General features: G+C 48.6%; 1 protein-coding gene across 1 annotated transcript; it reads left to right on the forward strand.

Annotated features, from left to right (window-relative positions):
- Window positions 1–10,193: 10,193 nt before the first annotated feature.
- On the forward strand, window positions 10,194–43,383 carry Muc5ac (mucin 5AC, oligomeric mucus/gel-forming). The gene is made up of 49 exons (XM_051192135.1): window positions 10,194–10,266; window positions 10,940–11,014; window positions 11,792–11,851; window positions 12,178–12,439; window positions 12,713–12,827; window positions 13,177–13,267; window positions 13,995–14,104; window positions 14,224–14,437; window positions 14,535–14,660; window positions 14,836–14,950; window positions 15,138–15,276; window positions 16,325–16,435; window positions 16,935–17,004; window positions 17,087–17,224; window positions 17,304–17,468; window positions 18,925–19,019; window positions 19,581–19,707; window positions 19,970–20,225; window positions 20,371–20,423; window positions 20,979–21,079; window positions 21,405–21,556; window positions 21,786–21,924; window positions 22,017–22,130; window positions 22,239–22,418; window positions 23,629–23,868; window positions 24,203–24,359; window positions 25,035–25,163; window positions 25,425–25,596; window positions 26,206–26,249; window positions 26,348–26,533; window positions 27,263–35,134; window positions 35,359–35,558; window positions 36,013–36,187; window positions 36,501–36,751; window positions 36,915–37,098; window positions 37,337–37,538; window positions 38,045–38,223; window positions 38,589–38,679; window positions 38,807–38,907; window positions 39,049–39,080; window positions 39,534–39,696; window positions 40,051–40,155; window positions 40,388–40,425; window positions 40,989–41,111; window positions 41,194–41,295; window positions 41,693–41,812; window positions 42,000–42,057; window positions 42,159–42,267; window positions 42,750–43,383. The coding sequence occupies exons 1-49, from the start codon at window positions 10,194–10,196 to the stop codon at window positions 43,030–43,032; spliced, it is 14,397 nt and encodes a 4,798-aa protein (XP_051048092.1). The 3' UTR covers window positions 43,033–43,383.
- The last annotated feature ends 28,706 nt before the right edge of the window (window positions 43,384–72,089 follow it).

The following is a 72,089-nucleotide window of genomic DNA, read 5'->3' on the forward strand; positions in this document are numbered from 1 at the left end:
ATGGAGTGTGTGTGTGTGTGTGTGTGTGTGGTGGGGTGGGAGGGGAATGGGATGGGAGGGTGGTGGTGGGGGAGCATGGGAGGGAGGGAGGGAGAGAGGGAGAGGGAGAGGGAGGAAGGAAGGGACGGAGAGGGAACTGGGATCAATATGTAAAATAAGAAAAATAAAACAAAAAAACAAAACAAAAACCCTGCTCAGTTGCTAAGGTGCAGCCCCTGGGGGTGGAGGAAAGCCTGGAGTGGTGACATGTACTTGTCATCACAGCACTGGGGAGACAAAGACAGCAAGATCCCTGGGGCTCACAGGCCAGCCAGCCTGATCCAGTTGGTGAGTTTAGGCCAGTGAGAGACCCTGTTTCACATAAGTGGACAACTTCCAAGGAAATTGATTCAAGATTATTCTCTAGCCCCCCATGTACACACACACACACACACACACACACACACACACACCACAAATACTTACATGTTCACACACACACAAAGATACATTACATGTATTCACACAGAAATACACACACATACCACATAAATACTTATATACAGGCACATGCACAAACACACATATACATATACAATATACATGTACACACACATTCACACATACACACACACACACACTAACCTGTTAATGCTTACTCAATGGTGAAAGGCCAAAACTTTCTGTTTCCTCCTGGGGAGGGGTGAGGATGCCTGCCACCACCATGAATTTCTGTTCTAGGCCTCAGATACTATCTGATGACATTTTCAGCTTTTGAATTGGTAGAATCTAGCTGTCTGCTAAGTCAATACATTCCAAAGGTTTTATCTGACAGTTGAAAGGACATTTGATTAGATCTACAAAAGATAAATGGCTATCTTGGGATTAAAGACAGCTCAAGGTAATTTGGCTCTCTACCTGGCACTTTCTGTCTCTCCACATTCACGAAGTTCTTGCCAGTCAATGAATCTTCAACACTGGGAACTTCACAATATTCACAGGGATCTAAAGCAACGCAGATGAACCACTACAGTCCTGGAGGCTAGAGACCTACAGCGAGCCAGCAGGACCCCATTTCTCCCAGAGGCTCTTGGGAGAACGCATTCCTTCATGGTCCATTTTCCAGTGCCACTTGCACTCCTTGGCTGTTGTTTCCAAAGCCCCTCACCTCTTCATCTATTGCTCTTTGAGGGTTACTGGGATCAGGTTAGGGCCCCCAGGAAGCCCAGGACACTCTCCCTATCCCAAGATCCTGTCACAATTGCACCTCTGACTTTCATCAAGGAAGGGCATGTTCACGAGAAGAGGGAGTGAACACACGCATCTGTGACACTTAATACTTTCCACCTGATAGGGTCTAGAATCACCAAGTCTATGAGGGTTGTGATAATTTCGGTGGGAAGATTCACCCTAAGTGTGATCAGCATCATTCCATGGGCAGGGATTCCTAACTGAATAGGAAATAAAAAGACAAAGCTGGGTACCAACAGTCACCTCTGATTCCTAGCTGTCGGTACAGTGAGACCAGATGCCTTATGCTCTGACCACCATGACTTCTCTGCCATGATGGATGAACTGAAACTCTTCTTTCCTTTAGTTGCTTGTATTGGGCCTTTTGTCACAACAAGAAACTAATATAAAAGCCGAGGGGGCCATTACTGAGACTAACACAGATGTTGAACAACACCCTATGTTCACTAGATCCTCATGTCTGTAGACTACTAGCAGACTACTAGGAATGAGCAGTCCTCAGTTGACTCAGAAAACCTGAAATACCCAGGAAGAAACTTAGCAAAACATACGCGAGACCTCTACACTGAAAACTGGAGAAAGCAGAAGACATTTAGAGACCAACATAGAGAACAGATGATTCAGGGTTGTTGAGATGTTATTTGCCCTGCGACTTTCTTGGCAGTGACTGGCTTGTTCCAGTCTGTATGGGCCTGTAGTTTCTAGGACAGACAGAGACATCTCGATGAGCGACGTTTTCAAAACCTTGCTGGTCAACATGGAGTGGCCTTGGTGTGAACACAGACTCAATGAGTAAGGAACCTGGGTATACACTGTCACCCAGGTGGTCAATTGATGCACCGTTGAACCCAGTGTTGAAAAACAGCAGCAAGGTGGCAAACGGGAAGTTGGAATGGATAAAAACAAACCTTGCTTCAAACTTTCTATTACACAAAACCCCTCTCAAGTGGTTCACTGTCTTACAGGTGAAACCGGGGTGGTAACAGACTAGGAGAAAACATGAGGGCGAGTCTCCATGACTTAAAATAGACCGAGTCTTAAGGCAAGGCTACCTGAACAGAATGCAAAACCATTGGACAAATTGGATAGCACCTGAATTTGGAACTTCATCAAAAGACAATTAAAGGGGGTCACAGTATATTTCCAAAGGGAATTTATATAGTGCATACTTAAAGAACACCCACAAATCTACATGGAAAAGAGATGCATCTCAATTTTATTTCATTTTTATTGTGTGTACACATGTGTGTGAAAGTGTGTGTGTGTGTGTGTATGCCTGTGTGTGGAGGTCAGAGGTCAAAGTCAGATGTTGTTTTCTTTCAATAATTTTCTACCTTAGTTTTTAGACAGAATCTTTCACTGAACTTGAGGTTTGCCAATTTAGCCAGATTGGCTGGCTAGCAAGCTCCAGGGATCCTCCTGCCTCCAATGTCTAGCGCTAGGATTGAGGGCAAGCTCCACCATACTTTTCACATGGGTGCTGGGGATCAAGCTCAGGTCCTTACATTTGCCTGGCAAACACTTTCTTTACTGAGCCACCTTCCTAGCTGTTCATACACTAGTTAAAAAGCAAACTTGACAAAAGGCTTGAATAAATACATTTTAGCTAGGCTTCCAATGGCCATAAATAAGCTGGACAGATCTCTGTATTCTGAGTTCTCAGGGAACAGTTGCCACTCAAACCACATATCTATGTCTCTGGAGTGGGCTGGGAAGGAGGCACAGCTGCTGGAGGCTGATCCAGATGCATGGAGGCAGCTATGGTTCAGCCGTGTTGGTGTGAATTATCTGGGCACCTGGCCATGGTCTGACCCCATGGCTGAGCCTTGCTATCATTTCAGTGCTTTTCTCCTCCCCTTCCCCTTCAGAGTTTCATAATTCTGAGGATGGTGTGGGTGAGTGTGCATGGCCCTTTGCATGGTGCCATCCCCTAGGGCTACTGCTAGCTGCTCAGCCTGCCTTTTCTATATTCCTGGTGTCTGGGGTGGACTCAACCACTCTTGTCTGCCTAGGATGAGTAAGTGCATCAGACCTAGTTAAACAAGGCAGGTCAGGGTTGTGCTGGGTGGGCTCTGGCTGAAGGGATGACTGGCAGATGGGGATCCACATAGGGTGGGGGAGGGCAGAGTCCAGCACCTTTGGGCCAGTAGTGCTCCATCTTGGGCCTGCTGGAACCCTGACCTGGCCTGGACAGTGATTCAGAACTGTGCATCCAAGGGGCCATGGGTTGTTTACCTGTTCAGTCCTCAGAGACCAGGGTGTGGGAGTAAGCCTCCGTGCTTTCAGAGCTGGGTGTCAGGGTGGTTCCCCTCACCCCAAAATGGAGTGTCCATGACAAGGCTGCTCTTGGAGCTAGGCTTTGGGGGTGACCCCAGCCCTACTGTCATATATATTCCAGGGGCAAAGCTGTAGTTTATATGATCTGGGAAAACTGATCCTGCAGCAGTCCTTCTAGATGAGGAGGGGTGGGAACCTCAGGCAAGCAGCCTTAAGAGTCCAGTCACTGTCAGGGTCAACTGGGCTTGGGAGAGTGCACACACAGATCTCAACCCAGAGACGCAACAATTGCTGTGATGTTCCCTCCCATTTTAAAAACCATAGTGAAATATGCACCACAGGAGATCTGCTGCCCCAGTCATTGCCCTAAGTTAATTTCTGTTGCTGTGACAAAACACCGTGACAAAAAGCAACTTAGGAGAAAGGGAGTTTATAACTTTGGGAAGAAAGGTTACATCCCACCATTGCCGAGAAACCAAGGCAGCTGGAGCCTGAATCAGTCAGTTCTATCATACCCATTGTCAAGATCGATGAGAGAATGAACACAGGCATGCCTGCCCATCAGCTTGCTTTCCCTACTCTTACACAGTCTGGATCCAAACCCAGGGACCGGTGACAATTGCTTTTAGGCTGGGTCTTTCCCCAGATGTGCCCGTAACCCAAACCAATGTAGACATTTATTCACTGAGACTCTCTTCCCAGGTGAAGTTGACAATTAAAACTGACCATTGCAGTCATATGCACTTAAAAGTGCATAGTTTCTTTCATGTCATGAGGCACATTCACAGGTATGCAGCTGTCCCCAGCATCTACTTCCAGAATATTCCATCTTCCTAGACAAACTCCGTCAGCCATTAAACTGACTTTTTTTTTTTTTAATTCAAGAAAGGTCTCACTATATAGCTCTGACTGTCCTGGAACATGCTATATAGATCAGACTGCCCTCAAATTCCCAGAGATCCTCCTGCCTCTGTGCCTGAGTGCTGGCATTAAAGGCGTGAGGTACCACACCTGGCCCAGAATTTATCTTTTTATGCCTGTTTCATCTCACTAAAGTTTCATTCACATGTTTGAATTCCCTGCCCCTGACTTCTGAGACAGGGCGTCTTTCTATGTTGTCCTGGCTGGCTTCAAACTTGCTACCCTTCTGCCTCAGGCTCAGGGTGCTGGGATTATGGGTGTGTGTTGAGTAATATTCTGGAGCATGGACACAGACTGGCTTGTGCCTGTGCCAGTGGATTTTGGCTCTTGTGAGTAGTGTTGCCATGAACCTGGATATGCAAGCATATCTTGGAGACTCCTCCTGTTGTTCTTGGTATATATCCAGAGCAGTCTTTTTCAATGATTATAAATTTCAGTGGACATGATTTTGTGTGTGTGTGTGTGTGTGTGTGTGTGTGTGTGTACACGCGTGCGCGCACACACACGCACGCATGAGCGCGCAAGAGCACGTGTGGGCACTCATGCATGCGTGAGCATGTGTGTGCATGTACATGCAAGGCTGTGTGTAAAGGCCACAGGTTGTTGTTAAGTGTCTTCTTCAATCATTCTGAAGCTTAGTTTCTAAGACAGGGTCTCTTACTGATTTTAAAGTCATTGATTCTATTAGGCCTGCTGGCCAGCAAGCTGCAGGGATCCTCTGGTTCTTGACCCCCCCCCCCCCAAGTGCTGATATTTTATGTTTCCAGGCTTTATTTGTGAAGGGGCAGAGGATCCAAACACCATGCTTGCTCAGTGTGCACTGTACTGACTGAGAGCTCTTCCTTGCCCCTAGATGTGATGGATTATTGGGGAAAATGTCCTACTGACCTTGTTGTGTAGAATGCAGCATGAGCTCATGATCTTTTTCTGTCCAAAAGGTAGAGCTATACTATCCATGTCCAAGAGGTCTAGTTGGTGCCTGATCCTGGGGAGCCAGTACGGGAATATTCCCTTCTGTCCTCTGAGGTTCAGTAAGAGGTGATCCAGAGAGGGTGAGCAACCTGGCCAGGCCCCACAGGCCAGAGTTGGGGAACAGCACCATGAAGGGGTAATCAAGGGATAGTACCAACAAAGACCCCTTGACTGTTACTGACCTAGTGGCTCTGAGGGTTGGGATGACCTGCTGAGTGATGGCCCCAGAGGAGGATTTGGACCTGGTGTGCTTACCTCAGGGTCTTATCTTTCCTCAAAGTTATCTTCAGTTTCACATTCTCTAGGGGCTACATTGAAGCTCTCTAGGGCCCAGGAAGTGACAGATGACTAGAGGCCAAAGGAGGGAGGAATGAAGGTCTGTAGGGCAAGAGAGGTTCAGCTTCCAGGGACAGGAGGAGAAAGCCTGATACATTCCCAGACTAGGCAAGTGGAAGTTGGTGATGGGGAGCACCAGCCATGTGGAAGGCTGGTATTGGCCACTTTCAGCAGCCATCTGTGGTCCCTGCCATGGACACTGTCAAAGAACTGGCCCTTTGGCCAGTACCAGAACCAGAGGGGTTAGGACTTCCTTCAGCTGCCCAGCCAGATCTTGGGAGGAATTCTGTTTGCCTAATGATTCAGAGAAACAAACAAGCGCAGGAATGCTCCAAATCGGCAGCCCCGCCGCAAAATCAAATTGACGCTATTCCTTTTACCTCTGATGCTGGGGTGCAGTTCCTGGCCCCAGGCAGGCTAGGTCAGCTCTCAGTTCCTTCCTGGCAGAGTGAAACAGCACACCCGTGGCCATTGCTTCAACATGTCTTTCCCTTGGGCCCCCCCAAATAAACCTGGAGAAATTTAAGATGCTTTTCTCCTTTATCAAGGAAGTTCCTGGCTTGGTAAAGACCCACTGTGCAGCCTGCCCTTTCTGTCAACACCTGAGGCGATTCCTGAAAGGGCAGCGCTGCCCCATCACGCAAGGGCGTCCTCTTCCACAGCTGGTGTCACTTCCTTCCTGACACTTCTGAAGAGTGGACTATTAGTCTTTCACACAAAGTCTCCACACAACCCAACCATACAAGAACAAGCAGTTCCCCTCAAATACCAGCCTTGCAATCAAAGCTGGACTTGCCAGTAGGCTCAGTCCAGCCCCAGGCTCTCGGGACACCCATGTGTCGTGTAACTGTGGAATAGAACTGGATGAGAAGCCATCAGGATCATAAAACCTGCTGAATTTTTATGTATCGTGATTGTGATGTGTCCAAAATAACAGGCTAGGAAGTGCTGCTCTGTTTTGTGGATGAGGAAGTGGGAATACCTTTGAGCTCCTTGACTAGCCTGAAGTCTCTGGAAAGTGGGGAGTGCCCCGTTCCTTGGGAGGACAGTAATGGACTGAGCCCCTTCTCAGAGTGCAGGAGCAAGTGCAGAGACTCCCATGCTGACAGACTCAGTCATCATTGGGCTGGTAGTTCACTGGGCAGCAGCCCCTACAGATGAGGACTCTGAGGCACAGAGAGGATAATGGGCTGGTCCATGGCCACATAACTGTCAGGTACCAAAAGTAGGATGCCATCTTCTGCCCAGGAAGTAAACCCTGTGACAAAATGTACCTCTGGCTTCCCAGGGACAGTCCTTAACCACTCACCCCCAGGAAGGAGTAAGAAACCTGAGGGTTCTCATGTCTGCACACTGCTGCAGGGGACATGGACTTACCTGGGTAGAGTCAGGCTGATCCGAGGGCCTCAGGACTATACCTAGAAACTGGAAGGGAAAAGTGTGGGCAGTGGGGGAATGTTAGTCCTGGAGCTCCAGATGCTAAGATCTGAGGCCCTACTCAGCTCATATGGACCAGCAACAGGCTGGGCCGTGAGTCAGGCTATGGCTGGGCTGGGAGAGGCAGAATGCCAGTAGAGTGGCATTCTTAATGCTAAGTGGGTGCAGGTCTGAGGCTTTGCCTAAGAAACTCCCGGGCAGTTTCTGTTGCAGGTAGGAAGGGAGCTGGAACGTGCATAAGGTCCCATGGAGAACTCAAGGCATCCTCCAAGGCAGGCTAGACTTGCAGATGAGGGGGTCTTAATGCGAGGGTCATGGAGTTTTGACACTTCCAGCCACACTTTCAATTCTGCAGGTTGTCCAAACTGCCTTATTGTGGAGCTGATCCCAAAGTGATCCAGCTGGATGGTGCTTAATCTCCACTGAGTCACCAGGCTAGCCTACCAGGATCAAGGGGATATCAGATGCTGGCTTCCTGTCCCACAATGGGGGACCAGAGGTGGGGCTGATAGTCAGACAACAGTGTAACAGTGATGCTCTGGAATATGGCCATGGCCTTTGCTCTGCTCTGGTCCCTGACATTTCCCTAACTCCATGGCAACAGCTGGGGTATAGTCCCAGTCCTTCCTTGCTGGACTGCAGTGAGCCATTCAATTATCAGCTCCTGAAGGGAGGGCTCCAGCCCAGCCCATGCCCAACTCTAGGTCTGAATGGCCTCAGGGGACAAGCAAGGGAAGGCCTCTGGACCACTGCCCTGATCCCATGCCCCCTTCGCCTCCATGTGCACAGTGTCCTTATTGTATGTCCTGTAGGACAGCGAGGCTCCAGCAGCTGAGAATAGTCCCCACCTGTGAGCCATCCTGCAAGTTAGGCCTTGTCACCCTAGCTTCTAGGATGAGCCATTGCTCCCATACCTGCCCTGGATCAGAAGCTGAGCAGGCTCTATCCCAGGGAAGGAAAAAGGGCAAGAAGTCAGCCAGACTGCCTGGGGCCCAGAGTGAGGCTGAAGGTGGGGGAGGTCAGAAGTCACTAGAACCCTACAGGGTGGATCGGTGAATCCTTGGTGTTGAGACAACCAAGCCTCTAGGAGAGTAATGGGCCCTGCCAAGGGTCCAGCTAGGCTGGATTTACATGGGAACAGCCAACAAGCCTGCTAGCTGATGTTCAGTGGTTGATGTGCCCAGAACAGGGGACTATAAAGGAAGTTCAGCATCCACATGGTCACGACAGGACTAGGTAGTCACATGGGCCTGGTCCCCAGAGCAGCCCTTGGAATCCTGTGTGCCATGGCCTAGAGATGGTCTGGTGTGTGAGCCTGTCAAGGGATCAATACAGCCTCAGACACAGGGTGTGATATCCACCAGGCTGATAACTCAGGTGGCTGAGAGGTCAAGATGTGATTTGGTCGTGTTTCTTTGTGCTAGGGCCATGGACCCTGTTGGCCCTAGCCTCCTGCTGTGGTAAGGATATGAGGAAGGCATAGCCATGGTCATGCCCTCCTCCGAGCCTGAGACTGGTCACCACCAAATCTCAAAGTCTACACATCCATCCGTGGTTAGCCTTGTCCACTTAGCTTGTCCCACAGCAAGGCTACTCCTCACCGCTGACCCTACTCCAGGCTCAGTGTTCAATGCTAACTAAGGCCAGTCCCAGCTCTGCAGCTGTTGGTAGTTGTGGCAGGGGCTTGTCATGTGTCTAAGTCCCAGCCTACCTAAGTTATATATCCCATTACCACCCACACCTTTTCCTGAGTGTCCACTTATTCATTCATCTTTCAACTCACTCACTCACTTAGTCTTTCATTCATCACTCACTCATTTACTCAACTGCCTATTTACTTTTGCATTCATTCATTCATTCATCTACTTTTGCCCTGATTGATTCACTCACTCACTTATTCACTTTTTCAAGTGAATTCATTCATTCACTCACACATTTTTCATTTCATTGACTTATTTGCTCATTGATTTGCTTACTCATCCATAATTCCTCTGGGGCGCCACATTCCTGTGATATATAAAGTGCCCTCCCTGCATCCCCTAACATACACACACACACACACACACACACACACACACACACACACACACACCAGGACCAAGGAATGGTCTACAGAAAGGGCAGCACAGAGGCTTGGGACAGGCCTCCAGGGAAGCCAGAAGCAACCAGAAAGTTCAAGTATGTCTTTATTTGATCTTTGACCTCTCTCCAGCAGGGAACGGGGCAGCCTTTCTCCTTCTACTGCCATTCCTCTCCTGGAAGAGTTTTTCACTCAGTCTACTTTGTGGGCAACAGAGCTGCTGACATTGGCTGAGCATATGGCCACCAGGGGTGTGTATCCAGTTCAATTCCTGGCGGCCCAGCGTCATACACATATGGCGTTTTCTCATCTGGGCATCAGGACAGTGAGTACAGGCTCCTCTAGGCAGGGTCAGTAGTATCTCTCCATCCCAGGGAGCACTAAATGCCTTGGCGTCTGGCTTCCGGAGGGTAGAACTGTACCTCTGCTGCAACTGCCCACTTTGGTCAGGGGACCTGAACTATAACCCAAGTTTTGGGGAGTATGAAGCTGGAGGTTGCCCTGTTGCTGCCCATGGAGCTATTCTCCAAAGAAAGAGAAGATGACTGTCCAGGACAAGCCCTGGAATAGTCTCAAAATCAGCATCTGGTCAGCCTGGAAGATGTGTCTTTTGAGATACCAGGAACTCATGGATTAGAAGGTGGCCTGGGAAAGTCTGGGTGGGGGCTGCTTGGGGAGGACAGCACAGGTAAGGCCTGGGGGAGCCTCAGGGAAACCAGGCTCCACCTGCAGACACACCCACCTCTCACTGCTACCATTGACTGGCCTAAAGTGATCGAGCACCCACTGTTTACCTGGATGAGGGGAAAGATAGGCCTGCCCCGCCCACCCATGTAAAGCCATTGGGGCTGGAGCCAGCTCTCAGACTACAAAAGGCAGCTGGTGACTTGAGTCCCTCCTCAGAGGCTGCCAGTGGGGACATTTCCCCATGCTCTTCAGCATGGATGCCGGCCGGAGGAAGCTGGTCCCATTCTGGGTTCTAGCCCTGGCCCTGGTTTGCAGTCAGCACACAGGTAAGATTCCAGTTTCCAGCTTTCCCAGGTCATTTAGAGAGACATTTTCATTCTCTCATGACCTGGACTCAGGTGGGCAGTAAAGTTCAGAGCCTTATCTGGTTCTGGCAAGCTAAAGGCACCTGTGAGAGGGTCCTGCCAAGCAGCCCTCACCTGCGGCCTGACAACTTCAAATGGTCTTTAATTTAAAAGGCTGGGAAATAACCCTATGTGCCGAGGATTGAGGCTGGGCATCCAGTGTGCGGTGGAGCGGAAGGCTGAGTCTCAGAACCCCCCAGACTGGTCATGGCAGGCTCTCAGCCCTCTCAGGTGCCCCATTTGTGCCAATTATACCAGCTCACAACCCTCTCTGACTGTCATGGCCTCACAAGAAACCATGGGCTGCAAGTGTTGTAGGCATAGCAGGGTGTTCTGGGGAGTGACTTCTCCCAGCATAGTCTAGTAACAGATGCAGGCACCAGGAAACTAGACTTTGAGTGAAGGCCAGTCACAACATTGCTCGGACACTCTTGTGTAGGTATGGGGGCGGGGCATTCTCCTGCCATCATGGCGACTCTGTGCATCAGGCCATTATTGAGTGATAAGTTTTCCATCTGCACGTTGATGGCCAGCAGCCTGGGCTGCCTGAGGCACCTGTCCTGTTCTCAGCTCAGGCCCATCTCCCCTTCTGCAGGCCAGGCCCAGCAGGACACTCTGAAATCTGACCATGCACGTCACTCTGACTTCTCTCTCCTTCAAGGACATGATGGTGAGTCCTAGCTTTTTGTCCCCACTGTTCCTGCCATATCGCCCCCGCCCCAACTCTACCTTAATGTGACCTTGGGTCCCCCAGGACTTCTTGCCTTAATGGATCCTCAGCTAACATACTGGGGAGTGAGAACTTGGAGCTGAAATACACTGTATTATATATGGCTGTGGTCAGTTACCTTCTGTCCCTAACTGATCCAACTCATGGAGGTGTCACAAGCATTCATGCTCAGGCTATGAGGAAGATGGAGAAAGTCTGTCAGGCTGAGTGGGCTATGTCCTCTGCAACATGGGCTCATTCACCCATGTAGATCCTACTTCTATCTCTCTGGGTTTGATTTACCTGTTTTAACATCATAATCACTTTCTGGGTCTTGACCTAGGAACTGGAAGATTGACCACCCCTGCCAAAGCAAGGGGTTTTGTGGGGAGTTGAGGGCCAGCCAGTACCTTGCATTTTACATTTCTCCAAACTGGTTAAAAAGGGAGGGGGGCCTGAGAGGTTGAGCTGTTGACCTAGATTTAGGCATTTGTGAGACTCAGGACACAAACCCCCTTATGCAAACAGAAACTTCTGGTCTCTGTGGCTGATGGCTCCAGGGGTCTTCAAATGACAGTGAGGAGGGAATGCTGTGTGTAGACCTCAGGCTGGGCTATGCCTACCTGAGCCTCAACAGGAAGTAGAATCCAAGCTGGATTGGAGACCTGGGAGTCTGTGGTCCTCTGGGCCACAGTGACACTACAACCTCACTCAAGGCTGTGCATACTGTCTCCACAGCTGCTCCACTCCATGGGGTGACCCTCATCCCACCTCTGAAGACCATCCCTGTGGTACGAGGTGAGTGAACCCCAAAACCTATCCGGGAAGGTGTCCCTAGTTAGCTGGAGTACTTGTCCTTAGACCTGAAGAGCTAGTTTATTTAGGGAGGGCTCCCTGATTTCTGGGTGACAATAGGCGTAGGGAAGGAGGGGCATTCAAAGCTGCTGTGAGCTGATCCCAGGACTTTCTACATCAGATGGGATCTTAGATGCCTACTGTAGGCAGCAGCCTGTCTAATCCCACTGGCACACAGAAAACAGATATCCAGTGTGAAAGGCAGAGCATGGAGGACACATCAGGAACCAGAACAGTGCCTCCAAAGCCTGCATTGCTTTGGTTCACAGCTCTCAACCCAGCACACACTGGGCGGGTGTGCAGCACATGGGGAGACTTCCACTACAAGACCTTTGATGGTCGAGTCTTCCGCTTCCCTGGTCTCTGCAACTATGTGTTCTCCGCACACTGTGGAGCTGCCTATGAGGACTTCAATATCCAGCTACGTCGTAGCCAGGAGTCTAATTCCACCACTCTGAACAGAGTCACCATGAAGCTTGATGGACTAGTTGTCGAGTTGACCAAGAGTTCTGTATTAGTCAATAACCACCCGTGAGTCTAGGGCAGTATTGGGTGGGTGACGGAGGTGTTATGTGGTGAGGTGGAACTAGGACATCAAGGCTGTGGGACACCTGGGTTAGTGAGACTCCATTCCCAGGAGGGAAGCTCCCCAACCCCATGCCCCAGCTGCCCCTTCAGCTCTTCCTTCATACTGGCATTCCAGGTCCCATGTCTCTGTTACACACATGGTGGCAGGGATTTTCTCTCCTGGGGTCTCTCTTGTCTCCTTGTCCCCCAGTACCATCTCCCTACTCTCTTCTACAGGGTCCAGCTGCCCTTCAGCCAGTTTGGGGTCCTCATTGAACTCAGTAATGGCTACTTGAAGGTGGTGGCCAGGCTGGGCCTGGTCTTTATGTGGAATGATGATGACAGTCTCCTGGTGAGAGGGAGTCGAGTCTCTTGGTGGTGGGGAATGGGTGTGGCTGGGCAGAGCCTTCTGGTAAAATAGGGGCAATGTGTGGAGTCTCCCAGTGAGATCGGGCAGTGGGTTAGGAGAGGGGCATAGGTCACACAGCTAGGGAAGATGGGCACCCATGCACACACAGGTCCTGTGTAAGTGGGATGCTTGCTTCAGCCCTGCTCTGAGTCATGGCTTCCTTGACTTCTTGGAAGGGTCTTTTGGCTTGTGTCTCCTGTGGGAGACCTCACTCCTTTTTCTGGGAGTCTATATTTCACATCCTGGGTTGTCTACAGTAGGGCCAGGTGTCTGATGTCTCTTCCAATTTCAGCTGGAGTTGGACACCAAGTACACCAACAAGACTTGTGGTCTCTGTGGAGACTTCAATGGCAGCCCTGAGTTCAGCGAGTTCCTCTCCCACAGTAAGTCCCAGGCAATGCCCTGGGGCCCCAGGAGGCTTAGTTTCCTAGTATCTGAAACCATGTATCTCTATGTACATACAAACACATGCCCTCTCTCCCTCTCCCACTCCCTTCCTTCCTCTCCTCTACACACACACACACACACACACACACACACACACACACACGCAGCTCACACAGGCACACGTATACACACAGGCTTCCCTCTCCACAATTACAGCTCATACATAAGTGCACACAGGCACATTCACATAACCCACTGTCATGTGCATGTACTCTCTTGGCACACTGATACACCCCACAGGTGCTGGTGGGAAACAAGTTCCCTGTCAGATACTCCAACATCCTTCCTCTGTCAGTCCCCCAAAGTCCCATAAAATCTGTGGGTGACAGAGCCTGCCTATGCTGGCTGCCCCTGTCAGGCCAGGCTGTGTGCAGGGTCTGAGGGCTGGTGGAATGTTAGGTTCATTCTGCAGTCCTCTGGGGTACATCACAACCTGACCAGGACTGATGGCTCTGCCTACTCCTCCTGTTGCCCTAGGAACTCCAAGCTCTTTCTGGGCTCCTCTAGTGGGTTCCAGATATCAGCATCCCAGGATGTGGGACTGGGGAAGCCAGGCAGGGATCACAGGAGCACATGGGCATTCTCATTGGGGAGCTCTTTGGACTTGGCTTTTGGGATGATAGGCTGGGACCTATAGACAAGGCTGCTCTGGGCTTCCTGCAGATGTTGTACTGACACCTCTTGAGTTTGGGAACCTCCAGAAGATGGATGGCCCCACAGAGCAGTGCCAGGATCCCCTCCCTGTGCCCCAGAAGAACTGCTCCACCAGATATGTGAGTCTTGAGAGGAATGGGCAGGCAGGATGGGGAGGAGGGCTTTGGGCTCTGGGATAACCCAGGTAGTTCTGGGAAGCTTGGGGTCTGAACTGAGCATGGGCCCTACCCTTGTTCAGGGCATCTGTGAAGAGATCCTGAAAGGTCAGCTGTTCTCAGACTGCTCAGCCCTGGTGGACATCAGCAGCTACCTGGAGGCTTGCCGGCAGGACCTCTGTCTCTGTGAGAGCCCTGACCTGTCCAGCTGCATCTGCCATACCCTGGCTGAGTACTCCCGGCAATGTGCCCATGCTGGAGGACAGCCCCAAGACTGGCGGGGTCCCAACCTCTGCTGTGAGTGCCCTCAGCCCCATTCCTCACCATCATAGCATCATCCAGCAGGCAAGTGGGGCCTGGCTTGATATGATCTTTCCTTCTTGTCTCCCTGCAGCTCAGACGTGTCCCCTCAACATGCAACACCAGGAATGTGGCTCACCCTGTGTGGACACCTGCTCCAACCCCCAGCGCTCGCAGGCCTGTGAGGACCACTGTGTTGCTGGCTGCTTCTGCCCTATGGGTAAGATGGAGTCTCTACCCCACCAACCCAAAGGACACAGCAGCATGAGTGTTCTTGCTGCCATTGTTCAGCCTTGGTGAAAGCTCCCTGTGACCCTGGCCCACAGTGTCTCTGTGCTGTCAAGGTTTACTGAGACTATAGGGTGACACCTATTACATGGATTTGCTTTTTACAGGGATGGTACTTGATGACATCAACCAGACTGGCTGTGTCCCTGTGTCTCAGTGTGCCTGTCTATATAATGGGACATCTTACGCACCGGGTACCAATTACTCTACTGACTGCACCAAGTGGTAGGTCTTGGGCTCCCCATCTAAGAGCCTGACGTATGCCAGGGTTACTTCCTCAGGATGTGTGGATTGGTGAAGTCCCAGGCTGCTGTGACCAATGGGAAGGAGCCTTCAGTTTCGGTGGCAAAAACATCAGGACTGTTGTTCCTGGGACCAGTACACAATATGTCCTTCTTCCCACCCATAGCACATGCTCTGGAGGTCGGTGGAACTGCCAGGAGGTTCCTTGCCCTGGCACCTGCTCAGTGCTAGGAGGTTCACACTTCTCCACATTTGATGAAAGGCAGTACACAGTGCATGGGGACTGCAGCTATGTGCTGAGCAAGGTGAGGCCTATGGTGTACTGGGGGCTTTGATTTTGTGGGCGGCTTCCCAGGTATCACTAGCTTAGGCCTCCTATTACTATTGCACCAGGGAGACCTCTAGTGATTAATGACCCCTGCCATTGCTTTGGCCCTTCTGACCTCATCTTTTTATGGAGACCTATTCTTGTACTTATGTGTTTTTGCTTGTGTGTATGCATGTGTCTTTCTGTGTGTACATGTGCATGGTACCCATGGAGGCCCAAAGAGGCATCTGATTCCCTGGAGTTGGAGTTACAGGTGGTTGGGAGCAATCTGATGTGGGTGCTGGGCACTGAACTTGGGGCCCTTTGCAAGAGCAGTACACACTCAATCATAGGTCCATCTCTCTAGTTCCGGTCTTGTTTTATTTTTAGATCAGTTTCATGCCCATAAATAACCTAAATAGAGAGTCCAGTGGATTCCCAAGCCTCACTATCCCCAGAAGTCTCCCCAGTACTAACATCTTGCTTTAGTGTGATATATTGGTTACAACTGGTAATGAAGACCAGTCAGCCATCCAAAGCAGGGTCACTCATGAGCATGTCCTAGGAGCTGGCAAATGTGAAATGATCTGTGTCTACTACCCTAGTGTCACTCAGTCGTTCTCCATGCTGGTCATCCTAGATACCACCTGTGCATCTCCCTCCCCACCTGGAAACCACTGATCTGTTTTCTTCTTAAAATACTTTATTTTTAAAATTTTCATATATGTTCACAGTGTATTTTGATCATCCACCTCCTCTTCCACTTCCAACTCCCCTCAGTCTCCCCCTACCACACACATCTCCCTCACAATTTCACCTTTAGAATTATTGCACTCAGTAGGTGCATTAAGGCCCCTTGTTAGGTGCTAGGGCATGAGCTCCTAGGAGCCTTTCCTCCTAAGATCAAATGGCTGCTTCTTAGAGTCTATGACAGTGGTGGATCAGAAATTTCCTGCAAGGGGAGGCAGCATGGATTGGAGGAGAGGGAAGATGAGGTAGGCAGGTGTTTGGGCAGTATATGTAAGGACCTGTGTCGCCCCCTGCAGCCCTGTGACAGCAATATCTTCACTGTGCTGGCCGAGCTTCGAAAGTGTGGACTGACAGACAGTGAAACTTGTCTGAAGAGTGTGACACTGAGCCTGGGTGGGGGACAGACGGTGAGTATCACAGGGATTGCTGAGGGGAGCTCAGGCAGAGGCAGGTCCTGGGGTGGGGGTGGGAGTGGAAAGCATATACTCATATGGCCGGTCACCTGGATTCACACCCTGGACAGTGAGTGCATCCACTATGTGTGGATCCTTCTGGGGACTACCCTTAAGTGGAACATTGTAGCTGTTTGTAGCATTTGGCTCCAGGAAAGGAGACTCAAGCATCTATCCAGTACAACTCCATTGCAGTTATTTTATTTTTTTACACGTTAACTTCTGTTTTTATGATACTTAAACTATGGTTCTTTGGAAAGTTTAGAAAATCATGAAAAATATGGGGACAGATCTTTGAACATATGTTTACCACATGGGGACTACAGCTTTGTAGCCCAGGGTCTCCCAGACCTAGCAAGGACACTTCACAGCCTGTGTGGGCTACCAGGAGACAGTTGGAGATACACTGCTTCAGTCCCATACTGACCCCAGTTGATTCTGGAATTGCTTCTAGGTTGTCATAGTGAGAGCCACTGGAGAGGTCTTTGTGAACCAGATTTATACCCAACTTCCAGTGTCTACAGGTGAGAGCTGCTTGTGAATGTAAATGGTGTAATTCCACCCATGGGACATCCTCACCCTGAAACCCTCGTCTTTTGCCCACAGCCAATGTTACCCTCTTCCGGCCTTCAACCTTCTTCATCATTGCCCAGACCAATCTGGGTCTGCAGCTTGAGATCCAGCTGGTGCCCATCATGCAGGTGTTCGTGCGGCTGGCACCTGAGCTCAGGGGTCTGACCTGCGGTAAGAGGCACTGACTCTGGGCCCAAGCCCATTCCATTCTAGAGTCTGCATGGGCCTCAACCTGTCCTCCTGTCCCCAGGGCTCTGTGGGAATTTCAACAATATCCAGGCCGATGACTTCCAGACCATCAGTGGGGTTGTGGAGGGCACAGCAGCTGCCTTCTTCAACACCTTCAAGACCCAGGCGGCTTGTCCTAATGTCAGGAATATCTTTGAAGACCCCTGCTCACACAGTGTGGAGAATGGTGAGTGTAGCTGTTGGTCTTTGTTCTGTTGAATGGTTAGGGGTTGGTTTACTTGCTTCCATTTTTGAGCTAGTTACTTTCCCAAGAAACATTTTCTCAGCAAACTCTGACCTGGCCTGGTGCACAGCTGTCTACCCTGATGTGATGAACAGGCAAACATTAAAGAAACCCCAAAGAGGACACAAACATGCATAGATTGTCATATTAAGGAATGAAAAAAGGAAGCTTCCTTTTGGAATATTTTGACTAAAAGTGAGCCCAAATTTGACTTCTCCATTTTTCTCCTGGTGTTTTCCATCTGTCTATAGTTTGTAGTCAGTGACCTGTCTATTGTATTTGATCTGTCTTTGTTGTGTGTCTGTAACAAAGGGTTTTGCCCCATATTTGCCCCATTTGGAAAATATGGCATGGGGAAGGAATGAGGAATTCTTTTCCATAGAAATTTTTAGCAGAGTTTTACAAAGGAAAAAGTTGCTTTATTGATTCCAGATGACCCAGGATAGCACTCATATCTGCATGTGGCTGCCAACACTCATGGGGTATTTGTTTTTCATGATGTTGCTTTCAACCTACTAGCTGCTTTCAGCAAATGATTATCATAGCATACTTTCATTATTCTGGGCCATGAACATGGAGAAGTACACAGTTTAAGATTAAAATCATATATTTAGCTTAGGTTACAATGCTAATTACAGAGGAAATCCAAGGCATATTAAGGTCAGTTATTCTGTTCTTCTTGAGTTAGGTTAAACTCACAATAGGACAGCAGGTTGAGTACACTGTCTTAAATGATTGCAAGGCTTAATATTAACTTGGCTGCAGCATCTGGCAAAAGGTCAGTCTTCTTGAAGGCAAGCAGAACATATAGTTTCAGATAATATATTGCTACAGTTATACCATGTAGCATTCATTACAAGTGAAACAGGTGTGGGTCCTCCAGGGAAGAGTGGTGACCAGCATCCATGCCTACCAGTTGGCAGGGAGGACATGAGGGACCTCTGGGACAGAGTCACAGATGGTTAGGAACTTCATCTGCTTCATTATGTACATAGGACATAGGATATCAGGGGCCCTGCTTCAGGTTAAAAGACTCTAATGTAGTTGTGACGTTGCCCAGCCCACCAAGTAGGGCTGAGGAGGTGGGGTTCAGTATCAGCTAGTACTGCCCCCTTCCCCTCTATATTTTGGTTCAGAAGTTTTGACTACTGTCTTTGGTGATGGTCATTCATATTCCTAGGAGGTGAGAGCTCTGGGGACATAGGAAAGGAGAGACACAATGACTATAGCTTTTCCATACCTCATGTATGTTGCAATGACACCTGTGGTGCCACCTGCAATATGGTTAAGTGCCCAAGATGTCTGTCTGCTCAGAGGTGCAAGACGTCACAAACCCCAAGCTGGGGGAAACCAGGGCCTTGGGTGAATAAATGGCTGATGGGTTCTCTTCTATCCACAGAGAAGTATGCCCAGCACTGGTGTTCTCAGCTGACTGATGCCAGTGGCCCGTTTTCCCAGTGCCACACCACCGTGAACCCTGGCACCTACTTCTCGGTAATGTCCAATCAGTACTTCTTTAGCTAGCTAGGACTCCAACACTGCATTGTGTGTCCCCTCTTGGGAGGACCAGAAGACGCTGGAGGGAGGCAATTGACAGGCAGCAGGTGGCAGGGATATGCTCCCAAGTATGTCTCTCTGGTTCCTTCACTTACTCATTCATCACTTGTTCATCGGGTTTAAATCAAGCCTCTGCTCTACACTAGAAACAGGGCTAAGCATGAATCTTTTGAGAAATGTGAGTAATAGGACAGTAAGGAAGTCGAAGTGTTCCAAGGCTGGATGTGGAAGGCCGCAGAGCTAAAGGGCCAAGGTCTTCCCAGAATCCATGTCCTAGCAGGAAGGTTGGGTACACCTGAGATATCTGAGATATCAACATTAAAATGAACTGCAGAGGAATGGGGGATGGGCAGGTCCCAAGGAAGGTAAGGAAGGTGGGACTGTGAGAGGTGTGTGTGTGTGTGTGTGTGTGTGTGTGTGTGTGTGTGAAGCTCAGTCAGATGCCACGCTCTTGGATGTGAGGCTGGGTCCCTGATGCGCTGATGTTTTCACCCACAGAACTGCATGTTTGACACGTGCAACTGTGAGAAGAGTGAGGACTGCATGTGCGCAGCCCTGTCCTCCTATGTGCGTGCTTGTGCCGCCAAAGGCGTGCTGCTCAGTGGCTGGAGAGATGGCATCTGCGGTGAGTGTTCTGTGGGCCAGCTGGGCTCTCTTTCTCTACAGGTTAGCCCCCCCCCCCAAGAGCTGATTGGATGCTCCAAGGGTCCTATCACTCTACCAGTCTCTGAAACTAAGGGAGACCCAAGCCATTGTGATTAAGAGCCCTCATCAGGAGATTATCTGAGGGAGCTGGAAAGGCCTTGAACTGCTAGGCCCTCTGTTGTTGATTGCTAGACTATGTGTTCACCAGTGTTCTAAGTGTCCCCCCTTCTGCTCTCACACAGCAAAGGCTACAACTACCTGTCCCAAGTCGATGACCTACCAATACCACATCAGCACCTGCCAGCCCACCTGTCGTGCTCTGAATGAGGAGGATGTCACCTGCCATGTCAACTTCATCCCTGTAGATGGTTGCACCTGCCCTGCAGGCACCTTCTTGGATGATTCAGGCAAATGTGTGCAGGCCACCAGCTGTCCCTGCTACCACAGGGGATCTACAGTTCCCAACGGCGAGTCTGTGCATGACAGTGGGGCCATTTGGTAAGACCCTTAGGCCTGGCAGACTGTTCCCAGAGGACCACTAGTCACCCCGCTCCATGCACCTGTAGTCATGCAGACAAGGAGGACATGGCAGGGATTCATGGGGCCCAGAGTAGATGGTGTTCTAATAGTTCTCTACTCACAGCACCTGCACCCAAGGAACACTGACCTGCATCGGAGGTCCTGCCCCAACTCCAGGTGAGCCTATCCCAAGTGAACAGAGCTGGAGTTAATGATCAGTTTCATGGGCTCAGGAATAGGGGAGATGAGGGTGTGGACACTGGGCACACTTATTCATGAAAGCACTCAATGCACACACACATCACATACACCATACACACACACACACATACTTCACACACATCACACGCACACTCACATATCACACACATACACCACACACACTTCACACACATCACATGTACACTCACATATCATACACACCACAGACACGCACACACACCACATACACACACCATACATACCACACACACCACACAAACCACACACACACATCACAACACACTCTTACACAGTCTCTCTCTCTCTCTCTCTCTCTCTCTCTCTTTCTCTTTCACTCACACACACTCCAGTGTGCATAACACAGATATGCACCTTCCCCTCCCACTACAGGGCAGCCACATGCTCGGCTGCCTGGAAAGGAAAGACTGAGATGTTACAGCACTGGCCTCCCTCAGAGAAAGCCTGGCAGGGGTGGATAGCATCACCTCATTGGTCCCCTTCCTTCTCCAGTGTGTGATGCACCCATGATCTATTTTGACTGTCGCAATGCTGCACCTGGGGACACTGGAGCTGGATGTCAGAAGAGCTGTCACACCCTGGACATGACCTGTGTAAGTGACCTGGTCATTCCCCAATAACTCTTCCTAGGAGCTTCTTGATGACCCGCTTACTTCCTTGACTTCTCCTGCTATGGTATCTGTAGAGACCATTAGGCCCCCTCATGGAGGTTCTTGGAGCAGAGCAGCAGGGCTCTCCAATGCTGAAGGCCTTCGGGGCAGCCTGGCTAGACTGTGTTCCCAGAGCACCCCTGGGCACTCTGATATTGGGCCTCCTGCTCCCATGGCACCTGATGTCCTACAGACAAAGAGGACATGTCAGCCCTAGACATCCATCCACATCCAGTCCCACTCACTTTGTTGTCCATATGTCCTACAGTACAGCTCTGAATGTGTGCCTGGCTGTGTGTGCCCGGATGGGTTGGTGGCAGATGGTAATGGAGGCTGTGTTGTTGCTGAGGACTGTCCTTGTGTGCACAATGAGGCCACTTACAGGCCTGGAGAGACCATCCGCGTGGGCTGCAACAACTGGTATGTGAGGGTCACAGCAGGAGAGGTGGGTATCCAAGCTGTCACCAGGCACAGAGGTCCTTGTTAGGAATGGGCTAAGCCCCAACATGGCCTCTAATGGACATCCACGGCACAGGCTCTCAAGGCCTCTGGCTCTGTGCTTGGGTTTCCCAGAACGGGTCCCCACAGAGTCTCTGGGAAGGTTCCCATTCCCGCGGGAGCACTCAGCTGACCTCTACCTTCTGTGTAGCACCTGTCAGGACAGGAAGTGGAGGTGCACAGACAAGCCCTGCCTGGCCACCTGTGCTGTGTATGGGGATGGCCACTACCTCACTTTTGATGGGCAGCGCTACAGCTTCAGTGGAGACTGCGAGTACACACTGCTGCAGGTATGCCTGGCTGACAGCCTCTCCTGTGGCCGCCCACAACCACAGGTGCTCACCACCCTTGCCTGTCCCCTGACGGCTTTCTGTTCCTCCAGGACCACTGTGGTGGGAACGGCAGCTCCCAGGATGCCTTTCGTGTTGTCACAGAGAACATCCCCTGTGGTACTACAGGAACCACCTGCTCCAAGGACATCAAGATCTTCCTGGGGGTGAGTGGAATGGAGCTGGCAGAACACCCTGGGGGTTCTACAGTGGTGCAGGGGCACACAGGAGGGGGTGTGGTTCTGGATAGGCCCTGAGGACCCCTTGTCACACAGAACTATGAGCTGAAGCTGAGTGACGGCAAAGTGGAGGTGGTCCAGAAGGGTGTGGGGCAGGAGCCCCCGTACTATGTCCACCAGATGGGCATCTACCTGGTGGTGGAAACCGACGCTGGCCTGGTGCTTATGTGGGACAGGAAGACCAGCATCTTTCTCAGACTCAGCCCTGAGTTCAAGGTGAGACTGCTGTTACCCCGCTCAGGGGCTGGGGCATACATGGGGCTGGGGACATGAACAGAGAGAGACAGAAACACACACAGAGCGAGAGAGAGGAGGTATAAAGAGACAGAGGCAGAGATAGTCAGTGATGGACAGAGACTGTGAGAGATCGGGACACACAGAGAAAGGCAAAGGAAGACAGAGAGAGGCAGTCCCAGGAGATGGCTCAGTGGAGGAAAGATGCTTGTTGACAAGTCTGATGACCTCAGGCTTGAGGTCCAATTCCCAAGACCCACATGGTAGGAGAAGTGACTTTCACAAGCTGCCCTCTGACCTCCACAAGAGCTCTGCGGCACACACATCCCTTAATATAAGTTTTTGAGGGGGGGATGGATGGGAAGAACCTTTAGAAGAGCAGTGAGGAGATCCCTTGCTGTGTGTGTGTGTTCCTGTTTTTGTAGCAAATGACCATAAACTGGGTGGCCAGTTCTATTTTGTATCTGGACTCTAGGAGCCCAAGTGATGTGTCAGTACGGCTGCAGTCCCTCTGGAGGCTCAGGAGGGTCTTTCTTGCCTCTTTAGCTTGTGGGGCTCCAGGCATCCTTAGATTGTGGCTTCAGTATCCCAATCTCCATCTCTGTTGTCGCACGGTTGACTGCGTGTAGCTGTCTATATTTTTCTTTTTAATAAGGATACTAGACAGGGGATGCAGGATTCACTCTGCCTTAGTGAGACCTCATCTCACTTGACCATGTCTTCAAAGAAGGCCCCACTCACAAGCTCCAGGGTTAGAAAGGGACAAATAAGGGGACACTGTTCAGCTCAATGCAGTATTTTGGACTGCAACTCAAGACAGAATCCAAGCTGAGTGCCACAGCTCCATGCTCACACTACAAAGTGACTGAGAACTGACACTAAGTCAAGCTGGAGGGAAGAAGAACAAAGCAGCCTGGCGGGGAAGAATGGAGAATGAGGTTTCCTGGGATGCCAAGCTGGGGGACTCACAGGCCTCCTGAGATGTCATGAGCAGGGCTTGTGGCCTGAGGAATGACACAGATGGGCACCAACGCCATGCGCCATCACTAGACAACAAAGGGCCTTATAAACTCATACTTGCTAGTCTTTCTGGGCTCATCCTTTGGGACATTGGGTGATAATAGAGCAAAATGGATATCAGGGTCCAGGAAGGGGGCTCTGGCCCGTATCTCTAATCTTTGTGCTTCTATAGGGCAAGGTCTGTGGCCTATGTGGGAATTTTGACGACAATGCCATCAATGACTTCACCACACGCAGCCAGTCTGTGGTCGGTGATGTGCTGGAATTTGGAAATAGCTGGAAGTTCTCTCCATCCTGCCCAGATGCCCTGGTGCCCAAGGACCCCTGCATTGCCAACCCTTACCGCAAGTCCTGGGCCCAAAAGCAATGCAGCATCATCAACAGTGAAAGCTTCAATACCTGCCATGCCCATGTACGGCAGTGGGGCTGGGTGGTCTCTGGACTTTAGGATGGAGAACCCATCATCTGAGGGTGTGGGTGTCTGGGGGTCAAGAATTCACACGTGTATGCCAGAACAGGTTATGGTTTGGAGGCTGTTAACTCTGAACCTGGACTGAGGAAGCTTCAGGTAGCTCCATGATCAGAGCCAGCCTATGGAAAGCATGATGTCCTGGCTAGACATTCATGGTCATACATTTGTCACTATGAATATTAGTAGAAACTGACCAAAATTATTAGGCCAACATATTCACTAAGAGCTGAGGGAGACAGGAGTCCTCAGAGCCTGAAGCCTTTGACTCTTTCAGGTGGAACCCACCAAGTACTATGAAGCCTGTGTGAGTGACGCATGTGCCTGTGACTCAGGAGGAGACTGCGAGTGTTTCTGTACTGCTGTGGCTGCCTATGCCCAGGCCTGTCACGAAGTGGGAGTGTGTGTGTCCTGGAGAACACCAGACATCTGCCGTGAGTGGGGCTCTCTCTGTGTTGCTGAAGGGTGGGACTGGGGATGAGGTGGGTGATAGCCTCTCCTGCTCCTCCTGGCTTGGTTCTGGCTAGTACACACACACACACACACACACACACACACACACACACACACACACACACACCCCTCCCTCCAGTGTGTGTGTATGTGTGCACACACATCTGTATATGTCCTGCACATCCAAGTGCACAAACACTGTAGCCACTCAACAGATGGCTCTAACATGAGTGGCTCCAAGGGCTGGGAACTGCAGGGGCTGAGCTAGGATGTCTGCTATGAGTGCTCTGGGAAGGACTGTGGTCCCAGGCAGGAGAGGCCGGCTCTGTGTGTCCATCAGGATACACTGAAGGACCAATAGTTTCCTAAGGAAAATGAACTGAGGGTGAGCATCTGTGGGAGGAAGCTTGGCCTCAGAACATGTTCTGCAATGGAGGCACCAGTACACCTTCTTAGGCAGTCCATGTGAAGCCCCGAGGAAGCAGTATTCCTGGGGGCAGCTGCTGTAGCTGGAGAGTCCCTTTTGATGTTTGCCTTTTTGGCACCCCTATTAGTCTGAAACCCATATCTGAATCACTTTCCCTCAGGGTGGGGTGGAAAATGGTTTAGCAGACCCTAGGTGCAGGTTTACCCCAGTAATTCTCCCTCCTTTCTAGCATTATTCTGTGACTACTACAACCCAGAGGGTCAGTGTGAGTGGCACTACCAGCCATGTGGGGTCCCCTGCATGCGCACCTGCCAGAACCCTAGTGGACACTGCCTATATGATCTCCATGGCCTTGAAGGTAGGCTGAAGGCTGAGCTTGGAAGGTCAGGGTCTATTGGGTTCCTAGGATCTGGACTGGGGTCTAACCTGGAATCTGAGGCCTAGGGCCTTCTTATGGGAACCTTGGTTGGGATAAATTCTTCCTGATCCCACTAGGAGCCTTTGTAGCTTCAACCTCAAACACTAGTGTGGATGACGCTGGACCCTAGGACAGACCTGGGCCCTGGTGTGAGAGGGCTTTGTGGGAGACTGTCTGGAACTTAGGTCTTTTGGTCCCCAGGCTGCTACCCCAAGTGCCCACCAACAGCCCCTATCTTTGATGAGGGTACGATGCAGTGTGTATCCAACTGTACAGTCACCCTCTCGCCTCCACCACGGCGTCCCTGCCACATCAATGGAAAGTTGTACCGTCTGGGTGCGAAAGTACCTTCAGACAAGAACTGCTATTCCTGGTAAGTCATTCACCCAGAATGATGTGGAACCTGAAATGCCATGGGGAGTCCAAGTCAACCTTATCCTCAGCATCAGCCTAGAGTCTAGAAGCATCCTCAACCCAAGGTTGCATGCACTGAGGGGAAAGAGCAATACCACCAGTCCTTTGTGCCCCTTGTATACACACCTGCCAGAATCCCCAAGCTTCAGCTAGGAGGGAGAGCCCTCTTGTCTTAGGCTCGTTGAGAGAAAGGACACCCTTGGCTTGAGGCTGAGCTGGGAAGAAGGATGCCTTTGTTCTAAGGCTCATTTGAAAAGGGAGGACACCATTGACCTAAAATCCAGCTGTGTGAATGCAATGGTGTCCTTAGCCAAGATGCCCTCCTAGGGATGAGGGGACAATGCCCATCAAAGTCCACCTTGCCTCTATTGGTTATTGACGGGGGTGATGTTTGAGAGTGTGACCTTAATGGAGTGGATCCTGGAAGACTGAAGGTTAGGACTTGAGCGGGACCACAGCCTCCAGCTCAGGACTGTAACTGTGCTGCTTCATCACCAACACTAAGCACACGGGATGCAGGTGGTTCCAGTTCCCATGCACTCACTCCCACTTTTCCTTCTCCTGACAGCATTTGCACAGAGAACGGTGTGAACTGTACCTATGATGCTTCTGGTGAGTACCTGCAGCTTTCTCTGAGCTGGAGACAGTATGAGGGGAGTCACCGCTGGTGTCATAGCACCCCTGACAGGCTAAACATCTATTCCCCACAGCCTGTGTCTGTACCTACAATGGTCAACACTTCCATCCTGGGAAAATCATCTATCACACGACAGACGGCACAGGAGGCTGCATCTCTGCATACTGCAGGGCCAACGGTACCATCGAAAGAAATATCGACACCTGCAGCCCCACTACTCCCATGCCCCCGACCACTTTCTCCTTCTCCACACCAGTTGGTAAGGAGATGCGACTGGTGGCAGAAAATGCTAGGCTGAGTGTGGGTGTCTCTCTTCCTGCTGACTGTTTTACTGATTCTCTTGTAGAATGTTAAGTAATGGGTAGCTCTGGGTATTGGTGGCAGGTCCTGAGGCTGGAGAAGGGGCCTAGGAGTTGGGTACCAGGAACATGGGTACCCTGCTTTTATCTCACAGCAGGAAGGGATCAATTTCCCTGACCCACTCTGGCAGGCCCGATGTCTATGGTACCATTTTCTGTAGCTACTGGACTCAGATCTCAGGGAAGTGTGGGCCTTAGCTTAGAGACTTTAAGCACAAGTGGCCGCAGGCCAGCTCTTAGATGAATATGAGATTTCCCCCAGAATTTATAGCTGCCTGTTTGCCTTATACTACATGGACCACTAAATCCCTGATGTCTCACCCTGTTTGTCAGAGTACTCTCAGCTAGTTTTGAGGGGATAAAAGCATGTAGATTCTGCTCATTGGATGGCAAGGAGAGCAGGTTCCCTTTAGAGGAGATTAATTTGTCTGTTCACAGATCCAATATGCTCTTCTTCTGTTCACCAAGAAGTAGGTTCTGAGTAATGTGGCTCCGGTATTCAGTTTTCAGTTAGTGTGACCATGGCGGTGAGACTCAAGGCAGCTGACATATGAGGAAGAAGGATATGACCAGGGACAGGTAGAAAGCCCCAAGGCCCTGATGCTCACTCCTGTTACTTTTGTCCACAGTCATGACTTCAATGCCACCCTCCAGCATACATCCCAGCTCTGCCCCGAGAGTAGCATACACAGGGTCACCGAGCACAGCTGCATCAACAATAAGCAGCATGTTGTCTGTGAAGACGCCTGCCAGAGCCTCCACTCTGACCACGTCAACTCCTACCTCACGACTCACATCTTCCTCATCAGCTCCAAGTCCATCTACTTCTGCCACAGTTAGTTCCACCACTGTTAAAACAACTCTGTCCAATACTAGCCCAACTTCAGAGCCAACTTCAGCCACATCGTCTGTGTCCATCCCAACCTCAGGATCCACCACAGCTTCTTTTGAGACGACCCATGAATGCAAACGAGAGCTATGCAGTTGGACTGATTGGATGGATGGCAGCTACCCTGGGCCTGATAGAAACAGTGGAGATTTTGACACTTTTGTGAACCTGAGATCCAAAGGATACAAGTTCTGTGAGAAGCCACAAAATGTTGAGTGTAGGGCTCAGTTCTTTCCCAACACACCCCTGGAGGAGCTGGGGCAGAATGTGACTTGCAACCGAGAGGAAGGGTTAATCTGTTTGAATAAAAACCAGCTTCCACCCATTTGTTACAACTATGAGATCCGGATAGAGTGCTGCACAGTAGTGGACCAGTGCTCCACGGCTTCAGCTGCCACACATCCTACCCAACATGAAATAAGCACAGAAACAAAGACCACTTGGACTATAAGCTTGCATTCCCCTTCCATCAAGGACACCAGTACTCACTCAGCAACCATACACACGAAGACCTGGCTAACAGGCAGCCCACACACAGTCACCAGACCAGAGACCACACACTGCCAGCTACAGTGCACCTGGACCAAGTGGTTTGACACCGACTTCCCGGAGCCCGGTCCACATGGAGGGGACCTGGAAACCTACAGCAGCATCCTGAGGACGGGAGAGAAGATCTGTCACCGGCCAGAGGAGGTCACACAGCTGGAATGCAGGGCTGAGAACCACCCTGAGATGAGGCTTGAGGACCTGGGTCAGGTGGTACAGTGTGACCCCTCTGTGGGCCTGGTGTGCAGGAACCGGGACCAGCAGGACATGTCTGGGATGTGCCTCAACTACGAGGTGCGCGTGCTCTGCTGCCGCCTTCCTGAAGGCTGCCCAACCACCACACGTGCCACGCTTTCCAGCACCCCAAGGGACACTGTCACCAGCTCATCTCCAGGCATGACATCTGTGCATACAGCAAGCAGTACATCCATGCCCCCAACCAGGACAACCATTGTGGAGACTATCAGCACCACTTCCACACCCCAAACCAGATCAATCTCTGGGCAGACTGCCAGCACCATGTCCACCAGGGACACCAGGACCATGTCTGTGCAGACAGACAGCATGACATTCATGCCTAAATCCAGACAAACCTCAGAGCAGCCAGCCAGTACCACCTACACACATCAAACCAGCTCAGTCTCTGGGCAGACGGCCAGCACCATGTCCACCAGAGACACCAGGACCATGTCTGTGCAGACAGACAGCACAACATCCATGCCTAAATCCAGACAAACCTCTAGGCAACCAGTGAGCACCACTTCCAAACCCCAAACCAGCTCAGTCTCTGGGCAGACTGCCAGCACCATGCACACCAGAGACACCAGGACCATGTCTGTGCAGACAGACAGCACGACATTCATGCCTAAATCCAGACAAACCTCAGAGCAGCCAGCCAGTACCACCTACATACCCCAAACCAGCTCAGTCTCTGGGCAGACGGCTAGCACCATGCACACCAGAGACACCAGAACCACCTCTGAGAAGACAACCAATATCATGTCCACCAGGAAATCCAGGACCATGTCTGTGCAGACAGACAGCACGACATCCATGCCTAAATCCAGACAAACCTCTAGGCAACCAGTGAGCACCACTTCCAAACCCCAAACCAGCTCAGTCTCTGGGCAGACGGCCAGCACCATGCCCACCAGGGACACCAGGACCACCTCTGGGCAGACTGCCAGCACAACATTCATGGGAAAAACCAGTGCCATCTCTGTGCCTGGAACCAGAGCCACCTCTGCCCCTCTCAGCACCACAAGCCCTGGGCCTGATTCTGGCATGACGTCCTCCCCAGAGACCACACACTGCCAGCTACAGTGCACCTGGACCAAGTGGTTTGACACCGACTTCCCGGAGCCCGGTCCACATGGAGGGGACCTGGAAACCTACAGCAGCATCCTGAGGACGGGAGAGCAGATCTGTCACCGGCCAGAGGAGGTCACACAGCTGGAATGCAGGGCTGAGAACCACCCTGAGATGAGGCTTGAGGACCTGGGTCAGGTGGTACAGTGTGACCCCTCTGTGGGCCTGGTGTGCAGGAACCGGGACCAGCAGGACATGTCTGGGATGTGCCTCAACTACGAGGTGCGCGTGCTCTGCTGCCGCCTTCCTGAAGGCTGCCCAACCACCACACGTGCCACGCTTTCCAGCACCCCAAGGGACACTGTCACCAGCTCATCTCCAGGCATGACATCTGTGCATACAGCAAGCAGTACATCCATGCCCCCAACCAGGACAACCATTGTGGAGACTATCAGCACCACTTCCACACCCCAAACCAGATCAATCTCTGGGCAGACTGCCAGCACCATGTCCACCAGGGACACCAGGACCATGTCTGTGCAGACAGACAGCATGACATTCATGCCTAAATCCAGACAAACCTCAGAGCAGCCAGCCAGTACCACCTACACACATCAAACCAGCTCAGTCTCTGGGCAGACGGCCAGCACCATGTCCACCAGAGACACCAGGACCATGTCTGTGCAGACAGACAGCACAACATCCATGCCTAAATCCAGACAAACCTCTAGGCAACCAGTGAGCACCACTTCCAAACCCCAAACCAGCTCAGTCTCTGGGCAGACTGCCAGCACCATGCACACCAGAGACACCAGGACCATGTCTGTGCAGACAGACAGCACGACATTCATGCCTAAATCCAGACAAACCTCAGAGCAGCCAGCCAGTACCACCTACATACCCCAAACCAGCTCAGTCTCTGGGCAGACGGCTAGCACCATGCACACCAGAGACACCAGAACCACCTCTGAGAAGACAACCAATATCATGTCCACCAGGAAATCCAGGACCATGTCTGTGCAGACAGACAGCACGACATCCATGCCTAAATCCAGACAAACCTCTAGGCAACCAGTGAGCACCACTTCCAAACCCCAAACCAGCTCAGTCTCTGGGCAGACGGCCAGCACCATGCCCACCAGGGACACCAGGACCACCTCTGGGCAGACTGCCAGCACAACATTCATGGGAAAAACCAGTGCCATCTCTGTGCCTGGAACCAGAGCCACCTCTGCCCCTCTCAGCACCACAAGCCCTGGGCCTGATTCTGGCATGACGTCCTCCCCAGAGACCACACACTGCCAGCTACAGTGCACCTGGACCAAGTGGTTTGACACCGACTTCCCGGAGCCCGGTCCACATGGAGGGGACCTGGAAACCTACAGCAGCATCCTGAGGACGGGAGAGAAGATCTGTCACCGGCCAGAGGAGGTCACACAGCTGGAATGCAGGGCTGAGAACCACCCTGAGATGAGGCTTGAGGACCTGGGTCAGGTGGTACAGTGTGACCCCTCTGTGGGCCTGGTGTGCAGGAACCGGGACCAGCAGGACATGTCTGGGATGTGCCTCAACTACGAGGTGCGCGTGCTCTGCTGCCGCCTTCCTGAAGGCTGCCCAACCACCACACGTGCCACGCTTTCCAGCACCCCAAGGGACACTGTCACCAGCTCATCTCCAGGCATGACATCTGTGCATACAGCAAGCAGTACATCCATGCCCCCAACCAGGACAACCATTGTGGAGACTATCAGCACCACTTCCACACCCCAAACCAGATCAATCTCTGGGCAGACTGCCAGCACCATGTCCACCAGGGACACCAGGACCATGTCTGTGCAGACAGACAGCATGACATTCATGCCTAAATCCAGACAAACCTCAGAGCAGCCAGCCAGTACCACCTACACACATCAAACCAGCTCAGTCTCTGGGCAGACGGCCAGCACCATGTCCACCAGAGACACCAGGACCATGTCTGTGCAGACAGACAGCACAACATCCATGCCTAAATCCAGACAAACCTCTAGGCAACCAGTGAGCACCACTTCCAAACCCCAAACCAGCTCAGTCTCTGGGCAGACTGCCAGCACCATGCACACCAGAGACACCAGGACCATGTCTGTGCAGACAGACAGCACGACATTCATGCCTAAATCCAGACAAACCTCAGAGCAGCCAGCCAGTACCACCTACATACCCCAAACCAGCTCAGTCTCTGGGCAGACGGCTAGCACCATGCACACCAGAGACACCAGAACCACCTCTGAGAAGACAACCAATATCATGTCCACCAGGAAATCCAGGACCATGTCTGTGCAGACAGACAGCACGACATCCATGCCTAAATCCAGACAAACCTCTAGGCAACCAGTGAGCACCACTTCCAAACCCCAAACCAGCTCAGTCTCTGGGCAGACGGCCAGCACCATGCCCACCAGGGACACCAGGACCACCTCTGGGCAGACTGCCAGCACAACATTCATGGGAAAAACCAGTGCCATCTCTGTGCCTGGAACCAGAGCCACCTCTGCCCCTCTCAGCACCACAAGCCCTGGGCCTGATTCTGGCATGACGTCCTCCCCAGAGACCACACACTGCCAGCTACAGTGCACCTGGACCAAGTGGTTTGACACCGACTTCCCGGAGCCCGGTCCACATGGAGGGGACCTGGAAACCTACAGCAGCATCCTGAGGACGGGAGAGAAGATCTGTCACCGGCCAGAGGAGGTCACACAGCTGGAATGCAGGGCTGAGAACCACCCTGAGATGAGGCTTGAGGACCTGGGTCAGGTGGTACAGTGTGACCCCTCTGTGGGCCTGGTGTGCAGGAACCGGGACCAGCAGGACATGTCTGGGATGTGCCTCAACTACGAGGTGCGCGTGCTCTGCTGCCGCCTTCCTGAAGGCTGCCCAACCACCACACGTGCCACGCTTTCCAGCACCCCAAGGGACACTGTCACCAGCTCATCTCCAGGCATGACATCTGTGCATACAGCAAGCAGTACATCCATGCCCCCAACCAGGACAACCATTGTGGAGACTATCAGCACCACTTCCACACCCCAAACCAGATCAATCTCTGGGCAGACTGCCAGCACCATGTCCACCAGGGACACCAGGACCATGTCTGTGCAGACAGACAGCATGACATTCATGCCTAAATCCAGACAAACCTCAGAGCAGCCAGCCAGTACCACCTACACACATCAAACCAGCTCAGTCTCTGGGCAGACGGCCAGCACCATGTCCACCAGGGACACCAGGACCATGTCTGTGCAGACAGACAGCACGACATCCATGCCTGGATCCAGACAAACTTCTGAGCAGACAGCTAGTATGACCTCCAAACCCAAAACCAGATCAAAACCTATAGGAAAATCTGTCACCACCTCTGGGCAGAAGAAGTCCAGCACCATGTCTACCACAGGTACCAGCACCATCTCTGAGAAGACAGCCAGTGCCACCTATATACCCCAAACCAGCTCAGTCTCTGGGCAGACGGCCAGCACCATGTCCACCAGGGAATCCAGGACGATGTCTGTGCAGACAGACAGCACAACATCCATGCCTAAATCCAGACAAACCTCTAGGCAACCAGTGAGCACCACTTCCAAACCCCAAACCAGCTCAGTCTCTGGGCAGACGGCCAGCACCATGTCCACCAGGGAATCCAGGACGATGTCTGTGCAGACAGACAGCACAACATCCATGCCTAAATCCAGACAAACCTCTAGGCAACCAGTGAGCACTACTTCCAAACCCCAAACCAGATCAATCTCTGGGCAGACTGCCAGCACCATGCACACCAGGGACACCAGGACCATGTCTGTGCAGACAGACAGTATGACATCCATGCCTGGATCCAGACAAACCTCTGGGCAACCCTTCCGCACCATCTACATACCCCAAACTAGCTCAGTCTCTGGGCAGACGGCCAGCACCATGCACACCAGAGACACCAGAACCACCTCTGAGAAGACAACCAATATCATGTCCACCAGGGAATCCAGGACCATGTCTGTGCAGACAGACAGCACGACATCCATGCCTAAATCCAGACAAACCTCTAGGCAACCAGTGAGCACCACTTCCAAACCCCAAACCAGCTCAGTCTCTGGGCAGACGGCCAGCACCATGCCCACCAGGGACACCAGGACCACCTCTGGGCAGACTGCCAGCACAACATTCATGGGAAAAACCAGTGCCATCTCTGTGCCTGGAACCAGAGCCACCTCTGCCCCTCTCAGCACCACAAGCCCTGGGCCTGATTCTGGCATGACGTCCTCCCCAGAGACCACACACTGCCAGCTACAGTGCACCTGGACCAAGTGGTTTGACACCGACTTCCCGGAGCCCGGTCCACATGGAGGGGACCTGGAAACCTACAGCAGCATCCTGAGGACGGGAGAGAAGATCTGTCACCGGCCAGAGGAGGTCACACAGCTGGAATGCAGGGCTGAGAACCACCCTGAGATGAGGCTTGAGGACCTGGGTCAGGTGGTACAGTGTGACCCCTCTGTGGGCCTGGTGTGCAGGAACCGGGACCAGCAGGACATGTCTGGGATGTGCCTCAACTACGAGGTGCGCGTGCTCTGCTGCCGCCTTCCTGAAGGCTGCCCAACCACCACACGTGCCACGCTTTCCAGCACCCCAAGGGACACTGTCACCAGCTCATCTCCAGGCATGACATCTGTGCATACAGCAAGCAGTACATCCATGCCCCCAACCAGGACAACCATTGTGGAGACTATCAGCACCACCTCCACACCCCAAACCAGATCAACACCTGTAGGAAAATCTGTCACCACTACTGGGCAAATAGCCAGCACCATGTCCATCAGGCGCACCAGAACCCCCTCTGTGCAGACAGCTAGCACCAAGTCCACCAGGCGCCCCAGGACGCGGACTGCACATGTAGCCAGCACCACATCCACCAGGCACTCCAGAACCCCGATTGCACATATAGTCAGCACCACGTCCACCACAAGCACCAGAACTCCATCTGTGCAGACAGCCAGCACCAAGTTCACCAGGCGCCCCAGGACCCGGACTGCAAATGTAGCCAGCACCACGTCCACCAGGCACCCCAGGACTCCGATTGCACATATAATCAGCACCATGTCTACCAGGAGCACTGGAACCCCGTCTATGCAAACAGCCAGCAAGACATTCATGGGAAAAACCAGTGCCATCTCTGTGCCTGGAACCAGAGCCACCTCTGCCCCTCTCAGCACCACAAGCCCTGGGCCTGATTCTGGCATGACGTCCTCCCCAGAGACCACACACTGCCAGCTACAGTGCACCTGGACCAAGTGGTTTGACACCGACTTCCCGGAGCCCGGTCCACATGGAGGGGACCTGGAAACCTACAGCAGCATCCTGAGGACGGGAGAGAAGATCTGTCACCGGCCAGAGGAGATCACACAGCTGGAATGCAGGGCTGAGAACCACCCTGAGATGAGGCTTGAGGACCTGGGTCAGGTGGTACAGTGTGACCCCTCTGTGGGCCTGGTGTGCAGGAACCGGGACCAGCAGGACATGTCTGGGATGTGCCTCAACTACGAGGTGCGCGTGCTCTGCTGCCGCCTTCCTGAAGGCTGCCCTGGGACCTATGGGACTTCCCCAGTGACATCATCTCACAAGCCTTCATTTCCAGTTGTGTCACCCTCATCTGTGTCCCCATCCTCATTGTCCAGCCCCAGGGTACACTCTGCCATCCCTTGTTTGTGTAACGTGTCAGACCATTTATACCCTATCGGTAAGTGAGATATCTTTATACAGTTTCTTAAGGCACTCTATTACCTGATTTTCTTCTGTGAAAGTCCTTGACTTTGGCAGATGGTGCCATAGTTTCCTTCAAACATTTCTAGTCTCATCTTTCTTACATTGCATGGGAAGTCTTGAGGTTGGCAACCTACTATCTAGGGAGCAGGTTTTTCTCCCAGGGCCTCTGTGACCTCTACATACCTCTTCATCTTGCAGGATCCATCATCTACAGCCAGACAGATCTTGATGGCCACTGTTACTATGCATTGTGCAGCCAGGACTGCCAGGTGGTTAGAAGGGTTAGTCAGATCTGCCCCTCCACCATGCCACCGCCTACCCCAGCTCTGTCCACCTCTACATCTATCATCACACCTACCACTGAGCAGGATAGGTGCAATGTGTTTCCTCCAAGAATGGTAAGTCTATCTGCTATCCTTGCTGGAGACTCATGGCTGTAGTAGAGACCTTGGTGTATTTGCAATCATACCTCAGCTTATGTTCTCATGAAGATCACCAGCCCCTGGTTGACACAGGATGAGCTTTGGTCTGGGTCTTTTTATGGCTATGTATGTCTGGTCCACCAGTGCTGAATTGATAGTTTGGTATTTGGGTATTGTGGCTGGAGGTTGAAATTTCCCCCAATGAGAGTGAAGGTGTCAGAGGTGATGGTACACCCTATGGATGTAGTGGCACATGAAAGGGTTGACATTCAGCAGTGGGGAAGTTCCACATTGTGAACTCTTGTAGCCACTTTTATTCTTTGATAGGGATGAGGTGAGGACAGGGGCTGGAATGGAGGTATAGAACCCTGGGAGCTGAGGTAATCCCATGGCCTAGGACTCAGACCCACAGCTGGCTTTGTTTCTGCAGAAAGGGGAGACCTGGCCCATGCCTAATTGCTCCCAAGCTACCTGTGAGGGCAACAATGTCATTTCCCTGAGCCCACGCCAGTGCCCAGAAGTGAAGGCACCATCTTGTGCCAACGGCTACCCACCCTTGAAGGTGGATGACAAGGACAGTTGCTGCCAGCACTACCAATGCCAGTGTGAGTGGGGATAGGGTTCATCATGGGGAGGCATAGCAGGGGTGGACAGAATGAGGTGGATACCAGAAAAGACTTTCTCTTATCAAGTCAGAGATGGGGATGCTAAGTGGAGAGAACTGAACCCTGGAGCCACAGAGCCCAGTGGGAGAGGATCAGGGTCTTCTGTGCCTCAGAATCCCAGCAGCTCTGCCAGGCAGAGTCTGTGTCACAATGGTACAACAGTCTGAAGAGTTCCTGATTTGGAGGCAACCAGGGAAGGGTTGGACCAGCTGGATGAGAGCCAGTGTATAAGGTCAGCTCCTGGTACCCACAGGCGTTTGCAGTGGATGGGGTGATCCCCACTACATCACGTTTGATGGCACCTACTACACTTTCCTGGATAATTGCACGTATGTGCTGGTGCAGCAGATAGTGCCTGTGTTTGGATACTTCCGTGTGCTCATTGACAACTACTTCTGTGACCTGGGAGACAGTGTTTCCTGCCCGCAGTCCATCATTGTGGAGTACCACCAGGACCGTGTGGTCCTGACCCGCAGGCCAGTTGGCGGGATCATGACCAACCAGGTGGACATACTTTTGTGTGCGTGTGTGTGCGCGCGTGTGCGCGTGGGTGCGCACTCGTGTGTGTGTGTGTGTGTGTGTGTGTGTGTGTGTGTAGGGGGTTGTGGCAGGCTTAGTCTGGGTTCCGGACCCTAACTCTAAACTTTCTACTGCCATCCATATTCAGATCATCTTCAACAACAAGGTAGTCAGTCCTGGATTCCAGCAGAATGGCATTGTCGTCTCCCGTGTGGGTATCAAGATGTACGTTACCATCCAGGAGATTGGTGTCCAGGTCATGTTCTCAGGCCTCATCTTCTCTGTTGAGGTGCCCTTCAACCTCTTTGCCAACAACACAGAGGGCCAATGTGGTAAGCTCCACTCTGGATATTGTTTGGGTATCAGGAATAGCCTCTCCATAGGTCTAGAGGTGTCTCTGGCTGTGCACACATATGATTCACATCTGGTGTTCTATGGTGGCTTCTCTGTACACTGGGAACCAAGCTGGCTTCTGGGGAAGCCAGGTGCACAGAAGAGGATGTGAGACAAGTTGCCAATTCTGACTCTCAGCATGCTGCTCAGCTGGCTGACCCTTGTCTCACCTTGCAGGCACTTGCACCAATGACAAGAAGGATGAGTGCCGCCTGCCTGGAGGGGCAGTAACCTCTTCTTGTTCTGATATGGCTCTCCATTGGAAGGTGCCCAACCAGCCTTCCTGCCAAGGGCCTCCTCCAACATCAACTTCAGTGATATCCAGTCCTTCACCGACCCCATGCCCACCATCGCCAATCTGTCAGCTCATCCTAAGCAAGTAAGATTCCAGAAAGTGGGGTCACCTCACTGGTCCCATCTGCCAAAAGACACCAGGTCTTTAAAAGTCCTAAGAAAAATGGGATCAGCCTTATTCTAGGATCTGGGCACTGTCTCTAAGGATCTTATCAGACAGTGATCGCTGCTACAATGCTACTGCAGGGCTGGTAGTGGACAGGTTGGCTCTTCTTTGGAGCTCTCTGCCAGTTCCTGCCACTGATATGAGCATCAGTTACTGTCTGCACCTGTGCAGCATGCAGGGCCTCAGAGTAAGGGAGGCTGAGGGAGAGACATTTGCAGGAAGCAGTGCTCTGGTTGATGCCTTTCCTGGTCCACATACACAGGCAGATGACGCCCCTTGGCTTAGAAGACGGGCTCTAGGTGCTGAGTCATTGTTCAGGACCTCACCTCCAAAGGGATATCACAGATATGGAAGCCCCCACTTTGAATGGTAACCCTAGTAGAATATATGCACACACCACTGTGTCTGTCTTTGTCCTCCCACAGAGTCTTCCAGTCCTGCCATGGCATCATCCCTCCACTGCCATTCTATGAAGGATGCCTATTCGACTTCTGCCATGGGTTGGGTTCAGAGGTGGTGTGCTCAAGCCTAGAGCTCTATGCATCACTCTGTGCAGCCCAAGGCCGGTGCATCCCCTGGAGAAGCCAGACCAACAATACCTGCCGTGAGTGCCCAACCAGGCCACCTTTCTGTCCTCTGTTATAAGAATTTAGAGGTGCTAGGCAGATAGCCTGGGAAAGGACACGAAGCCTCAAGGCTAGTCTTCCCTGGAGGGAAAAGCTCCAGGTGTTGGGTTTGTTTTGGGGAAAGGGGAACTATCCAAATTGAGGTATCTGTGGATTTGGGGCCTGGGCTGTCAGCTGTCTTGGACGAGCAATAGAGCTAAGGGCCTGGGGGAGGGAGACAGGATGTAGATAGGTAGTGAAGTCTTCTGACTGGATGTCAGCATTCAATAGTGGCTGGGTTTTGGAGGATCCCAGAAGCAGGACCTTGAAATGGCTTCTCAGGGGTGGCTCTCTCTCCACACAGCATTCACCTGCCCTGCTAACAAAGTATACCAGCCATGTGGCCCAACCAACCCTCACTACTGCTATAGGAATGATGACATCAGCACCAGCTTGTAAGTGTCAGCACTCTGCTCACAGGGCTGACAAACCCTGGGCATCCAGTCCTGGCACTTGGCTTTCCTAGGCTGTGTTCTTTCTTATTTGGGAATGAAGGACCCACCAATTCTCTGTTTCTCACAGGACCCTCCAAGAAGCTGGCCCCTTTACAGAAGGCTGCTTCTGTCCGGACGACACAACACTTTTCAGTACTAATGATTCAATCTGCGTGCCTTCCTGCCAGTGTATGTCCCCATCAGCAAGGAGTTGGGGGTTTGGAGGGGCAGATTATGGCTGAACCCAGATCCCACTATGGTGCCCAACATGGGTCCTGTTCCTGCCACATCCCTGTGGCCACCCCCAAGTGATAGAACATCTTTCTACAGGGTGTCTGGGGCCTCAAGGAGAACCTGTGGAGGTAGGTATGAATGGTGGTGGTTCCTAGAGCACTGAGACAAAAGCAGTGCGGGCTTGGGGTGGGATTTTCTTAGGATGCTAAAGGCCAGATGAAGGCAGGAAGAGTGCCCGTGTCCCAACAGGATCGGGAAGGTGTTGTTCTTTGGGAATGTCCTGCCTGTGTTCTGGGGGTGCTGGGCATCTCATGAGGACTGGTTAGGCCTGTTATTCCCTGGTGCTCTTTCTGTCCTGAACAGACATGTGATGGGGTGGAGGGGAAGGACTGCTCACCAAACGAAGTCCTTCTCCCACCTCTGCTCCCGACCTCTGTGCCTGGACTCTGGTGCCTCAGGCCTTCCCTCCTGAAGCCCTCTCCCCCAGGCTTGCTGCACAACCCCTCAGCACATGTGGCTGCAGCTGTCCTTGGGCTGAGCAGCTCACTCACAGGCCAGGTTCATGTATCATTCCCCCATAGCCGGGCCACACCATCAGCTTCGACTGTCAGGACTGCATCTGCAAGGAGGCCACGCTGACCTGCCAAAGGAAGCTCTGTCCCCAGGCCACCTGCCTGGAGCAAGGCTTTGTGCCAGTGCCTGAAGCCCTGGAGGCTGGCCAGTGTTGTCCTCAGTTCAGCTGTGGTGAGCCTTTGCTACCATCCCCATACCCGTAGGTAGGACTATCTCCTGAGGAGCCATGGACATATGGGGTCAGCAGCCAGCTCTGCTCTGCATACATGGTCCCAGGAGGAAGGGAGTAGATGCTATCCCTTCCCAGGCTCTGCACACTGCTTGTGTATAGGGACCCAATCTGGCAACATCCTAGCAGGTGATCTTTAGGTGTGTGTGGTGGAGATTCCCCTGCCCAGACTGACCAGAGCCTGCTCCTGGGGTCTTGGGGACTGTCATGTCATCCTGTGGTGGGGTAGATCCTTGGAGCAGAAGAGAAGCAGGTATAGTACAAGCCCAGCTCCTGACAGCTTCTTCTACCCACAGTCTGCAACTCCAGTCACTGCCCTCCTCCTCTGCACTGCCCAGAGAATTCTAGCCTGATGGTCACATACGAGGAGGGAGCTTGCTGCCCAAGCCAAAATTGCAGTGGTGAGTGTCCTTGATCCTTGCACCAAGCCACACTAGGGCCTAGAACTTCCCAGAGGACAAACCAGATGAAGTCATTGATGGTTGGAGATGGGTTGTTGCTTGGCATGGAGCCCTTGGTGAGAAAGAAGCCCAAGGCACTCCAGTATCTAGCAGCAGAACTAATTGTTGGTAAGTGTCAGGCAGGCTGTGCCCTTGCAAGGCCAAGGCAATAGCCAGTATGTCTCTTGGACAGGTCGGCAGGGCTGTGAAGTCAACGGGACTCTCTATCAGGTAGGAACCACTGGTACTCAGGCCTTACAGCCTACAAGGACTGAGCTTCCTGTTTGGGGATCTCCACCAGCCTTCTGGAGCTCAGGTGGTGATCTGAAAAGCTGAGGAGGTCTTGAGTCTCTGTAGACCCTGGCATAGAGCTCCTGCCCAGACCAACAATAGAAGCTTCTGTGGATGTTGCTCAGAGCAGCTCTGTTAAGATTCTCCCCAGTATTCTTGAAGGTGCCAATACCCTGTATCTGGGCCCATCAGGATTCTAGCAGCGCTCTGCTCCTTGAAATCATACTGGGTATGCTGGCACCCCATTTCCCCCAGCTGTGCTTTCCCACACTAATCCCCAAGTGAATTGTATCTTAGGTCCCCTGACATAGAGACATAGTACCAACAGCTCTGCCCTGGGACAGCTCCTGAATTATGTTCTCTTTATGATAAGGGTAACATTAAGGGTCATCTTCTAGAGAACGGGTTAACTTGGTGGGCAGCCAGGGCAACCAGCCAGTCACAGTATTGAGAGGTGTCTTTCTAGCTTGAGTCCACTAATGCCCAGTCCTGACTCTTCCCAGCCTGGTGATGTGGTCTCCTCCAGCCCATGCGAAACATGCTTGTGTCAGGCGCCCAGCAATCCCCATTCAGATGTCTTTGTGATCAGCTGTGAGACTGAACTCTGCAACACTCTATGCCCCATGGTGAGTACTGGCCCCATCCCTGCTCTCATCACCCTGTGCCCATGGCCTGAACTCCTCAAGCAGCATACCATTCTTCCTGCAGGGCTTTGAGTACCAGTCCAAACCAGGACAGTGTTGTGGCGGGTGTGTGCAGAAGGGCTGCACCTTTAAAAACAGCAGCAGCTCTACTGTCTACTACTACCTTGTGAGTACCTGGGACTATGCTAGGTGACCTCAGAAAGGGGACTAGATGATAGGAACAGCAGATCACAGGCTCTGCAAAGCCACCACACTCTCCAAGGAACCACTCAAAGCACCAGGCCCAGGTATAGAAAGAATGAAGAACACAGTATTTGAAGTGAACAAACAGGGTTCTGGGGGCATTGAAATCTGAGTGGCCTAAATCTTGGAGGCTCAGAGATGCTCAGGCAGGGTCCTGGGGACTCCAGGTTGAACATGCAGGGTCCTGGAACCTTGAGGGCACTTGGGAAGCCATCTTTTGCAGACATAGTCCTGGCCTATGCCATTGTCTCCCTAGAAGATAATAGGCTGTGGGGAGATAGAGGTTGGGCACTCACTATGCAGGCTGGGCCTCCTTTCAGCCTGGTGAGTCCTGGCCAGAACCTGGGGACCCCTGTGTGACTCATAAGTGTGAGATGCTCCAAGAAGTATTCATAGTCGTGACAACGAAGAGGGAGTGCCCCAAGATCAGCTGTCCACAGGTAAGTTTGGGCGTTCCCACGCCAGCCTAGGAGGCAGCTCACTTGGAGATGAGGGAGAGGCCAATGTCGCATGGCCATTAGGCTTATCCCCTTCCCCCTATTGTTTGCATTTGACCTCATGTCTCATTCCTCCATTTCTGGATGCCTCATTGCCCCTGGTATTCACAATGGCCCATTGTTGGCACAGGGCCAGGTACAGCTGAGAGAAGATGGTTGCTGCCATGACTGCGTCATCCCCCAGCAAAGTAAGTGGGGGCTTGACGAGGAAGGGGTTGATCCCGGCCTGGGGAACCCAGGAAATGACTGAGCAGACACTTACCCTCTGCCTCATTCCCCATCCTCCCAGAATGCACAGTACACCAAAGACAGCAGATCATCTATCAGCAAAATTGCAGCTCCGAGGGACCAGTGAGCCTCTCCTACTGCCAGGGCAACTGCGGGGACAGCACCTCTATGTATGAACCCCAGGGAGCTTCAGGGGACAGTGTTTGGAGATGCAATTGGCGGTGGGGGTGGGATGGGATGTGTGGTGCACTCAGGTCCAGAGGCAGTGCAGGGAGGGGCAGAACCAGGAGGGTGAGAAAGAGGGAGAAGACTGTTATGATAACTTGAGCGTCCCAAGATGGCATCAGCAGGGGTCCAAGTTTCTTGGGCTATGTGACCACATTTGAAGCAGGATTTCCGTTTGTGGAAATATCTCAGAGGTACAAACCCCAGTCCCACAGCAATGACCTGCTGTGTATCTGGTTGCAGACTTAGGACACCTGGTGGCCAAAGACAGCTGTGGCAGAAACATTTGCCCCAGGGCAATTGGCAAGTGAGAGCAGTAGGGTTTTGAACCCAGGGTGAGCTCGGCACTGAGCCCACTGGACGCAGAGCCTGTGGCAGCCGTAGGCAGCTCCTGGCAGGGCTGGGTGCTGAGCAGATCTACCCACAGGTACTCGCTGGAGGCCAACACAGTGGAACACAAGTGTGAGTGCTGCCAGGAGCTGCAAACCTCACAAAGGAATGTGACTCTGCACTGTGATGATGGCTCGAGTCGCACCTACAGCTACACCCAGGTTGAAAAGTGTGGCTGCCTGGGCCAGCGGTGCCATGCTCTAGGCGACACAAGCTACTCAGAGTCTTCAGACTCAGTGTTCAAGTCCAAGGAAAGCAAAGAACATGGCCAGCAGTCAGCATTCAGGGCCAGCAAGGAGATGCCCGGGTCTTCCCAGTAAACTGAGCAACACTGCTATCCCAGAACACCACCCAAAGGTCCTCTTGAGGCCAGCAGGACGTGTGCTGCTTGTTCAAGTGGCTTGAATTCCAGACATTCCTACCCACCACTTCCTCTCCAAGAGGGACATCGACCCCAGCTGTCCTCGGAGGGAGAGGTCCTTTCCACCATTTAGGAGCCTGAGGGCCACTGGACTCCTTTGGAAAGAACTTCAGCATCAAAGGATCCCATAAAGGAGTCACTTGCATGCAGATGTCATCTGCCTGGCCTCACTCTCCCCTCAGCCCTGCACCTGTGCCCCTTTCAGGGAATGGCCAATTTGTTTTATAAATACACTCAGAGCATTTGTGGATTCTGTGTATGTGTGTGCTATTTTTTAAAAAAACATGTCTATACAGGAACTGAATAAGGGCAGGCCTGGACTTCAAGGGGCTTATACTTCAGGATGTTCACTAGGGACTTGGCAGTGAGGGCTGCTGGGGAGCCTCTATTTACTAGGAGGATATGTCCCAAAGTTGACAATCATTACACAGAGTGAACTAGAGCCTGACTGATGCTCACAGTCAGAAGCATCCTGGGAGAGGACGATGAGGGAGAGAATGAATGAGTGAGTAAATGAATGAATGAGTGAGCGAATTAGTGAATGAGGAAGTGATTGAATGAGTGAATAAATGAGGGAGTGACCGAGTGAATGAGTAAGAGGACTAGTGAGTGGATGAATGAGTGAGTGACTGAATGAACTGGTGACCGAGGAGATTAGTGGATGAGTGGATAAGTGTAGTGAGTGAATGCATGGATAATGAAGTGCTTGAATGATGGAGGGAGGGAATGTATACAAGTGATTGAATGGGTAGGTAAGTGAACTAAGGAGTAAGTGGATGGATGATTGAACAAATGAGTGAATGAATTAGTGAGTATATGGAAGAACAGATGAATGAGTGAGTTAGCCAATGAATGAATAAGTGGATTAATGTATGAATGGATGAAGACATGGCTGGTCAAGTGGTTAAACAAATGAGTGGATGAATGAGTAAGTGCATGAGTGTATGAATAAATGAAAGGGACCTGATGGTGACCAGCCTGAGAAAAGCAAGTCTATATATCTCACTCTTCAGAGGGAGGGGGGCGGAAGTGGCGGCTGAGTAGCCCATGGCAGCCCAGGATCATGCACAAAGCACACTCCAGTGCTCAGGAGCTCCAGCATCATCAAGAGTGGGCACATGGAGGGCAGGAGGATGAGTATCCCTAGAGCAGACACTAGGGAGGGGAAATGTCAGCCTTTTGCACCCAGACATTTGCTAGGAGGCTGGAGCTATACCCTGACAGGACAGGAGATTAAACAGACAGACCTTGTTGGATGCCTGGAGGCATCCTGGGGCTTAGGCTAAGGTCTTCAGACCTGTGGTCACTGGGCAGGTGTGGGGTGAATGGAGCGGGGTCTATTCAGACTGTCTAAAAGTGTCTGGTATGGCATGAGGGGAGGAACACAGTTCTCATGCTCAGGTCTTTGTCTCACCCAGCAAGGCAGCATGCTGGTGGCCAGCACAGTGTACATGGGAATCCAGACTCGTGTATCCAAGTCCAGCCTCCAGGAATTCAATGTTCATTGCTTCTGTTCTATGCTGTCTCAGTTATAAAAACCAGGCTCAGTTGGGTTCGTTCTGGGGCCCAGGGGCCTGCAACCTTTCATTGCCTGTTGGGAAACCTGCTTTCGGGAGTTCAGTTGTGTTCCTCAGTGTTGCCATAAGGTGGTGTAAGCCCAGCTCTGCACCTTTGTAGTATTCTGAATCTGGGCTTTTGTTCTTGGGTGGACTGTCCCTTGAAGACAGCCAAAGGCAAAACTGAAGCCCTAGAGGGGACAGGGTTTCCCCAGGGTCTCAGGGCTGCAGGGTCCAAGGGAGAGTGTAAGGACAGTCCTTAAGTTATTCCCAAGCATTCCCACTGGACAGGCAAGCTTTGGATTCAGCTGGAGAATGAAAATCCTTGTCCCTTCACCTGTCTGCTTACCCAGGCAGTCAAGGCTTGGGCTTGTCCCTAAGTCACCTTCAGGTCCATTCTGCCTGAATGCAGTCTTCAAGATTAGGAAATTAAGGCTCACCAGAGATATATCCAGTCCCTATTGGGTCCCTAGATCACAAAGGGTTTTGTCCTAATGGCAGGTCTCACAATATTTCCTGGCATTGAGTTTCAGACAGACAAGTCCTTGCCTGCATAATATCAGAGCTTCCAGACTTCTAAGTGCCCTGCTTCCTTGGGCTATTTATTTCCAGTGGTTTGGGCTGCCTCAAAGCTTGATTCCTATCCAGGACCAGTGCTGAGAGGGTCACTCCCTGGCTGAGACCCTGTGACCTTTCGTGCAGGCAGCAACTCTGAGGCTGGCTGGCTCTGCAGGTCTGCTCTGTTGCCTGGCTCACCCCACTGACCTCTTAGTCTCTGCCAGTCCCTAATCAGTGTCATTGCCCCTGGAGAGGATCAGGTATCCCAGAGAGCCGCCTCTTCCTCTCAGAGTGGGGCAGTGCTGTGGTGACTAATCCCTTAGCTCTTGGAATACCCGTAGATTGAGGGCCCCTGTGCGTCATTTCTACCTAGAACCATGGCAGGTGTGCTGGCAGGAAGCAACCAGATCGCACGCTCCCGGAGCGGGGGGGGGGGCAGTGGTTATCTTCCTTACCTGCACACCCTGCCCACCACAGCCTCAGCCAAATTGTGCAATGCATCGTTTCTGGAAAGAGCTGAAGAGCGGGGCAGGGGCCCACACACACCTTGGTGTTAGTCTCCACCCTGACCACAAGGGTAGAACTTTGACCCACACCCTGGACTTTACATGGAACAGGGCATGAAAATTTTATTGCTGAAATGTCTAAATGAGACCCCGTAGACCCAGGCTGGCCCGGACTGCTCCTGAGGGCACAAGGTCTTGAGAAGTCAAGTTCCACCCTCCCATGTTTTGGGAACTTCCATAGTTGAGGACAGGATAAACAGGGCAGAGTAGGCTCCTGACCTCTCACCCAGCGCTCTAGCACCTTGCTTTCATTTACAGTGAGAGAAGCCTGCTTAATCTGAGGCCAGAGCCAAGGTGCAGTTCCCTGCGACTGTCCTGGGAAGGCAGGGTGGAAAGGGAACCCTGTCTAGCAGTCTGCGGGCAAGAGGAAGCAGCCCAAAGCTGGGAAGGGAGGGTGGTCCACCAAGGGTCAGAGGTGAGCCTAACTCCAGTTGACCTGGGGTTTTCCACAGCTTAAGATAAGGATGGTTTGGCATTTGAGGTTGTGCTGGTGTCCAGAAGTGGGGAGAGACCCCTCAGTGCTTCTATCGCCAAGCAAAGAGTGCTTCTGTACACAGTCCCAAGATAAGATGACCAGAGTGGAGCCTAGAGCTGACACGTACACAATGCTCAGCCACCACAGTGGCTACCGTAGCTGTCCTACTCCCACTTCAAAGAGGCTGTTTAGATCCCCAACCCACCCTACAGGCCATACTTAGGTCTGCCCTTGAGGTCCGGATGCGGAGTGTTGGATTTCTGGGGCCTGATGAGAATGTCAGGTAGAGTATAGGCATGCAAACGTCCCCAGGATAGGTCACAGCTGACGCAGCAAACAGCTTGGACTTCTGTGACATACCAGGTCAGCTGCCAGCAAGCAGTGACCAAGTCCCCTTTACTGTCAGTAGGTCCCCAGGCCTGTGCCCAGTTCAGGCCCATCTGACAATATCTTTCTGTAGTGCCTCAACCCATTTCCTCATGGAAGAGCACAAAGGGTTCCACCCTTAGAGGTGCAAACTCCAGCCATCCTAGTCTGAACAGGGGACACTGATGGGGACAGAAATGTATAAGGGCCAGGACAGCCTCACTGAACCCACACCCTGGCTTCATCCTCGTCTTCCCACCCAGAGGAGCCCTCAGAGGGTCCAGAGAGCTCCTCAGCTGTGCTTCAGAGTGGGATAGCCCCTGAAGAGACCACACCTCTGACATTTCCCAGGGAAGTGGGACACCTTACCTCACATACTGAAACACAGCCCAGGGGGTCAGATGTTCCTGTCATTTCTGGAATCAGATTTCTTCCTGCGCCCCAGCCAGTTCCACCAGGATAAGAGCAGCTTCTTCCCACACAGCCTTGCTCAGCATGAAGCCAGGTCTGGGGTTTCCTCTGCAAGTACTTCAGTTTCTTACTGGCCCACTGCCCAATGAGAGCCCACAGCCTGAGGCTGTACCCGTCTTTAGCAGGCAGCTCCTGAGCCTCAAAGTTCCACAAAAGACGGGCACCCCTGAGACTCTCTTTCCTGCTGTGAGCCCTGGGGGAACTGGGAAGAAGGGCCCCCAGTATAGAAATCATGTACTTAGAATGTGCTCTGGGCCCTTGTACCTGATACCCTGCTAAGATGCCATGCTGGGACCAGAGCCTGTGTTAGCTTAGAAGTGCTTGGCAGCTCTCTGAGACCTGGGATGTTAAACAGCTGTCCTGAGACTATCCACATCTCCAAAACATCTCTGCAGTGATGACTGGGCTGGTTTGCAAACTCTCCTTCTAGAGAGCTCAGTGCCATTGCTCCCTTGTTTGCTTGGAAGGGTGTGTTCAGGCATTACTGCAGGTCCCAGGCTGATGTGGACACTTGGGTTCACCTGCACAATCTTGGCCCTGCAGGCAGGAACCCTCCACTCCTTAGTAACACATTTATTCTTAAGGAGAGACGTGGCAGTAGCTCTGAGTTGACCATCTCCGGGCCTCAGGCTTAGGAGTCTGAGCTGAATGAGCAAGAGACCCTGTGACTAAGTCATACCTTTATGTATCTGTTGGGCTTTCTCATGGTGACACTGGTGACAACTCAGAACATAATGGCCTCGGGCACCTCTGACTCATTTTCCTCCTGGAGCATGGACTCACAGCTAATGCACTTTCTCCTTGTTCTTTTCTAAACACTGTCCCTGTCCCTGCTGTGGGGTGACATGAGGGGGCCCAGGGACAGGAAGCATCTGAATGTGGAGAGTTTTCTGGGCCTATGTCTCTGACAAGAGAACAGTAGTGCAGGGCAGTCTATGCCTTCCATTTCCCAGTGCCCAGACCTGCATGGGGTGTGTCCTTTGGCTGGGTTGGGGCTTCCATAGCTCAGTCACCACAGTGGCCCTGAGACTGGGTGGTGTGAGCTTGTTGGGGAGAGGCCAGTGCAGCCTGCGTGTGAGTATACAGCTGGCTTTTGTACCAGACATCTCTCTCAGCACAGGGCCATGCGGGGAGGAGGTCACTGGCCTCTCAACAAACCTCGCGGGTAGCAAGTCAACAATGGGGTTCCTGGAGGGGAGGGAAGGGCCTGTTTGTCCACTTGGCATCTCTGTTTGGGGACAGGACACTGAGGCCCTGCTCTTGTTTGCTCTCCCTCAATCTGTCTAATCCTGAGCAAACGTGGTGGCAGGGGGCTGCTTCTCACCTTTTCCTCTATACCAATCCCTCACATGCCCCAACCAGCCCATCAGTGCCGGGGCTGGGCTGCCCAACTACTGAGGGCCACCACAAGGCCTTGGGCCTGGGTAGATAAGCTGGAGATGGGAAGGGGCCATGGCTGGAACACCTGAAACACCTGCCCCATCCATTAGTTGTCTCAGACTCCTGGATTCCAGCCAGGAGACATAATACCCCTACTCTTCTGAAACCCTGCTTTCTCTCTGGCCCTTGTCCACACCTCACTGAGACATCCATGTCCAGGTGAGGTTTGTGGCTGCCCCTCTTTGCCCTTCTACCCACCTATTCTTCAAATCACAGTCAGCACAGGGCATTCTGAGGGACTTTTTAATCTTGATAAGACTTTGAGTTTCCAGGTATGTTGCAAAAATAGAAGCAAGAGCTCCCACGGGCTCCCTCCCTGGGTTCACCCATGTGTGCTCTGCTATGTGCGTCACCTTTTGCTTACATATGCACTCTGTATGTACATATCCCTTTTTTCTGAACCACCAGAGTTTAAGAAGTGTGCCCCTTCACCTTGTAGCTATGGGTGTGTCTCCCTGGAAACAGGGTGGGGGGGTCACACCAGAGGAGTTCATTTGGCCACAATGCCACCATTCAGACCTGTTCAACTTCCATCGTGGCTCCATTTGTCATCATAGCTGCTCACTTCCATATTGTTCTCTGTACCCCACACACCAACCTGCTCTTCCATGCTAGGGCCAGGCTACGGCATCACTGAGAGCTACTACAAAGCTCCCCCTTCCCCAAGCCATTGTGGCTTCATTTGTTACAGCTATTGACTCATGACCAGAGTCACAGAAGTACATGTGGGTAGCTCCTTCCATTTGGGATCTGTCTTCAGTGCTACTTTGTTTCTTTCTTTTTGATCAAGGCCAGAGACATTGGATTCCCCACAACTTGGATTATAGGTGGCTGTGAACTGCCCTAAGCCAGTGAAACTAAACTCAGGCCCTCAGTAGGAACAACACATGATCCTAACCACGGAGCCACCTTTCCAGCTCTGTTTCTGTGTTTCTTTTTGAGGGGTGCAGGTTTTTGCATAGCAAAGATCTGGCTCTTCATATTAGGGTACATGAGTTCAGCCTGGTTCTCCTTCCCCGTTATAGTCAAGGGTGCCCCCTACCCCAGCTGGACTGCCACTGGGTTTCCTTACTGAGAAGTTGCTCCTCTGGGGTTTGTAAGTGCCATGTGTGTCTAATTGGGGACCATCAGTGTCCTTGCTGGCTCTGCCTGAGTAGCACTCACCAGCATTTTCTGATCCCTTCTCCTTTTCTTATTGACTTTCTTCTGCAGGAAAGATTTTCTCTTCCATCCCACTTATTTATTTTTTTATTTTTAAGAATTTCATACATATAAACAATGAAATATAATCATATCTACTCCTGATTTCCCCCACTAATCCCCTCATCACACCCACACCCTTCATCTCTTTCTTGTAATGATTAACCTACTAAGTCCAGTTAATGCTGTTCATACCTGCATGGGTGCAGGGTATCCACAGCATCATGGGAAGCTACCAGTGGTCACCCTTAAAGAAGGATTCTCCCTCCCTCGGGTGCTATCAACGGCCAATAGCTCTTCAGTAAGAGGTAAGGCCAGGAGAGCCCCTCCCCCACCTATGCCACAATTTTGGCTGCCCTGATCTGGTGCAGATAACCATAGCCACTGTGAGTTCATCAGTGTGGTAGCCCTGTTGGGTCAGAAGATGGAGTTTCACAGCACTCCTTTGACTCTAACATTTTCCCCTCCCCTCTTCCACAACCTTCCCTGAACCTTAGTAGTGGGTGGTGATACAGGTATCTTGTTCAGGGCTGAGCACTCGGTCTCTGGTCCTCAGCCCTGTGAGGAATGCATATCTCTGTTGACCGCTGGAGAGTTTGAAAGTAATTGGCCTCCATACTCTCACAGGGAATAACACTATTAGGAGTTGCGGTTGTGTTGGAGTGAGTGTAGCCTTGTTGAAGGATATGTGTCACTGTGGGGGCAGGCCTGTCAGCACTGGGAGCTGAATGGGCACCAGAAGTTTGGGTCCTATTATTTATTTACTTACCCAGATTCAAAATTTTTATTTTCATACTTTTAAAGAGGAATTAACCAGTCAGTAAAAAAAAATAAAATAAAAAAAAAATGGTGTACTAGAAAACTTTGTACTCCTTATTGCACAGAAATGCCAGGGTCAGAGAAATAGCAAGAAGGCACTGCCTAAATTGACTTGGCCTGGGCTCTAGGGGATTGTCCGTTTTTCAGAAATGAAGCAAAGAATCAAGAAGAATCCATTTCCAAAACAGTGTCACAGGTCTGTGCTTGTGCACTGGCAGTTCTGGCATTGAATACCAGGGTCCTGCCTCCTCCATCTCCCCACACCCAGGAAGAGCAAGCAGATGGTACTCAAAGGGTACTGTGTGCATATGTTCTGACCTGCGGGGGTGGCACAGTTGCTGCTTCTGTTCTGCTTGACTTGGAGCAGGGACAGGAAGAGTGGCTTGCATAGCTTAAAATGCTTCTCGAGATCACAGACCCACAGACTCCTGGGGCAAAGAACACAGCTGAAAACCTCCTGTAAACCATCTGGGTGAGCTGGAGGAGTTATCTTCGAGAAACAAGGGCATCTATGTACCAGAAATTCACCTACTGTGGGCTTGACTACAGTGTTGTAGGAGGCCTCAGTGCAGATCCAAGGTGCAGAACTGGGAGAAGGCCCTGGAATTCAAGGAAATACCTGTCCAAGACTAATGGAGATGTGAGTTAAAGAAACCAGAGCAAAAGGTTGGGCAGATGGCTCAGGGGGTATCACACTTGCTGAGGAAGTGTGAGGGACTGATATTGAATTTCCAGAACCTATTTAAAGCAGGACATGGTAGCACACATCTGCAACCCCAGGGTCCTGTGCTGAGATGAGATGGACACAGGCCAATCTCTGGAAGTTCATGGACCAGCTAACCTAGGGTATGCATGGCAATCAACAAAAGAGACCTGTACTCAACAAGATGAAAGGTGAGGATCAATACATGAGTTTGTCTTCTGACCTCCTGAACTCACACAAATAAACACACACATGTGTACACATACATATCCATGCTCATGTATCATAAATGCATAGAGCCTTCAGTGGCCACATGAGACAAAGACTAGTTTTTGCAAAACTAATTTGGAAACATCTTAAACAAACAAACAAAATGGAGCATGCCCTTCTTTGGGCTCCATATCCAGGCTCACACCTCAAGTTCCTTTACTGGAGGCCAGGCTGATCCTAGGGACCACAAGTAAGACATTACCCACTGCTCCTTAATATCCCTTAAAGTCCACCCAACAACCTCAGACTTCTCTCCCTCTCCTGGACTCCATATTCTGGCAAACACCTTTGGCAGAAGACTTCAGTTTTACTGGTGTCCTGGTGGCTCCCACATTGCCCACAGCAGCCAGCCAACATTCCCTAAAGCTGACCAAAAGGCCTCCGACAGTATCTTCTCTCCTGAACTCCATATCCTAGCCCACAACTTCAGCAGAAAACTTCTGCCATGAAGGAGGCCACACTGCATTAGGAATCCCAGAGACTAAGTAAGTATCAACAGCCCCAGAGGCCACACAGATACTTGGAACCCCAGAGGCAAAGTTAACATCCAAAACCCCACAGGGCTTGCAGGCCACAAAAACTCCACTGGAGATGCCCTACTGGACTAAAACCCTTGGCAACTTAGGCCAGAAGACAAAAAGAAAACAGAAACCAAGGAACAAAACATCCATCCAACAAAGACTAACTCAAAATCAACACCTAGACCTATAATCATCCCAAACCCAGATGACTAAATGCCAGTGTAAGAACACAATGAACAAGAGAAAGGGCTATCCTATGAGAGCAAGACCTGAATAATCCAATACAGCTGAAGCATAAGAAAATGACCTTAAAACCAACTTTAAGAAGTCCTGAAAGAAGAAATGAAAAAAAAATTCTCTTAAAGAAATTGTGGAAAAGACAAACAAAAAATTGTAGGGAATCAATAAATCCCTTAAAGAATGCCAAGAAAATCAAAAAAAAAAAAAAAAAAAAAAAAAAAAAAAACCAAACAAACAAATAGGTGAAGGAAACTATTCAAGACCTGAAAATGGAAATAGAAGCAATAAAGAAAACACAAAATGGAGGGAATTCTGGGAATGGAAAATCTGGGTAAGTGAACAGGAACTACAGACACAAGTACCACCAACAGAATACAAGAGATGGAAGAGAGAATCTCAGGCATTGAAGGTATGATAGAAAAAGCAGATTCATTGGTCAAAGAAAATGTTAAATCTAAAAAATCCCTAACACAAAACATCCAGGAAATCTGGGAAATCATGAAAAGACCAAACCTAAGAATAATAGGAATAGGAGATGAGTTCCAGCTCAAAGGCCCAGAAAATATATTCAACAAGATCATGGAAGAAAATCTTCTTAAAGAAAGACATGTCTATAAAGATACAAGAAGCTTACATAACACCAAATAGACTAGATCAGAAAGTCCCCCCACTACATAATAATAAAAACACTAAACATATAGAACAAAGAAAGAATATTAAAGCTGCAAAGGAAACGGAGCAAGTAACACATAAAGGCAGACTTACTAGAATGTGGAATTACACCTGACTTCTCAATGGAGACTCTAAAAGCCAGAATGACCTGGACTGATGTCTTGCAGACTCTAAGAGAACATAGATGCTAGTCCAGACTACTCTACTCAGCAAAACTTTCAGTCACTATAGATGGAGAAAACAAGATATTTCATGACAAAGTTAAATTTAAATAATATCTAACCTTATACTCAGTCCTACAGAAGGTACTAGAAGGAAAACTCCAACCCAAGAAGGTTAATTACAAACACAAAAACACAGGAAAAAAATAACCTCAAACCAACAAAATCCAAAGAAGGGAACTACACATACATGCTTACTCAAACACACACACACATACACACACACACACACACACACACACACACACACACACACACACCATTACTACCACCAACAAAATAACAGGAATTAACAAATCATTGGTCCAGAAAATGAAAAGCTGTGGATTCCTTCCAGACTAATGTGGTTTGATCAAGCCAGACCACCTGAAACAGAGTACCAGGTGATTTTACATTCAAAACAGCTGGACAAAGCAGCCTTACAGACTACAGCCAGGATTTCTGCATCTTCTTAGAATCCCCTTACCAGCAGGAAATAGTTTGGAAAGAATGATGCCCAAATTCCCAAATATTGTCTATAAATGTTTGTTTTCATTTAAATGGACTTGGTTATATAAAATAAATAAAAAACCCCAAATCATTGGTCATTAATATCTCTCAACACCAATGGATTCAATTCCCCAATAAAAAGACACAGGATAACAGAATAGATATGAAAACATGGTCCATCCTTTTGCTTCATACAAGAAACACACCTCAACACCAAATATAGAAATTACCTTAGAGTATATGTAGGAAATTTTTTTCCAAGCAAATGAACCTAAGAAACAAGCTGGTGTGGCCATTCCAAAATCTAACAAAATACACTTCCAACTAAAATTAATCAAAAGAGATGGGGAAGAACATTTCACAGTCATCAAAGGAAAAATCTACCAGGAGGACATTGCAATTAATATCTATGCCCTAAATGCAAAGGCACCCACATTTGTAAAGGAAACATTGCTAAAAGCTTAAATCATACATCGAGCCTCACACATTAATTATAGTAGACTTCAAAATCCTACTCTCACCAATGGACAGGTCATACAGACAAAAACTGAACAGAGAAATATGTAGCTAACAGATGTTATGACTCAAAAGGACATAACAGATATCTACAGAACATTTCACCCAAATGACTCAAATGAACCTAATAGATATCTATAAAATATTTCACCCAAACAGAAAAGGATATATATTCTTCTCAGCACCTCATGAAACATTCTCCAAAATTGACCATATACTTGGTCACAGAGCAAGTCTCAAGATACAAGAAAATTGAAACAAAAATCTGTTCTTTATCAGACCACCATGATTAAAGTTGGATTTCAACAACAGAAAACCTACAAACTCATGAAAACTGAACAATTTACTACTGAATCAACAGTGGGTCAAGGAAGAAATAAAGAAGTTAAAGACTTCCTATAATACAATAAAAATGAATGTCCAAACTTATGGGACACAATGAAAGCGCTGCTAAGAGGAAAGTTCATAGCACTAAGTGCCTTCATAAAGAAATCAGAAAGAGCTCATACTATTGCCTTATAGAATACCTGAAAGCTCTAGAACAAAAAGAAGCATGCTCACCCATGAGGAGTAGAAGGCAGGAAATAAATGGAGGGTTGGAATCAATAAAAAAAAAAGCAAAGAGAACAATAAAGAGAATCAATGAAACAGAGTTGGTTCTTTGAAAAAATCAACAAGATAGACAAAACTTTATATGAACCAACTAAAAGGTAGAGTGAGACTGCTCGAATTAACAAATTCAGAAATGAAAAGGGGACAATAACAACAGTCACCCAGGAAATCCAAAGACTCATTAGGTCATATTTTAAAAACCTATATGCCACAAAATTGGAAAATCTAAAAGATATGGACAATTTTCTCAATAGATACCACTGGCCAAAGTTAAATCAAGATCAGAAAAACAACTTAAAAGATCTTGTACTGGCTAGTTTTATGTGTCAGTTTGACACAAGCTAGAGTTGTCTGAGACGAAGGAGCCTCAGCTGAGGAAATGCTTCCTTGAGATCCAGCTGTAAGGCACTTTCTCATTTAGTGATCAATGTGGGAGGACCCAGTCCATGGTGGGGCCCATCCCTGGGCTGCTAGTATTGGGTTCTATAGGAAGGTGGGTTGTCAGTTGGGAGGCCTGGGTAGTCTATGAGTCCTCTGGCAGTAGAACCAGTATTTATCTCTAGTGCATGAATGGGCTTTGGGAGCCCATTCCCTGTGAAGGGATACTCTCTCAGCCTAAACACACAGGGGAGGGCCTAGGTCCTGCCCCAAATGACCTATCAGACTCTGATTACCCCCTATGGGAGGCCTCACCCTCCCTGGGGAGTGGATGATGAGTGGGGATGGGGGGATGGTGGGGAGCATGGAAGGATGGGAGGGAGAGGGAACTGGGGTTGGTATGTAAAATAAGATGTTTTTAATTTAAATAAATATTTATTAATAAAGAAAAGAAGGTAGGTTGAACAAGCCATGGGAAGCAAGCCAGGAAGCAGCTCCCCTCCATGGTCTCTGCATGAGCTCCTGCTTCCAGCTCCAGCCCTGTCTGAGTTCCTGTCCTGACTTCCTTCAGTGATGAAAAGCAATGCTGAAGTGTAAGCCTGATAAACCCTTTTCTCCCAACTTGTTTTTTGGTCCGGTGTTTTGTCACACCAAGGCAGATCTATAATATCCCCTAAGGAAATAGAAACAGTCATTAAAAGTCCCCCTCCCCTAAAAAAAAAAAAAAAAAAAAAGCTCAGGGACACATGATTTTAGTACAGATTTTCAAAGAAGAGCTAATTCCAACACTCCTCAAATTACTCCACAAAATAGAAACAGAAGAAACATTGCCAAATTCATTTTATGAGGCCACACTTACCCTGATACCCAAATCACACAAAGATGCACCAAAGAAAGAAAATTACATATAAAGTCCCTCACAGAACCGGGAAGGGACAAGTCCCCCAGAGCACAGGGGAAGTGGGGGTGGGCAGCGAATGGAGAGAGGAGTAGGAGAAAACGAGGGGGAGGAAAGGAAAACATGTGCGACCAGGAAGATTGAGCCTGGTTAGGAATAGAAGACAGAGAGAGAGAGAGAGAGAGAGAGAGAGAGAGAGAGAGAGAGAGAGAGAGAGAGAGAACATAAAAGAGGGAGCCAATATTGGTTTGAAGATAAAATTGAACACAAAGAAAGGTCTAGAAAACTACAAGACTGCCACCAACTAACAATTTGAGCATCCGTGGAAAGGCTAACATAAATGCCCTTCCCGGATAGTGAGATCAACAACTAACTTATCCATGGAGCCCTCATCTAATACCTGTTGGAAACAGGAGCAAACATCCATACATAAACACTGAGTCGAACTAGAACCCAGATGCAGATGGAGAGGACAAGACCAGGCGGCAGAAACACATAGAGACAGCTTACCTGAACAAGGAGGAGCTAACGGGCCCCCAGACTGATAGCTGGGAAGCCAGCATGGGACTGACACAGGCCCGCCCCCCTGAATATGGGTCTCAGCCAGAAGGACTGAGCAGTCTAAGGGACCTTAGACAGTGGAGCCAGGATGTATCCCTGGTGCACAAAAGGACCTTGCGAACACATCCCCCATGAAGGGATAAATGCTTTAACCTAGAGACAGGAGAGAAGCCCTAGTCCCTACTTCACATGACCTGTCAGATCTACATGACCCCAACTGGATGGCATTGCCCTACATATGGAATTGGGGTGGGGGGATGGGAGGAGAGGGTGGTTAGGGTGCATGTGAGAGGGCAGAGAGGGTAAAATGGAGAGAGGGAGGAAGGGGGAACTGGGATCGACTTGCAAAATAATAAATTAATTAAAGAAAATGCTTTGACTCCAAAATTTAAGTTCAAGGACAAGTTACTGGGGAAAAAGATTTCTATTTTTGTTTCCACAGAAAATGAAAAGCTGTGGATTCCTTCCAGACTAATGTGGTTTGATCAAGCCAGACCACCTGAAACAGAGTACCAGGTGATCCTACATTCAAAACAGCTGGACAAAGCAGCCTTATAGACTACCAGGATTTCTGCATCTTCTTAGAATCCCCCATGACAGTGCCCCTTACCAGCAGGAAGTAGTTTGGAAAGAATGATGCCCAAATTCCCAAATATTGTCTATAAATGTTTGTTTTCATTTAAATGGACTTGGTTATATAAAATAAATAAAAAAATAAATAAATAGCTTACACTTACCAAATATAGCAAAAACAAAAACAAAAACAAAACAAAAAAAAAAAAAAAAGAAAGAAAGAAAGAAAATTACAGGCCAGTTTCCCTCATGAACATTGATGCAAAAATACTCAATAAAATACTCACAAACCCAATCCAAGAACACACCAAAAAGATCATCCACCACGATCAAGCAGGCTTCATCCCAGAGATGCAGGGCTGGTTCAATATAAGAAAATCTGTCAATGTAATCCACCATATAAACAAACAGAAAGAAAAAAAAACCCACATGATCATTTTGCTAGATGCAGAAAAAGCCTTTGATGAAATCCAACACCCTTTCATGATATAAGTTTTGGAGAGATCAGGGATACAGGAACACACCAAAACATAATAAAGGCAATATACAGCGAGCCAACAGCCAACATTAAATTAAATGGAGAAAAACTTAAAGCAACTTCACTAAAATCAGTAACAAGACAGGACTGTCCACTCTCTTCATACTTATTCAATATAATACTTGAACTTTTAGCTAGGGCAATATGACATAAGGAGATAAAGGGGATACAAATTGGAAAGGAAGGAATCAAAGAATCATTAATGATCATAATATATAAAAATCTGCATTTTTAAGACAATAAAAAAAGAATCACTATTTGTAAATGATGTGATTGCAGACATAAGTGACCCCAAAAATTCTACCAGGGAATTCCTATAGCTGATAAACAACCTTCAGTGTAGTGGCTAGATACAAAATAAACTAAAAACAATCAGTAGTCTTCCTATATACCCTTCAAACTAGACACAAATATTATAAAATGTCTTGATGGTGTAACTATAAAAAAGCAAATGAAAGTCTTGAATGGCAAGAACTTTAAGTCTTTGAAGAAAGAAATTGAAAAAGATATCAGAAAATGGAAAGATCTCTCATGCTCATGGGATGATAGGATTAACATATTAAAAATGACCATCTTACCAAAAGCAATCTACAGATTCAAAGAAATCCCTATCAAAATTCCAACGCAATTGTTTATAGACCATAAAAGAACAATACTCAATCACATATGAAAAAACAAGCAAACAAAAACCTAGAATAGCTAAAACAATCCTGTACAATAAAAGAATCTCTGGAGGTATTACCACATCTGATTTCAAGCTCTATCATAGAGCCATAGTGATAAAAACCGCCTGGTGTTGGCATAAAAACAGATAGGTTGATCAGTAGAACTGAATCAAAGATCCAGACATAAACCCACATACCTATGTACATCTGATTTTTGATAAAGAAGCCAGAAATATACAATAGAAAAAAAAAGCATCTTCAACAAATGGTGCTGGTCTAACTGGATGTCAGCATGTAAAAAGAATGCAAATAGACCCATAATTATCACCCTGCACACAATTCAAGTCTAAGTGGATCAAAGACCTCAACATTAAACCAGATATACTGATAGAAGATAAAATGGGACTAACCTTGAATGCACTGGCACAGGAGACAACTTCCTGAACAGAACAGCAATTGTGCAGGCACTAAGATGAATAGTTAATAAATGGGACCTCATGAAATGTTTCTGTAAGACAAAGAACACTGTCAAAAGGGCAAAATGACAGCCTACACAATTGAAAAAGATCTTCACCAACCCCACATCTGACAAAGGGCTGATTTCCTAAACATATAAAGAACTCAAGAAACTAGACATCAACAAACCAAATAATCCAGTTTAAAAGTGGGGTACAGATATAAACAGAGAATTCACAACAGAGGAATCTCAAATGGCCAAAAAAAAAAAAAAAAAAATACCCAAAGAAATGTTCAACATCCTTATTCATCAGGGAAATGCAAATCAAAACAACTCTGAAATTCCATCTTTCACCTGTCATGGTTAAGATCAAGAACATAAGTGTCAGCTCATGCTGGAGAGGATGTGGAGCAAGGGGAACACTCCCCCATTGCTGGTGGGAATGCAAACTTGTACAGCCACTTTGGAAACTAATATGGTGGCTTCTCAGAAAATTGGAAATTGATATGTCTCAAGACCCAGATTTACCATTCCTGGGCATATACCCAAAGGATGCTCCACCTGACCACAAAGGACACTATGTTTTGTTAATAATAGCCAGAAACTGGAAACAACCTAGATGTTCATCAACCAAAGAATAGATAAAGAAAATTTAGTGCACTTACGTAATGGAGTATTATTCATCTGATAAAAACAATGACATCATAAACATTTTAAGTTGTAAAGTACAGGATAACCATGCTACAATCCACAGACCCAGAGAAGCTAAGTAAAAAGGAAGTTTCAAGAGGAGACACATGATTCTTACTGTGAAGGGGAAATAGAGTAGACATCACAGGTGGACGGGGGTGGGGGGGGGTGGGGACTCAGCAGGGTGTGGGCTGGGCATGGGAACAGGAGAGATCTGGTTGGGGGAGGATGGAGGAACAGAGTTCTAGGAAAGACAGTTGCAGCAAGGGACATCTCTGGGAGGAGCTAGAAACCTAGCTTAATGGAAACTCCCAGGAATCTATGAGGGTGACCCTAGCTAAGACTCCTAGCAATGGAGATGCAGAGCCTGAACTGACCATCTATAGTAACCAGGTAAGACTTTTAGTGGAGGGATTGGAACCCCAACCCAGGCACACAACCTGTGACCTAAAATTTTCCCTGTCTACTAGATATGTTGGGACAAAGGTAGAGCAGAAATTAGGGGAATGGATAACCACTGACTGGTTCAGTTGAAATCCATACTATGAAAAGGAGCCCATCCATGACAATGCCTGGAAGGTCAGGACCCAGAGGCTTGGCAGTTCAGAGATTTAGGACAGAACAAACATGTCTGGCAAAAAAAAAAAAAAAAAAAAAAAAAAAAGTCAATGAAATGATTCCTAATGATATGTGTTATACCCATAGATCATGACTTAGCCCAATTGTCATCAGAGAGGCTTCACCCAGAAACTGTCGGAAGCAGATGCAGAGACCCACAACCTCAGGGAATCCTATGGAAGAGGAAAAGGAAGGATTATGGGAGTCAGAGGGGCCAAGGACACTATAGGAAAACACAGAGTCAACTGACCTGGGCTCATAGGGGCTAATGGAGACTGAACCGCCAACCAGAGAACTTGCATGGGACTAACCTGGGCCCTCTGCATATGTGAAAAAGTTGTGTGGCTTGGTTTTCTTGTGGGACTCCTGGCAGTAGTCTTTGACTCTGTTGCCTGTTTTTGGGACCCTTTCCTTTGGCTGGGTTGCCTTGTCCAACCTTAATAGGAGAGGAGATACCTAGTCTTGCTGCAACTTGTTATCCTACAGCTGGCTAATATGGCCCAGACTCTTCTGAAGGGAACGGAGAGGGAGTGGATATGAGATAGAGGGAGGAGGTTGTGGGCAGGGACTAGGCAGAGAAGATGGAGGGAGAGAGGAAGGGAGGGATAACTGTGGTTGACCTGGGAAAAATTAATTAATTAAAAAAATATGAACCACTATAACCTCCAACAATGTTGAAGAGAAGGCCAGGCAGTGGTGGTACATGCCTTTATTCCTAGCACTTGGGAGGCAGAGGAAGACAGATCTCTGTGAGTTCATGGCCTGGCTGGTATACAGAATGAGTGCCAGAACAGGCTCTAAAGCTACACAGAGGAATCCCATCTCAAAAAAAAAAAAAAAAAAAACCAAACAAACAAAAAATAAATTAAAAAATTTTTTTTTTTTTTTTTTTTTTAAAAAAGAGACTAGAAAGAACAGCAAACACTGGAAGGCAGAATCAGATTTTGGATTTCTAGAGTCACCATACTCTTATAGTGAAATCCTGGCTTTCAACAACAACAACAAAATCATGAGACTGAAAGAAAACTGATTCCAAGATGTGGCTCTTCGTAGATCAAAAACACCCCAGTGATGGCCTCGTATTGAAGAGTATATGGGAAATTCAAGTTGGTTAAGAGAAAGAAGAGATCATGAAATTGGGGTTGGGGGTGGTGGAACACGGGTCTGAGAGGAGTTTGGTGGAAGGGTGAGGAATGGACATTACCAAAATATATTGAATGCATGTATGAAATTCTCAAAAAAAGTAACAAAAATATTACATAATAATAAGGCTGATAAAGAAAGAAGGGCATATGGCCTGTTCAAAGGAACAATGTAAGTTGTCGGGAACCTTGGTTACATTCAGATGCTGGGCTAGTATGCAAGACTCTAGCATAACTACCTTCCAGAAAATAGAGAGAAGTCAGATCAACAAATGCTGAAGGGTCTACTGCAACCAGACCTGCCCTGCAAGAAATGCTACAGAGGTCCCTGGTTTGAAATAAAAGGCCATTAGACACCAGCTCAAAGCTGGGCCAAGAAATGAATATCTCCTGTGAAACTAAATACAGGGACAAATACAAAAGCTGGTATTGTGATAATTTTAGTTTGGAACTCCATCACTTCATGTATATCTTCATCAGGCTTTAGAAGACAAATGCATAAAATAGTTATAAATTATTATGACACCAGTAACATAGGAGACAATGGGTAGAGTTTCATGCTATTCAAGTTAATTTGGCGCTGATTTGAGATGATTACAATGTTAGGGTGTTATACATGACTAAGGAAGCAAATACACAACCACAGAAAACACACAAAAGGAGATGAGAAGGACATCAGCAAGTGCCACTTCCAAGTCCAACTAAACACAAAAGACTGCTTCAGAGTGAGAAGCAGGGAGGCCAGAAGACAGCAAACAAGGAAAGAAGAGGAAATACAGCTGAAAACTAGCAAAAGAGAAGTGCATTGGAAGCTAGAGCAGTGACCAGCAGCGCAGAGTACCGACGACCCCTGTGAAAACCCCCAGAAGCAATGGTGACTCTTTGAGAAGAACAGCAGGTCTTGGGTGAGATTTAGGTACAGAGATGGGAAAGTAGACAAGCTACCAAAATTAGAGGGAAAAAAGGTTTGGCTATAGACTTTGCAGAAATAAAAATGGTAAGATGAGCACCATGAACAATGTATGCCAACATCTGATAACCTAGAATAAATGGACAGATTCCTAGAGATACACAACTGGCCTGTGAAGAGGCTGGTAAATGAATGTGCTACAGAGCTTGTGAGGAAACCAATCCTTCTGAAGAAAACAAAGTTCCCTGGGACCTGATGGCTTTGCTGGTGAATTGACAGTCTTCATTTGCTCTCTCTCACTGTGATAAAACGTCATGACCAAAAGCAACTTGGGGGACAAGAGGGCTTATTTTGAATTACACTTCCACGCCACAGCCTCTCATGGAAGGCAGTCAGGGCAGGAACTCTAGGCAGGAACCTGGAGGTGGAAACTGAAGCAGAGACCATGGAGGAGTGCCCTTACTGGCTTGCTCAGACTTCCTTCTTGTATCGTTCAGGACCTCTTGCCTAGGGGGACACTGTCCACAGTTGGCTAAGCCTTTTAATATCAGTCATTGACAAAGAAACTGCACCCCAGACTTTTGCCACATACCAAACTGGTGGAGGTGTTTTCTCAGTCCTGGTTCCCTTCTCTCAAGTGACTCTAGTATGTGTCAAATTGACATAAACCTGGGCAGCACATCTACCAAATGTTTAAGGAAGAATTAATAGCGATTCTCCTCAAACACTTCTAAGATACCAAAGAGGAAGGAAGATGTCTTGGATCACCCCCATGAAACTCAATATCTAAGCTAGAAGAAGGTACCACAGTACAGGAAATCTAATTGTGAATTTTAGAAAAGATTTAAGTTTTTTGTATGAGTGTATGCCTGCATGTATTTATGTGCACCACATGCTTGAAGTGCCTGCAGAGGCCAGAAGAGGCATCAGATCTAGTGGAACTGAAGTTACAGACAATTGAGAGCTGTCATGTGGATGCTGAGAGAAGAACCCGGGTCCTCTGCCAGAGTACCAAGTACTCTTAGTATCATACTCTTGCTATCAAGTCTTCCCCATCATGATGGAGTGCATCTTCAAATCATGAGACAAAATCTGAGCCATCTCTCCAGATCACCCCACTGATCAATCTGTTTAAAAACTTATTTGTTTATTGTGTGTGTAGGTGTGTGTGTGTGTGTGAGAGAGAGAGAGAGAGACAGAGACAGAGACAGAGAGGGTGTGTGTGCAGTTCTTCCCAGAGGCCAGAAGAGGATGTTAAATCCCCTGAGCCACGAGTTATAGGTTGTTGTGAATCAACCTATGTGGTTGCTGGAACTGAATTAGAGTCCTCTGCAAGAGTAGTACTCACTCTTAACTACTGATACCCCAATTATCCCATTATGAATTTTAATGTAAAAAGTTTCCCTGCCAAAACACTAGCCAAGTGAATCAGACAGTCCTTAAAACAGCTACACCGTAGTGGCTTCACACCAGTGGACATTTGGGTAGTAATTACAGAGGTCAAATACCTGACAAGAAACTACTGAGAAACAAAGGGGTTATTTTGTCTCATGGTTTGAAGATGCACTCCATCATGATGGGGAAGACTTGATAGCAAGAGTATGATAAAGTCAGAAGGTGAAGGAGGGAGATCTCCATGAGGAATAAGAGGAATAGAGACTATTAGTATGATCAAATTACATTGTATACATGTATGAGATTCTCAAAGAATAAATTACAAAATTTAAGAGAAAAGTATTATACAGCATGGCCAAGAGCTTCATTCATGGGATGCAAAGATGGCTCTGGAAATGAAAAGTCCATCAGAGAGATATGCCACATTCATAAAATGAAGAACAGTAACTGTGGTCACCTCAATTAATACAGAAAAATACAAGATTCCAAAACTGCTTTATGATTTTAATCACATACTCAGCAGAGTAGGAACTGGAGGGAACAACTCAGACATAATTGAGATTATGTGTGAAATCTCTACAGTTAGCTCAGGGCAATGAAACCTCTCTGAACATTCATGTTTGTTTACTGTTGTGTTTGAATTTCTGGACAGAAAAAGGCAAGACAATGAATTAAATGCCACCAAATTGGAAAAGAAGAAGTGAAATTATTTAGTGAGTATGTACTCACACATATATGGATTTTAGACCTAGAGCAAAGGATCACTAGCCTATAATTCACATCACCAGAGGAACTAGGATACAAGGTGTATTCTAAGAGATTCATATAAAGTCCCTTACAGAATCGGGAAGGGACAAGTCCCCCAGAGCTCAGGGGAAGTGAGAGGGGGCAGCGAATGGAGAGAGAAGTAGGAGAAAATGAGGGGGAGGAAATGAAAACACGTGCAACTAGGAAGATTGAGCCCAGTTAGGAATAGAAGACAGGAGAGACAGAAAGAGAGAGAGAGAGAGAGAACATAAAAGAGGGAGCCAATATTGGTTTGAAGATAAAATTGAACACAAAGAAAGGTCTAGAGAACTACAAGACTGCCACCAACTAACATAAATGCCCTTCCCGGATAGTGAGATCAACAACTAACTTATCCATGGAGCCCTCATCTAATACCTGTTGGAAACAGGAGCAAACATCCATACATAAACACTGAGTTGAATTAGAACCCAGATGCAGAGGGAGAGGACAAGACCAGGTTACAGAAACACATAGAGACAGCTGACCTGAACAAGGAGGAGCTAACGGGCCCCCAGACTGATAGCTGGGAAGCCAGCATGGGACTGACTCAGGCCTGCCCCCCTGAATATGGGTCTCAGCCAGAAGGACTGAGCAGTCTAAGGGACCTTAGACAGTGGAGCCAGGATGTATCCCAGGTGCACAAAAGGACCATGGAGGGTCCCCATGGAGGGATAACTGCCTTAACCTAGAGACAGGAGAGAAGCCCTAGTCCCTACTTCACATGACCTGTCAGATCTACATGACCCCAACTGGATGGCATTGCCCTACATATGGAATTGGGATGGGGGGATGGGAGGGGAGGGTGGTTAGGGTGCATGTGAGAGGGCAGAGAGGGTAAAATGGAGAGAGGGAGGGAGGGAGGGAGAGGGAACTGGGATCAACATGTAAAATAATAAATTAAATAAAGAAAATGCTTTGACTCCAAAATTTAAGTTCAAGGACAAGTTACTGGGGAAAAGGATTTTTACTTTTGTTTCCACAGAAAATGAAAAGCTGTGGATTCCTTCCAGACTAATGTGGTTTGATCAAGCCAGACCACCTGAAACAGAGTACCAGGTGATCCTACATTCAAAACAGCTGGACAAAGCAGCCTTATAGACTACCAGGATTTCTGCATCTTCTTAGAATCCCCCATGACAGTGCCCCTTACCAGCAGGAAGTAGTTTGGAAAGAACAACGCCCAAATTCCCAAATATTGTCTATAAATATTTGTTTTCATTTAAATGGACTTGGTTATAAAAAATAAATAAAAAATAAAATAAAATAAAAAAAGAAATCAATTTCATTTGCACAACATCAAGAAGAGTAAAATATTTAATCAAGGAGCTAATACTGAGAACACAGCCAAAGTAACTTTAAAGACCCAAAGTGGAAAACATTCACAGTTGCAGATTTCAAGACTATATTGATGTAATACTACTCAGAAGGACTTGTAATTCCATACAATCCCTATCAATGTTCCAAAGGTGGGGACAGAAGAAATGGTTCAAGGGTTAAAACACTTGCTCTGCAAGAGCAAGGACTACATTTGAATACCCGGTACCCACTTACGTGTTGGGCAGGAGTGATCTCTGGAGTACGCTGGCCAGCGAGACTAGGTATGGGAAGTACTGGGTTCAGTGAGAGATCATGGCTCAAGATGCAAGTGGATAGCTATTAGGTAGATACTTAGCACCAACCTCTGGCCTCCATATGCATGCACCCACACTTTCATGCATGTGCACACACACACACACACACACACAGCATAGCACACAATAGTATCTTTTGTGATAAGTTGAAAAGCTACCCTAACTCGAAGGTTGTTCTAGATATGTGAAAAGAGTGTGTTTAATATATACATATGCAACATAAAATGAATAATATACACAACCAAAACAGTGTCGTGCCATCATGGGGACAGACACATAGCCAGAGGCTGGAAATGAGCACCCAGAGGCAGGGTCTCGTTGCCTATTGATGGTTGACCTGTGTGTCAAGAACACTCGATCTTTTTGCAAGATGGTGCTGGAAAAACTGGGTAGATAGAAATAGACAGAAGCCCAAGAACGAAGTTGGACCCTTACCTCTCATCTGTGGCACAATGACCTCCAAGTAGATCAAGGGCATAAACATAAACATCAGAGTCAATTAACAAATATTATGAAGTGGTTAGGAGAAGAGAGAAAAAACCTTTAAACCATTGAGTTACCCCCATAGCTTTTTTTTTTTTTTTTTTTTTTTTTTTTTGAGACAAAGTCTCTCTATGTAGCCCTGGCTGACTTATAACTCTTGTTGTAGACCAGACTAGCCTTGAACTCACAGAGATCCACTTTATTTCTGCCATTTAAAAAAGTGCACCACCATACCCAGCTTGTACAACATATTTATGTAAAGCAATGTTTGAAGTTTGACTATTCTAAAATCAAAGCATCAACTATCTCTAAAAACATCAAAGATGTTCCGTGTCTTGCAGCATCAAATATTCAGTCAAGGTGCAATCCTTCATGCAAAAATAAACCAGCATACCTGGGGCTAGAGTAGCAGTGCAGTAATTAGGAACATTTACTACTTTTCTAGAGGATCAGAGTTCATTTCCTACCACCTATGCCAGGAGGCTTATAACCACCTTGTAACTCCAGCTGCAGAGGACTAGACATTCTATTCTGGCCTCTGAACACAACACATATACACATGTACATGCTCTCATATGCTCAACACACATGTATGCATGCACACATGCATGTGCAGACATACACAATTAAAATAAAATTAAATACCTAGTAAAAACCCAAGCAGTCCATTTCATTAGCATGTAAATTTGCTTTTATCTTTAACACACGGGAAAATTATATTTATACCCAGGGATTTTTTTAAATGGATACTTTATTATATATATCTTTTTTCTCTTGAGACAGGGTATCTCTGTATAACCACTGTGTCTAGCTTGGAACTCACTTTATAGATCAGTCTGACCTTGAACTCATGAAGTCTGCCTGCCTCTGCTTCCCAAGAGCTGGGATTAAAGGCATGCACCACCATCACCACCCGGTCAGGAATTGTTTTTAAATAAGTTTCCTTATGATTTATCACCAACAATTATTTGATTTGTACCAATTTTATATAGCCAATGTCACATGTCACACAGGTACAAAGATTTTAGGAACCAAAGACCAGAAAGCAGAAAAGTCAAATTTCATCAAAATTAAAACCTGTTGCTTTTTTCAGAGATGCTACCTCATGTAGCCAAGCTGGCCTCAAACTCTCTATGTCACTGAGCCTGGCCTTGAACTGCTCATTCTCCTGTCTCCAATTCCCAAGTGCTGGGAATTGAACTTTAAAACATTGCAGGCCTACACCGCCATATATCTACTTCATGCTGTGCAGGGGATAGAACCCAGGGCCTTCTGCTTGCTTGGCAAGAGTCTCAGTCCAAAGTCAATGGTTAAGAGCACTACCTGATCTTGCAGAGGACCCAGGTTTGGTTCCTAGCACACACACAGAGTAGCTCACAACTGTATGTAACTCAGATCCAGGGGACCTGGTGCCCTTTTCTGACTTATGATGCTCACGATGCACAGACATACATACATATAAAATAAACAAATAAAAGCATTCATTCATATAAAATAAAAATAAATCTGCTTTCTTCAAGTATGAAAAGATATGCACAAAATAGGAAAATGTTCAATCACACTCGAAAAAGGATTATTGTCTAGAGTATGTAAAATATTAAGTAACAACACTAACAATAGACAGTTGGGAGAAACAAAACCAAGAAACCCAAGTTAGTAATAGACAAAGGATACCAATAGACATTTTTAAATAAGGTGTATGGTGGTCCAGCGAGGACAAGAAGGGTTCTCACTGTCACACCACATGTAAACCGAGCCACAGTGAGACACTATCTCACACCAGCAATGTTACTGTAACCAGGGGGGGAAATTAGGAGTACGGGGTTGGAAAAGTTACAGATAAACTGGAACCTCACATAAGCCTGGTGGGAATCTAAGATGGTACAAACACAGAGAAAAACAGTCAGGAGGGTCCTCAAAAAGTTCAACAGAGAGACTATGCAAAATCATCCTACAGCCCAGCAACTTCCCCTCCTAGTCTTTATCCAAAAGACTAGAAAGTACTGATTCAGATAGTTGGGTGCCAGTATCCATGGTAGTGTTGTTACTCACAACAACCAAAGACTAGAGCCAGCCAAGCAAGTTCATCACAGGACAGGCAGATGTGGACCAACTGCACAATGGACTGTTACTCAGCCTTAAAGAGGGAATAAATTCTAGTACATGCCACTGCATGGATCAACTTGGAGGACAATATACTCAGATAATTGAATCAGTCATGAGAGGACACATGCTTCTGTCTTGTCTGTTGAGGCTTCCAGAGCATTAGGAGAAAAGAATGATGTCTTAGTTAGGTTTTCTATTGCTGTAAAAAGGCACCACGACCATGGCAACTCTTAAAAAGAAAACACTTAATTGGGATGGCTCGCTTACAGTTTCAGAGGTTCAGTCCATTATCATCACCATGGGGAACATGGAAGCATGCAGGCAGATGTGGTGCTGAAGCTGAGAGTGCCACATCTTGCAGGCAACAGGGAGTCATTAACACACTGGGCAGTATCCTGAGCATAGGAAACCTTAAAGCCCACCTCCATAGTGACACACTTCCTCCAACAAAGCCACACCTCCTAATAGTGCAACTCCCTCACGAAATTATGGGGGGGGGGCAATTCAAACTACCACATTCCACTCCCTGGCCCCCATAAGCTTGTAACAGTATCATAATTGAAAATGCATTTAGTCCAACTTCAAAAGTCCCCATAGTCTATCACAGCCTCAACAATGTTTTAAAGTTCAAAGTCTCTTCTGAGATTCATGCAATCTTATAACTGTAATCACCTGTAAAAATTAAAATCAAAAGGCAGATTATATACTTTCAACATATAATGGCACAGGATATACATTCATATTCCAAAATGTAGGACAGGGAGAGGAGGGAGGAAATACTAGACCAAGGCAAGACAGAAAACCAGCTGGACAAACTCCAAACTCTGCATCTCTATGTGTGACACCAAAACACTCTTCATCTCCAACTCTGTTCAGCTTGTTGACTGCAACACATTTTTTTCCCTTGGGCCTGTTCTACTCCCTGTTAACAACTCCTCCTGATAATCGGTATTGCATGACTCTGGCATCTCTAACATCTTGGGTCTCCAAGGCAATCCAGGCTTCAACTTCACAGTTTCACACAATGGCCTCTTTACTAAGTCTCCATTTAGGGACCCTCCTGACACAGGCCTGGCCTCAGTGGCTTTCTTTAGTCACAAAGGCAAATTTCATAATCCTTTTCTTCTATCCTTAACTCTAAAGCCAGAACTACAAGGCTGAAGTTGCCAAGTTTTGCTGCTTACTGGGGCTGGAACATGGCCCATTAGTTCAATTATATCCTCACCAAGTTTCTGTCCTTCACTGCCTACACTTGGATGTCCTGAAACTTGCTCTGTAGACCAGGTTGTCCTCAAACACAGAGATCCATCAGCCTCTGCCTTCAGAGTGCTGGGATTAAAAGTATGCCTCATCACACCCAGCTCGAATCTTTTCTTTAATTCCTTATCACAAGCTGGAAACTAAGCTGGGTGGGATCTTGCCCTGAGGTCACCACTCGCTTTATTCCATTTCTTAATCCATTTATCTGCTTGAACACCGAGTTTAGCTATATTCTACTTCCTGGTGGTCCTTTTTTCCTCAAAATTTTCATTTTCTAATTCACCTTGCTCCTTTTCATTATAAATCTTCATGAGTGTTACTGCTAGTAACCACACAACAGTGCCTATGGTAGGCTGCTTTGAGATTTTCTCTGCCAATGGATTCGATTTTTTCCACTTTAACCTCAGGAGACTCTTCAGACAATGACAAGAGACAGCCACTTTATTCACCAAAATATCACAAGAATGACCTCTAGGCAACATCCTAAAATTCTTCTCCTAGGAAATCTCTTAGGTTTTTGATGCACCCACAGTGCATCAAATCACACTCAGCAGCACTGTCTTCCACGCTCCTACTAGCAGGGCCCATGAAGCAGCAGTTAAAACATTCAACTGCTTTTATAATCCACAGTCTAAGTCATATTACTCCAAACAAAAACATAGGCAGGCCTATCATAGCAATACCCCACTCCTGGTATCAACTTCCATCTTAGTTAGGGTTTTCTTTTGCTGTGAAAAGACACCATTATCATGGCTACTCTTATCAAGAAAACATTTAATTGGGGTGGCAGCTTACAGTTTCAGCGGTTCAGTCTATTACCATCATGATGGGGAGCTTGGCAGCATGCAGGCAGTCACGGTGCTGGGGCTGATAATGCTACATCTTACAGGTAACAGGAAGTCAACTAACATGCTTGGTGGAGTCCTGAGCATAGGTGATATCCTCAAAGCCCATCCCCATAGTGACACAATGCCTTCAACAAGGCCATATCCACTCCAACAAAGCCACACCTCCTAATAGTGCCATTCCCTGTGAAATTATGGCGGCCAATTACATTCAAGTTACCACAGATGGGTTGTCAGAGCTGGAGGAAGTGAGATGGAGAGTTTGTGTTCAACTGGACAATATTTAGTTTGGGAAGACTGGAAGTTCTGAAGGGAAATGATAGGAATCCCTTCACAGCGCCCGAGCTAAAATTCTAAGGTGTAGGAAACGTGAGGAATTTTATGTTAGATCCATTTTACCACACTCAAATGTCATGTAGTTCTGCTTAAATATTCCTGTTAATCTCAGCTCCTCCAACTAGGAAGAACACAGAAATCCCCCTTACCTGCCCTGCCCATTTGTTTTGTTCCCTCACTATGCCCCAGTCCTAGACACACCTTTAAAGGCTCCCCGAAGCAGCTAATCCCTGCCCTTGGGTCTTTGCCTTGATGTTTAATCTCTGGTATAACCATTCCCTAATCTTCAGGAGGTTGCCCATCACCCCCCACATGCTCTCTTACAACAGGTGACCTTCTCTGGCTTCCTGGATAACTGTATTGCTATCTCAAAAAGTTCAGTCTTGTATGATTTTTAAGTGACCCCATGGATCTTGTCATACCCCTGCCTGGGTTAGCACCAGTTCACAACTAGGTTCATCAGTTACAAAAAGGGTACAGAGGGAAAGACAAACAGAACCAGGGAGCATCTGTGCAAGGTCCATGGTGGAGGCCAGGGGATCAAGTTCTTTGAAGGATACAAGGGTAGCCAGGCACACTTACTCTTGAAGCCTGGATGGGTAAAAAGGTAGAGGTGCATACCAAGCCTTTCTCATGTGATGACACTTAGAGGACCAGGATGTTCCTCAATAGTGTCTGCAGTGTCGCCATACAGCTTCTGTTGTGACAGGCTGGAGTTTGGAGGCCATGAAAGCCATGTATTTTCCATCTGTTTCCTCTTGGAGACCAGTCTTGCTAAGAACCTCTGAATGTACTGGGGATACAGGCCTGACCATACTGAGTCAACACAGACTCTCTGTGGTCTTGGGGAACCTTTGTCCACAGGGACCATGTTCACCCCTGAGCCCTGTGTGGCCCAGTGCAGTTCCCTTTGTCCTGGCTGGCCCTGGACTCAGAGGCCAGGATGAAGGACAGGGTCCCGCCCCAGGCTCTGTGGTCAAAACCAC

This window comes from Phodopus roborovskii, unplaced genomic scaffold (genome assembly GCF_943737965.1).
Source record: "Phodopus roborovskii unplaced genomic scaffold, PHOROB, whole genome shotgun sequence".
In the NCBI taxonomy this organism is placed as follows: domain Eukaryota; kingdom Metazoa; phylum Chordata; class Mammalia; order Rodentia; family Cricetidae; genus Phodopus; species Phodopus roborovskii.

Bases quoted from the DNA above. Each gene is read 5' to 3' on its own strand.
- Muc5ac (XM_051192135.1), top strand. From the start codon at position 10,194: ATGGATGCCGGCCGGAGGAAGCTGGTCCCATTCTGGGTTCTAGCCCTG. The intron at 14,951-15,137 runs GTGGTAGGTCTT...TCCCACCCATAG, and splicing joins TACTCTACTGACTGCACCAA to CACATGCTCTGGAGGTCGGT. The intron at 21,925-22,016 runs GTATGCCTGGCT...CTGTTCCTCCAG, and splicing joins GCGAGTACACACTGCTGCAG to GACCACTGTGGTGGGAACGG.